Source organism: Cyprinus carpio, chromosome A4 (assembly GCF_018340385.1).
Source record: "Cyprinus carpio isolate SPL01 chromosome A4, ASM1834038v1, whole genome shotgun sequence".
NCBI lineage: Eukaryota > Metazoa > Chordata > Actinopteri > Cypriniformes > Cyprinidae > Cyprinus > Cyprinus carpio.
Genome location: NC_056575.1, coordinates 31,003,955 through 31,076,043, shown reverse-complemented (window position 1 = coordinate 31,076,043; position 72,089 = coordinate 31,003,955). Strand labels below are relative to the sequence as shown.

At 38.8% G+C, this 72,089-nt stretch overlaps 1 protein-coding gene across 1 annotated transcript; it reads right to left on the bottom strand.

Moving 5' to 3' along the window:
- Positions 1 to 19,883: 19,883 nt before the first annotated feature.
- Positions 19,884 to 48,948, bottom strand: LOC109055961 (NACHT, LRR and PYD domains-containing protein 3-like). Its single transcript, XM_042746792.1, has 6 exons — positions 48,690 to 48,948; positions 48,507 to 48,548; positions 45,834 to 47,637; positions 45,484 to 45,657; positions 20,416 to 20,589; positions 19,884 to 20,018 (listed from the first exon to the last, which is right to left on the bottom strand). Exons 1-6 carry the CDS (start codon positions 48,946 to 48,948, stop codon positions 19,922 to 19,924), a joined length of 2,550 nt encoding a protein of 849 aa, XP_042602726.1. The 3' UTR covers positions 19,884 to 19,921.
- Between the last annotated feature and the right edge of the window lie 23,141 nt (positions 48,949 to 72,089).

Here is a 72,089-nt window from a genome sequence, read left to right as displayed (position 1 = left end):
TTGTAAATCAAAGCTCATTCATATATACACCCTAATAAAAGAAGTTTAATCAAGTGCGTACTAGTATACTTTTAAAGCTAAAAATAGGAAAGTATGCTTTTTAGTTTACTTTTTTATGTACTTCTGAGAAATGGGTTTTATGTACTCCTCAGAAATATACATAAAATGACATTTAAATATACTCTGACTTATACTTACAAAAGTCTAAATATAATGGAACTATACTTAAAGGGGATAGTTCACCCAAAAATGAAAATACTATAGTCATTAATGACTCACCCTCAGTGCTCGCCTAAACCCTCGCGGAGACCTCCGCTCATCTTCGAACATTATAAGATATTTTAGATTTAGTCCGAGAGCTTTCAGTCCCTCCATTGAGAATATGCACGGTATACTGTCCACGCCCAGAAAGGTAATAAAAAAACATCTTCAAAGTAGTCCATGTGACATCAGAGGGTCCGTTAGAATTTTTTTGATTTTGGTAAATACTGGCTGGCAGTTTCCTTCTTTTGGCTCCATTACTGCAGAAGTTTTTTTTTTTTGGTCTTTCCATTGTCTCTGCATATGGAACATAAGAACAGGAATCCGTACATGTATAATACATTGCCCACCATCACAACATTGTACTTCTGTGCCAGAGTTTTGCTGCGATCTTGGAAACAACGGAAAGTGACCAATTGCTCAAAGTTCCTTTTTCACTATCTTCCCTTTGAATTAAATATAGTTTACTTACAACTCAATTTTGACAGAAATGTAAATACTCACTGTGTACTGGAATTTCCCAACTATTAGCTGCAGTTTATACATTTATTTTGCTAAATTTCTTCAGGGTTATACAACGATAGCGTTTAATATTGTATTAAGTTTTTTGTTTAACTTGCATACAACACATTATACACAGGAAATTAAGTTAATTTTCCTAAGGGGACCCAGTATTCCCAAGTCGTTGGATTTAGATCTAATCTGTGGTTCCCATCTATGTTGGGAAATGAAGGCAATGACCACTGTTGTTGTTTTCAATCTGTACCTGTGGTGGGAGCCCAGCTTGTTGAGGCCATGCACTGGGGAGGTCCCATCTTCTGAGGCTGTAGTAGATGTAAATCCCATTAACATGTTTTGATGATGGTCTTTTAGACATAATACAGATAGTAATCAATTTTTTAAAGCGGCAGTGCCAAGAAGCAGTAGCCTATAAAAGGAGAACAGATAACGCGAGTAAACCATACACCTCTTTTTCCGTACACTGTCCTCATCACGTATACTCCAAACTGTTGCCTTTACAAAACTTCATCCCCAGCTTTCTTCGTGGCTTTTTCATAGGAAGCTAAACATAGAAACAACAAACATCACTACAGCCTATTAATCTGAACCATTTTAAAAGAATTGTGCTTGGCCAATCAACTCACAAGGATGCATCTTTTAATTGTTTGAATAGTTTATTTTCTCTGATATTTCTCAATAATAATTAATATTAATCCTCTAAAGACTTACCATCCTCCATCCACCCATTCAGTTTATATTATTCGTTCCATTTCTTCATCAGGAAAAAATGTTTAATTTTTTTTCAACCACTTTTTCTTTTTCTACATTTAGTACTGTTTAGATGGGGTGCCAAAAGGAAATTTTTGTTGTCGATGCTCAGCCAGGGCTCACTTGGTATCACACCTCTGTCTCATTCTTTTTCAGTAAAAACAACTATAGAATACATCTATAAAAAACAAACAAAAAAAAAAAAAACAAACAATATATCTAGTGTTACAAACTCTATACATTTATTGAAGCTCTATTACCTTACCCAGTGGTGAAGCTATCTAAACCCACAAATATTTCCTAGTCTCATATGTGTTACTATTCTTTGATTGATTAGGTAGGTTCTCGTACATTTGTCAGATGCAGAAGGGGGGGGTTTGGGGAAATCAAGCAGTATAGCATTAAAGGTATGCCACAAGACCCATCCTTATACTGTAAAAGGAGAGACTTTTGAAACATCTTGGTGTAGGAACAATAGTCAATGACTGGGGCCCGTGTTGTTTTCACATAAGGATATATCAAGAATTGATGAATCAATTGGGATAGGTGTAAATGAAAGAACTGACTTGGTTTTGGAATTTACGGACAGACTAGAATGCGATGCTTCCTTGGCTTTGTAAAATGGTTTTTCACTATATCAATATCCTCCCTTGAAACAATATAAGTTGTCCTTCCCTCTGATAAACTAATAAAGTTCCACCATTTAACATATTTCTTTATACTGTGTAAACTGCTGAGATGTCACCCCTTGTTATGGAAAAGGCCCATTCTGATTGGTTCCTGGTACAAAACACATGCCTTGCAACAGCCCTTATTTAGTTCTGACACTTGCTTTTTCACTGGACAATCTCCTGATTATGCTGTTTTAAATGGGGCTGGTATGGGTCCTTAATCAATTTGTTTTAATGGTGTAGAGGAAGTTCTCACTATGTAAAGCTGCGAAATTAAGCAGCATCACCAAACTGCCGTTGCATCATTGGCAACGATGTAACAGCCCCGTGTTAATGTTATACACAAAACGTAATTATCCTATAACAACTGAAAATGCTCGACAAAGTTGATTCATGTAGACGTTTTCAGCAAAACCACAGTACTGGAGCAACAGTGAGGGGCAGCATAATATTCGTGATGGCTACATGCAGAAGCATAAAATTGTGGTATAGAACATTCGGCAGATAGTCTTTCTTCAGTGCTTACTGGACCAGTGTACAGGAAAAATTGCGGACCTCTGGTTGCGTTCCCACCTATCAGACCTCAACCAGGGATCTCCCTTTCCGTGCAAACTCATCTGGGGTAGTCTCATGGCCAAGGGAGCATAAAAGGCTGGTTACGTGGGGGGGGAAGGGGTCCAACTTTTGGCCTATCTGATGAGCACCTCAAACGATTTGAATAGGCCGCCTCCAATCCAAAACCCTATCAACGTTTCTCACAACCCCAGAGAAAAACCAGGTGCATAACATCGAATGAAATTGGGAAGACCAGACCAATTCCAACCCTTGTCAACACACTGGTTCCCTTTACTGGTGAAATCATCGTCTTCTTTATTAAGAAAAATCATATCTGTCCCGTAAAGGTGAACGAGGGTTCAGGAAAAAGTCATGGCGATTTTCTTTTCCGCCCAGGTTCGCCTCCTCCTCGAATGATCTGCGTTTTTATCTCCATCACAGGCCTGGTTAATGGCATTGGTGCGAGCTATTACAATGTTTTTTTTACGAAAGCCCTCTGCACTTGGCATCACAAACAAAATTTGAAATTTTAATGTCTACACATTTTGCCAATTTACATCCACACCCACACCTCTAATTTAAGCTTTCCCATATATTCATTCACAAATGAAGTCTAGGAAGCATATTTGACTTGCTCTGGTTTTGTTAGATCCAAGATATACACGATGACGAAAGGTATTGCTATTGCTTTTTGTCTTCCTCTAACCAATCCTAGATGGGCCATAACTGCATTATTTGCTGCTTTTGAACAAGTGTAGTTCCTAGTTCAATATTCACGTTGTAAATGAATGGGCCTTGTGAAGGAGTTCTTTCTGGTTACCACAATTCCTAATGCCTTTCTCTCCTCACTTAGCTCCAAACTAATGCAATGGTGCCAACCCCATCTGCTGTACCTCCATAATTAGTTGGAGCCTGCCTAAAAGAGGTGCGGCGCAGCCTTTGGGAAGATATGTATTGATATTTTCTCAGGATGCCCAACAGGCCCCAGTTCCAGATGGCATTGTGGTAGTTGGCTGTCTATTTGCCCAGTCTCTGAAGCTCCTCCACAAGACCTCTGCAGACGCACACATTCGTCATCACTTGTAGTCAGTTTTCTTTCCCAGGCATTTGCACCAATCCATCAATCACGTATTCGTCAAACATTAAACTCAGTCCTCTAATCGTCTCTGAATTCAGAGGACATAGGCCAATCAGATGCAAGCATCTGACCACACATCATCACCAGGGGCATTTTTTTCCAGGCATATGAGGTTACTTTCGGGCTGCGTCAGATTCAGGCATTGACTTAAAGCCTCAACTAAGAATATTGGTAAGGGCCCGTCGCGTTGCCTGACGTTTAGGTGTTCCTGTCTGAATAAAGATGTTTGTGTTCAGACATAAGTAATGCTGGCGAAACAAATAATTTTACGGTTAATTACCAGTTAATACAGCTGATTTTTCGCGTCTGTTTAATTTCTCTAGATTACGAACAAGCTACAATGTTCGAATCGAGCAGGCTGACGGCTGGCTAAATGATATATGTACATAGATTGCTAACGTGAAGCCAGATAACAATTAAATTAATTTAAATGAAATTAAATTTATGCCTTTAGCAGACAGCTTTTATCCAAAAGCGACTTACATGCATTCAGGCTATCAGATTTTTTACCTATCATCAGTGTTCCCCGGGGCATCGAAACCCCAACCTTGCGCTTCGTAAACGCAAATGCTCTGACCACCACATGAGCTAACTGTAGAACAAATATAAACATGCCTCACTAGATAATAGATGGATTAAATATTAAAAACAATATATTGAATCGAGGCATATTACCCTTGGACTGGCTGAGTTAACGGTTGAAAGTGAAGTCTAGAAGAAGGCAACGGTTAGAAGATAACTGAAAAAATACGGTAATGTGATCTCTAAATCACAGCTCCTCACTGTTTCTCATTGGAATAATGAGCTTCGCGCCTCAGCCGTTTTTAGGGAGTGCGCGCGCCGCTGGCCGGAGCGCTGCTTCTGCTGCGCTAGGTCAAGGCGCACCTATAGCGCAACAAAACAACAGTCCGTCTCACCGAGATGTAGAGGTTATCTCTTTTGGGACTGTGTTTTATTTGCGTTAGTAACCTTCCTCTTGTAATACGTAATGCCCTGTCATTTCTTTGTCGTCTTTTAATAAATACTTGTTCTGATTTCACATTGCACACATTTGATTCATTGTATTTGCTTGGAAACAACGTCATAACAATTAGCCAAACACTCCTTTCCCCCAGTTTACTGGGAAGAATGGTAACACCTAAAATGCTTTGCATAAGTTTGAGAGAAGTGGGGGCCCTTGTGGCAGCTGTGAACCATAATCACGTTTGGCCCAACTTTGTATTTCTTGTCTTGATAGGTTGGCCAACGGAACCAACCCATAATGGACGCTTTTCCCATACGTCTGTTTTGCCGACCTGGGGAGTCGTCTGGCGCTAATGATTTCAATGGGGGGGGGGGGGGGGGGGGGGGGGGGGTGTAAGTCAATGTAAAGACGCGTTACTGCGGGTAACGTTTCTGTAGTCTCCTGTGCGGCGCGAATGAGGCCGTTAGGCCCGCGGCGCGGTAGAACTCAAGTTCGCGGCGAATGATGCGTCTGCCGCCCGAGTTGAAAACTCCTTGAAACTTTGGGCGTCAATTCGCAGCCACCACGTTAACCAATCAGGAGCCCGCTTCTTTTGAGTCCACTCATTCAACATGGAGGAACGACTGATTTTGTCAGTGAGCAGTCAACCGGAGCTATATTACAAATTTTTATATTTTTCTATAGAGACGGAATAAAAAGGACGCTATAAGTAATAGATTAATTGAGTAAAGGCCAAAGATCAAATTTGCCCCAAAGTGTAATATATTTTTATCTTGCCACTGAATGAAAATCAGAGCCAGCGTCTCATTTCGAAGGTCTAGCCTCAACGAAAGGTGAGGCTGCTCTAGGCGATTACGTGCTCATGAGTTCCCCTGCCTGACTGCATGGAGCTCGTCTCCGAAATACGCTAAACACATTTTATAGATGCTGTCTTTATAAATAAACGCATATTTGAGTTTAACAACAACACTTCTCGCTGTTTGATTTTACCCTAAGTTTTGTTAGTTGGGGTTGTCTGAATCTTTCAAACTACATTTCTGAATACGATAAATAATATTTTGAAATTAAATCCGAATAAAAATGGTTGTTTGAAAGATGCTCGCGTCAACTCAGCGGGCTAGAAGCCGCCCAATTACGCGAATTCGCATCTTTTGTGAAGGGTAATTTCACGGTGTTCGAAATGATCTAAAATGTTCAAGGGCGGCAAACTAGACTCGTAGAACTCCGCGAATTTGACGCTCTAGTTGCTGTTGGGTTTGGTGTGAGACACAGCAACACTTTAAAAGCAAGTTAACTTTATGAATAAGTATAAATAAATAATAAGAGTGATACAAATAGTTAAATGACCTAATAAAAATGACACTTTAAATAAGGTCAGCTCCAGACACAGTCGGTCGGAGACTGTGTAAAATAAGGCAGCAGGAATACTCTGCATTTAAGGTCAAGTCTGTATTCCTCGTGGGTTGTGAGCGTGTGCCCAAATCAAGATTAATAGGGCACCTATTAGGAGTTTCTAATAAAATGCTGTGGGGTGTTCAGCTGACCCAGTGCTGTCGAAGAGGTTGGTTTCGAATCTTGGCCTGTGGTTTTATACCGATACCCATTAGGCAGTTTCCTGTGTGTTTTCTTGTATTGATACAAATGCCAGGCTGTTTTTGTGTATTCAGTTTATTGTGCTGCGGGCCATCGATTTTCCACCAGTCTAACTCCATGAGGTGTTTGCGCAAACTTGCTCCGCCGACAGGTCAGAAAACCCGTAATCTGAGCCATTGTATTGAGGTTTGGGGGGATTGGTTTCGGGCGTACAAACTTCTTTTCTGACTGACTGTAATCGGTGATAAACCGCACTATGGTAGCTGGCTTTCCGTGATGGCTTGTTTTCACAATCCGTTTGCTGGAGCCAAGCTCGATAGCGCGTTCAATTTCAGGTATGCTGACTAAAGTAGGTATAAAGCCTTGGGATTAAGAGTTCTCGTGTTGTAGTGGGGTAGAACCCTGCGCGGCTTTCGTCTTGGGAGAATTGACAATGTTAGTATTTTGTCCGGCGGCCACAGTTTCTTCGCTAGAATCATTCGACCTCTTTGCAGCTGTATCATATCCACTGGTCGTTTGCATAGCAGAACACGAACGTCCATGGTTGCTGTAACTTTCCTGGGTAGCGAAATCCGAGTTTCGGCCTCATCCTGTCCGTCTTTCTAAATCGTTCGCGACCTGTTATAGATAAGTTGAGAGAGAAAACTCAACCCGACCAACAGATTTTTTTTTATTCGCCCAAAGCACTGTCATCATAGCCCAGGCCGCTTTTACAGATTGTACCATGTTATTAGACGCGAAGCCACAGATTTGGATTTTCTGCCGAATCCTGCCAGGTTGGCCGTGCTATTTACTCAGAGGCGCAAATTTTAGATAGTGATTTTAATAATCATAAAACAAAATAAGTAAAAAATATATTAAATAAAAATATATTATTATAATTTTATTTATTTAAATTACAAAGTAAAAAATCCATTAAAAAATATTATTGCAATATTTATTCAATAACGTCATAATTATTAATATATTAACTAAAATATGGTGATTTAAATTTGATTATTGGTAGGAAAATAACATACTGTTTACAATTAAAATGACAGCCCTAGTGTAGAATTAAAATCACTGACTTTTTATTTTACAGGCACATTGTAGCCCATTTTTAGATGGCTTATTATCATTTAAGATAATAATACAACCAAGCTCATATTATTATTATTATTTAACTCAATATTGTTTTTTACTTTATATATATACACTTAAACATAAAAAACTCTTGCTATTGCAGTTATCATATTGCAGCTGTATAAATAAATGATCCCCTTATTTAAGTTATATTCTATTAATAATAATCTTATTATTTATTTACATTTAAATAACCAAAATAGTTAAGTTAACTTTTTATATTTAATTTAAATTATATAATATGTATATTAATTATTCATTATACCAAATGAGAAACGAAATTATGCTTCATGATGTGGCAATAATCCAATTTGTAGCTGTAAATAAAAAGGGAGTCTTATTAATAATACCAAAAAATCGTTGTAATTTGTAAAAAATTATAACAATTACATTATCAATAATATATAATATAAAGAATGCTTTGTTTTATTATTTAAATGTTAACAAATCCCTTACAAATGGTACATTTGTTAAAATAAGGGTTATGTAAGTATTTTAATTATATTAGTATTATTATAAATTAGTATGTATTATCGTCATATTAATTAACTAGTGAAGTTTTTTATTTTATATTGAGTTTTTATATTATTTTATACATCTTATAAAAACATAAAATTCATTTTTTATTATTATTATAAGTATGACTTTTCTATTTAATAAATATGCAGTAATATATTACACAATAATAAGTTTTTTATCGATTCATTTAATTGCTCTAATATAAATACCATTATAATATTTACATATTATTGATATTTTTGTTATTATGATTATTATCATAACATTTCTTTATTTCTTATCATATTTGTTATCATTTAAATTATAGTAATAGCCAAAATAATCATTTTATTTGATTATTAAATACTGACTTTTTATTTTTAATTGCAATGTAATTATTGCAATGAGATTTTTTTTTTTTTTTTTTACTGGTAAAAAATAAAAGAAATTACATTAACATTTATAGGATTTATAATTAATTAAATATTATGAATACTAATGACATCCTACCGACTTTTATTAAGCGTACCAAGAGTATTTTTATTTGTAGTCATATTTCTTTAGTTATAATAAAAATAATTAAAAACATTGTAGTTGCTATTATTACAAAGCAAGCATATTATAATATTTTAATCGACGTTTAACATATTTTAGTAAATAAAAAACAGTAAATAAAATCACTGCTTGAAAGGGATCCAATATACTTGTAATACAGCTTTTCTGTAGTTACGGATATTTTTATTAAATGCTATGATTAATTGTTTTATTTAGGCCAGAAACTCTCCTGAAGCTCGACAGTCTTGTGATAATCGATTATATGCATGATACAACATCACCATTCAGATCTGATCTCAAGTTCATTTCTCAAAATGTTTGATTATTTATGTACACTATCCAAACAATAGAGAATGATTGACACACTTCACAACAACATATTCACTAAGCCTTTTTCAATGAAATGAAATGTTGATAGTAAAATACATATTGATTGTGGGGGGGACCCCACCTACATAAAAACACAAATGATATAAACACACACACAACACAAACACAGTCTCTCTCTCTCTCTTCTCTCGCACTCAACACACACACACACACACACCACGCACACAACACACACACACACACATTTTTCTGACACATGTTTGAACTGTTTATTTCAGTGACAGAAGTTCAGCTGCAGTATTAATGTCTTGAATGAACTCGATAACATTATTCACTGTTTACTGATCATCATGCAGCTCAAAGCATTATGGGTATACTCTTCTCGTCCTCTTCGTCCTGATTCATCAACCACCTTTTCACTATTCCAGTAAAATAAAACCCAAACCCATTAAGAGCGTTGAGTGAAATGTGGTCTGGACTGTGTGGATGAGGCTGCATTGGGTGAGAGACGCTGTAGAAGGACAGAGTTCCTGCGCTGTGATCCACATCACTCCTATTCTACTGCTGATGGACTCACATTTGAACGAGTCTTTATCTTATTGTGTAAAATGAGTATCTGTCAGGTGAGGCCATTCCAAACACCAGGACTGATCCTTATTCCAAACACAACCACTCTCCCCCTCCCCCTTTCTGTTGATATTGCGCTTAATGAACTACTGTTAACAAATGTCCACTCCACTCAATTCCCAGTAACAGCGTCCCCCCCACACACACTCTCTCTACACAAACCTGACACACACATCAAATCTGTCCCTGGATGATCAGGATACGCTGTTTTCTCTTTCACATGTTCGCCTTTCTGTTCTCCTCATACAGCTGGATAGTGTGGTGCTGTGTTTGCATCCAGTGTGAGAAAACAGGCCTCTGAACACCAGAACAGATACATTAATAACACAACAATCCATACAGCTGTGTGTGTGTTGTGTGTGTGAGAGAGAGAGAGAGATAGAGAGAGAGAGAGTGATTGTGTTGTGTGTGATATTATTTATATATAAAGCATTATAGTGTGTGTGTAGTGGTGTGAGTGAGTGTTTTAGCATACATTTCTGTAGTCCTGCTGTAATCCTGGATTCTCCTCCATGATCCACACTATAAAACACACACGAGTCACATTTCCCAGTCAGTGAAACAAATTGCTGTTCTATGCAGTTTAACGATAAAGGTCTCAGTGTGGTTGCTAGGGAGTTGCTATGAGTTGTTTCTAATGTTACGGGATTTGGATTTCGGTTTGATAAACATGTTCAGGGTGGGTTGGCTAGGGTGTTGCTGTGCAGTTCTAGAGTACAGGGGGGGGTTGCTAGTAGGGCGTGTGTATCACCAGGAAAGTCACAACCACGATATGTATCACCGCAGCAGAATCAGTAAACAGCTGGTTTTTTGAAACATGGGGGGGACTGCATACTGTAGGACCATTGCTGACAGTAGGTGGAGCACACAGTTGATCTATGCATTAGGAAGGCCTCCCAGCAACTGTAGTAACAGTATCAGTACTGGTTGTAGGTTTCATGTTTCATGTGCACTCTTTACCAGGGTAACAATATTCTGATTGTTTGCAGTCGTGTTTTCAAGCCATAAATATATAGTACCCATTCTAATATATGTTATATTGTAAGTCCTCATTCTAATATATTAATAAAATCATCTTTTACATTGCTGGGTAGGTGCTCATTACACAGAATGCGCTGTCTTCACTGACGCTCATTGGCACACCACATTCAGTCACTCACACAGATCGAAAAAACCCAGAAACTTTGGAGCAGCTGATGCAGGTGTTTTGTAGTTGGATGTTAAAAGTGAATCAATCAAGAGTCTTAATTTTCTCCTGCCAATCAGATCCATTGAGGACGGCGGAAACACGCTCAGCTGCTCGCTGGAACCAGAGTATGTTTTTGACAAGGTAAACGGGGTGCTGTTTTAGCAAGACCATTGAGGGGAATTTTAACCAAAGGTATGATTTCATGTAGGTAGTATGTATGTCGTATGTAGTATTAGAGAATCAGCCAACTGGTGGAAATGGGCATCCGATGTCCCACGTTAAAGAGTTAGGTGCTTTTCTGTTCCTATCAGTTAAACGTTGTTAATGTTTGCAACACAAGTTATCATTTTGAATACGTTTGTTTCTACCTTTTATGGAAGCTGTAGGAAGGAGGCTGCTATTTTTATTGTGTTTTCACTGTTTACTCTGATTTTGTGGCCAGTTAGGGGGTGAGTTAAAGTACTGTGTGTTGTTGTTAATTTGTTTTTCGTCTGATGAGCAGCTTAGTTAAGACTTTTACTCCTTGCAGGCTAGTGCTGCTTTACATTCTTCTATTATGGTTTTGCACAACCCTCTAAAAATTTCTAGACTCATATAGATACCCAGAGACATTGAAAAGTTTAAAACAACTGAAAACCTAAACCTCTCTCCTTGCTCGGACATACTTTAATTATATCCAGTAAGCAGTTTTGGGATCCCTCCAGTTATCAGAGAGCAGCTGAACTCGCTGAATCTCCCGGGTTGATTATAGCTTAGGATCCAGCCTCTTCAGCATTGAGGAGTTTGAAGTCAGTGCTGAAGACACATAACAACAGACTTCATCTGTCCACCATACAGCCAGACAACCTAAAAAAAAACATACAGCAACAGTCCCCAATCACATTAGCCCTTGTTGTTCTGTATATCACATTATATACTGTATCCTTTTGTGTATTGAACTACGGCTGCAACAATAATCGATAAATCGATCTTAATATGGTAAATGAAAAGTCATCTACAATTCCTCATTACGATTTAGTCCCGGGTACTGCCCACAGTTGCATGGGTCCAATTTCAGCCATGTGCATCAAACTTACAGCACTGAATAATGCATTTTCATGGACAAAAATGCATCTAAAAATAGTGGAGGAAAACAGAATGAGCTCCTTGCAGGAAAAGTACATGATCCAGGCTGCCGCAAAACATGAGAATTCTTGATTTAACAAAAAAAAAAAAAATAAGCTTCAACTGATGCACATAAGCATAATGCTTGACCTGTTGTGTGGCATCCTCCAGTGCAAAAAACTTTTCAGTTAAACGGTCATATCATTATTCTGTACATATACAAGTCACGCGAGCCTTTCCATTTTGCATAAAGGCCCATCCTGCCAGTCTGTGTTAAGTTGACAAATCTTTACTGACTAGGAGCCGGCCCGGCAGGCACGTGATGAAATATCCTGTTGTTGAACATAGAAATTATGTTTAGTTAAAGTCACAAATGGCGGTGCAAGGAATGTTATTAGAGTACTAAAAAACTGACGAGAACAGCGAGCATGTAATTGTCTGGATATAAATGTCGACGCTTTTAAACGGCAGAAAGAAATGACAGTAAGAGGGACACTGAAGCCCCTTTCACCACTGAGATTTCCGGACCATACATGGGTAATGTGTCCCGGCCATATGTGTTCCGGATCGTTAGATTTTTGTGTTCATTTCACACTGATAGTGATTTCCCAGATCTGTGCATGCGGTTCACACACAACCGTAAAGGTCCCGTAATAACACGTGACATCAGGATGTAAAGTGTCAATTTTCGAGTGGAAAAACACTTAGGCACGTTACACTTATCACTTAAGCTGTTGAACGAATGCTCAGATTCAGCGCGGATCATAGTGAGGCGCTAACTGATCTCTGCTTCATTACAGTTTGTTACATATTTTTTTCATTGCGAACGTTGATCTGCCTTCAAAAAACAGCTGGTAAAGAGAGTCGCATGAATAGCGTGCGTCATCACTACGGACACACCCTTTACGGCATTGCTTCTGGCGTTTTGATCACGCAGAGCTAGTACGGGACTGAACCTGGCAATGGTGACTAGGTCCCCAAACCGGGGGGGGGATCGATCCCGGAACCAATCAGGGACGGTGTTTGCATTTACACAGAAACGCGATTCCCGGCAATTTTCTGGGACCAACCATGCAGTGAAAGGGGTCTTAGACTGTGAATCAAAGTGCAATGTGTAGCGTGTTCCTGGCATAACTCCACTGTGATGTTTATTCGTCCTTAATTATCTTTATTATTTTACATTTCTGATTCGAGAGATTTCCAACTATATTGCTTACAGTGATTAACAAATTTATTAGAAACAAATTTAATGCAAGGTTTTTTAACACAATTTTGTAAGGTTTGTGCCACTGCTGCTCTTAACCTAACAGTATTGGCATCCGCGAATAATCGGCAGCTGTGACCCGTCATCTGTTTTGAATATGATCATGTCATTAGGGATTATCCTAAATGACAAGCGTTACGATCACGTTTGTAAAAAATAGGACACCGGAACTCCGGTATGCGACAGCTCTGCTTTGTATATAATCATCTGCTTAGCTGTTTGTATGCGGATGTTTTATGACATCATTTGTGATCGATCATGGAAGGTTTTTAACGTCACCTGTTTGGAGTAATTCAGGATGCTTGACCTCCGGTATGCAACGCGACATCTGTTTAAATTATCGACTGAAGGGTTACACACGTGCGGCTTAAGCGGTTGTCCACGCGAGAGCAGAGGGTTTTGGTTCATCCCTACACGGCTGTGAGGAAGAGATATTGCGTTAAGGACAATTTTGAACAATAATGTAAAAGAATATCATTTTGTAGAGATGAAAATTCATGTTTAATTATATCTTATGGCATGACAGTGGGGTGTCAATGCATTTTTGATGATTAAAATAAAAATTACAAACACTAAGGAATCAATAAATGGAGTAATAGTAGAAAGAGAAAAAAAATATATGGCATAAAAATGACCCACACACACACACACATTCTAATTGTTGTTTTTCGTGATTTTCAGCAATAATACAAAAATAGGGTTAAAATAAACTTACCTAACGTTGTATACTGAATTGAAAATAAAGAAATAAAAAAGTTTAGCCTCGATGAATAAAAAATAAATAAATCAATAAAAATAAGAAACTATGAGTTTACTGAATACAATTTTTCAGGGGTTGGTATGGATATTAGGTCTACACAATGCCGGTTGATAGTTTAAGCTGAATTCCAAGCAGAACAAGCAGGACAGGCAGACTCGAGTTTTTAACGTTTACTTTCGAAAACTTCCTCTCTCTTCTCCCTCTCTCTCTCTCACACACACACACACCACAGATGTTTTGTATAAACTCATTATATGATGAAATGAAAATAAAGTATACAAATTTTAGATAATGAAAAAATTAGAGCTTAATAAAAAATTGTCTTATATTTTTTCAGAGAACCTCAAAAATGAGATTATAACAAATAGTTTTAGCTGAATTAGGAAAGCACAGAGATTCTCAAGGGGGGTGACACGAGTGTGAAAACGTACGCCGTGCTGTCACGACATTCGAAAATCAATCCCTGCTACATCCTGACATAGCACTATGGTTTCATGAGATGTCAGCGGCCCTCTTACACAATGCCGGTTGTTAATAATTAACCTGAATTCAGAGTGTGTAGAGAGCTTCTGCCTACTCGGTGAAAGAGCAGAACAGCAGACAGGCAGACTGAGAGAGGATCCCTGAGTTTTTACGTTTACTTTTGGAAAACTTCTCTCTCTCTCTCTCTCTCTCTCCCTCACACGCACACAGACACGCAGACAGACTATACCAGACTATAGGAACAAGGCGTTCTCTCCTCTCTCTCTCTCTCTCTCACTCACACGCACACGTGTACATTCCAATCGGCTCCCAAGTTCTTATTCTCTTCTTTTAAAGAATATGAAAAATAAATAAAATATAAAATTCTATATGAACAGCATGTTACTGAAGCAAAAACATACATCTTAAGTATTCACCATTTAAGTTTATCGAACTTATAAAACACATCGTAATAACAAAGATGTTACTAAAGCAAAGCGAATCATTTATCATACATTTTTAATCATGTATTCAACATTTACTTATGTTTATTGCAGACTTATAAACACATTTTAAAACACATTTTAAACAAAACTACTCATAACGCTGCTTTCCTCAAAATCACAGACATGTACATTCATGCCCCTAGCTCATCATATTTTTGTAGCCCTGCCGTTTGTGAGAATACAGTATATTCAGGACTTTAGCCATTAATACGTTTTAGCTATAGTGTGAAAAAAAACAAATGTCGGGACATGAGCAAAATATACTCCAGTCCTCCCCCCAAAACCCCACTCACACTCCAGGGCCCCAGTCTAAAGAATATGGAAATAAAATAATGTAATATGACATCATGCTACTAAATCAATTCATCATTTTAAAAAAAGTATTCAACCTTTAAGTTTATCAAACTTATAAAAGCACGCCCATTCTCTTGTTTTAAAAAGATGGCGGCAATACATAAAATGTGATGGTATATATTACATACTACATAAAAAATAAATCATTTCTGGACGATTAAATATATAAAAAAATGATGCCTTACATTTTCATCAGACTGCTAAGAGATAGACAGAGTTTCACGCGCTAAGTATGTCCAAACATGTATGAAATGTCCCCAAAATAAAATAATAATATTAAAAAAATAACTAAAAATGTTTTTAATGTTAAATCATAAAAACAAAATCTCACAGGTCTTCGTTGGGGTATTCTCCTTTAGCCTATGTGAAACTGAGGGGGGTGCTTCACAGACCCCTCTCGCAGGGAGGGGGTGTTGACAGACCGCATGATCCAAGTAAATGGGGCGTAGATTATTTCAAAGCATAAATTAACCTGTAAAGTTCTAAATAAACAGTACCCCTACTACATCTGATGTGCGGTGATTTCTTAAATTTCAAACAAAATTATAATTTATATTACATATATTTATATTTTATTTTAATAGTATATAATATATAATAATTTATTCGATAAATACATAATTCTTATATTATTATTTATATGATTATATTATATTAGATATAATATTACGCATTAAACACTTTAGATTCTTTAAAGTTCTTATTTTTAGCATAATCTTCAAAGTTTTAATACCATCTCTCTTCTCACACACACACACACACAACCACACACACACAAAATGAAACATGTTGCCAAAGTCTATCTGTATGTTTAAAAATAAAACTAAAAATATTTATTTTGCTTTAAACGTATGCGGAGGAGCTTGTTTGTTTGTCACAGCACAGACGCAGCTGTGAAGTTAGATGAAGTTAATGTATCTTTTAGAAAATATTTTCAGAGAAAGACCCTCAATTGTATTCAGTCATTGAAGAATGTTCAGGCACATCCCTCTCTGGGACCGTGCATCCTAGAGATGTAATTTGAGAACTGTACCCTTCACTGCATTAGGCACTTGTTATGCTTCATTTAAAAAACTGTGTGTAAACACAAATGGTGATTTCACATATGGACCAAATCTACCCATGAAATAGTAATTATTTGACTTTGCTATGGTCGTAAACCTTACACATACCTATGCTATTTTCAGACACAGAGCAGAAAAGACATTTTGCAGGGCCTCTGTTTAGCTGTTCCAAAATATCTCTATTTAAAAGCAAAAAAGATTAAAATGACCACCTGTACATCTAACGGCTGTAATTCTATTTTATATATTTTATGTTAAAAGTATCTTTACTATCCATATCATCTATCGTTTAAATATTTCAAAAACCATATTATATTCTTTATTTAAAACAATATATTTAACTGGCAGTATCCCCCAACGTGTGTTTACCATCAGTTGTTTGGTCTTTGGTCTATTCTCTTCTAGCGCTTTTTACGTAGTGCTTTTCATTTACTGTAAGATCGCTTTACACTGGTGTAATGAAAATAAACTTTTCTAAAAGTTTATCGTTGTATTTTACTGTATCGGCATCCCTCTATTTATGTCATATACTGTAAGAGTCATTGACTAGCAAAAGGATTCCTATTTCCCAAAAGGCGGTTTTCGTAACAGTGTTTTGAACTGATCTCACTAGTGTTCTCTAGGCAGTGAAGTATTTTGTGTATTTGTCAGGTTTGTGTATCATCTGCGGCCAAAGTTTGAGTTTGACAAAAGAGAACATGTTTTTGACTAAACTGTTTGATTTCGACCTGGAAGTTTGAAGTTTGCACAAGTTGGTGTGTAGTTTTGAGGCTATGTTTTATAAATGTGAGAAAACGGTGAATTGTTTCATGAATTGTGGGTTAGCAATTGATACAAACTGTAATGCATTTTTAATGCCACAGAACATTGTAAAACTCACACATGCAAGTCAAAAAACATACAACAGCACACATTACATACTCAGCACTTCACTGCACTCAAACACACACGCAAACAACACATCAAACACTGTGTAATATATACCACACACACATACACACACACACACAACACCACAAATATAAAAGCATGTTGATACTTACTGGTCAGTATTTTACTGTATCTGTATTGTCACTTTTAAAAACGTTTTACAAATGCTACTTAAAAGATTTTAAGTAGCATTTGTAAAAAATAAAGAAGTCATTTAATATTCACCACATGTCTTCCACTCATTGTAATATATATCTAATTTAAGTATTGAGCATTACCTAGGTATTTTAAAATACAAAAATTTAAATTATCAATCTAAATGAGTTTAAATTTTATAATGGGGTAAGCAAGACTTAATTTATTAGTATAATCTACTTAAAATATTGTGTTACACCAACTAATAAATTTGTTCATTGGGATATTCAAATATTTAAGTATTGTCAACTAAAGATTTTAAGGTAACACTGCTTAAAATTCCATGTTAAATTTACTTAAGAAAAGGGATGCAAAAATTTGGCGCTATATTTTTAAGCAAATAGCATATTATTTGTGTGTAACTGAATCATTAAGAAAATTAACATATGAATGTGGAAATTACCGATCGTGACCATTTGGGTATATTCTTATAAAATTTCTTCTGTGATAAAGTCAATCAGAGTTACAAGAAAGTATGTGAGGACAAAATAAATGTATATAATTTTATGTTTGTAGTTTATTTAGAATATATTTAATTATCCCACAACATAATTTAATATTCACTTGTGAGTGCAGTTAAACAGTTTATTAGAAACAATCAAAGCTGACTTTCAAACTGAATTTTTTGCATCATTACTCCAGTCACACAATCCTTCAGAAATCCTTTTAACAATCTTATTTTCTACAAAAAAAACAAAAATTTATTGTTATTATTATCATTATTATAATTACTATTATTATTAATGTTGAAAAGAGCTGAGAATATTTTTTTCAGGTTTTTTAGGGGGGATAAATTGAAAGAACAGCATTGTTTATTAAATTTGTTACAGTTACATTTATTTGTTACATTATATTATTTACATCAAGCTTTTGAATGGTATAAATATGTATATTGTTATTGAACCTTCATAATATTTCACTTGATTATACATTTAGTCAGGAATTATAGTTTGGAAACTAGTAAAATGTTTACACGTTATGTGAAAACTAGTACAAGTATAAAAATAAAAAAAGACTTACTCATGTTTATGAATCTCTGCTGAATAAAGTGCTTCATTCTTTTTTTCTGAGGAAATCCAAATCTCAAATCCTCAACCACATCACATCTTTTTGGGGTGAATTATGTCTTATTCCTCTCATCGTAAAATAACAAAAAATTGAAGAACAATCTCACTGCGTTGTCTTCTGTTGTGTGGGCGTATTCAAAAGCCGCGCGCTTCAGTGAAACATTTGAATCTCAAAAGCGCGCTCGGCGCGGGGGTGTGGTCGCATTAGAAGATAATGAAGGGAGACGTGAAAAACGGACATCGCGTTGTTTTTCATATGGATTACTTTATCACAGAATATTTGTTTTTCGGCAGCACTTGTTTAGTTTAAAAGTAGACATGTCAGGCTTTCTATAGATATATCTCTCATGTCTCTTCGTTGAGTATTCACGGAGTTACAGTTCATTTTAATGACGCGTTTGTAACTGAAGATCAGCGCAGACAAAGGCTGCAGACAGCACACCTTGTTTGTTATCTTTATTTTATAAGTGCACAAAGTTGTTGTTGTTATTATGTCTGTATACAAAAAAAAAATAGACCCCTTTACAGATTCGATTGATGTATTGCTCTTATCTGTACAATCAAAGGGTTAACCAAGCATCCAGATACCCTTCAAAGGAACCATGTTCGACGTACCTCGAGCAGAGTTCCTGTAGACAACATGACACAACGTCTGACATTGAATATGTAAAGCCCATCACTTTCTCATCATCTTATGGGCAATATTGAAGGGCTGTAATACGGTTTATAAGCAGGCCTTCATTTGTGGGTTTTGGGTGGGCTGTATTTTAAAACTAACCAATAAAATAAAAGCCAGTGCATGTGATGGTCCAACAGCAGTTAAGCTTTGGGGATGGGCTAAAATGAGTGGAGCCAGTCAAAAGCTTTATGTCACTGCCTGTTAGGTGTGAAAGATTCCCTTTGAGGGGATTGTCTTTCATGGCAACAAATGGCTGTGGCATGGAAGTTTACAGTGAGCCACATACATCCAAAATGGTACGTAATCGGATGTATCTGGACCTGTGCAATTTGACATTCCTGGCCAGTAAATTCCTAGATATGTCCAAAATTAAGCGGTGTAAACAGGAGTTTACTGATCCAGATACAGCTCTTTTCATGTAGTGTTTGCAATCTGATAATCACACTAAGCCATATGACATTCTTACAACCATTTATCGTTATTAATTTATAAATAATTTACCAGCCATCTGGCAAGTAACACCCTTTTCATATACTCACCAGAGCCGTGTTACCCCTTTAACACGTACGATCACACCAGTGTGATTAGAACTTTCAGTGTGTCACGTCATCAACTGCTGAATTTTAAATCTAAATGGTAGCATTTGTGGTAGCATTTTGTTAATTATTTTATGGTAAACCATTTACCTTAGTATCTCCAGCTGACAGTTTGGTCTCTTCAACCCATCAGAAAGCATCTTCACTCCTGAATCCTGCAGGTCATTGTTACTCAGGTCCAGCTCTCTGAGACAGGTGCTTGATGATTGTAAAAACTGATGACAAACTCCAACAAGACTGAGCAGTGAGGTTACAGATGGAAAATCTAAACAAGAAGAACACAGTAATTACAGATAAATATTAACAGTGTGTTTTTTTTGTAATTAATTATTTTGCATTGTTTTGCAAGTTAATCAAGTATTTCAAACTCAAACCTCAGTATCTCCAGCTTAGAATTTGGACTATTCAGTCCATCAGAAAGTAGCTTCACTCCTGAATCCTGCAGGTCATTGTTACTCACGTCCAGCTCTCTCAGACAGGTGCTTAATAATAAAAAAACTAACTACAAACACAAAAAATCTTAACAGTGTGTGTTTTTTAATAATTAATTAAACAAGAGGAACACAGTAATTACATACAGAATAAATATTAACAGTGTGTTTTTTTAGTAATTAATTATTTTGCATTGTTTTGCAAGTTAATCAAGTATTTCAAATTCAAACCTCAATATCTCCAGCTTAGAGTTTGGACTCTTCAGACCTTCAGAAAGCAGCTTCACTCCTGAATCCTGTAGGTAATTGCTACTCAGGTCCAGCACATTTAGATGGGAATTTGAGCATTGTAGAGCTGAAGAAAAACTCTCACAGGACTGAGCAGTGAGATTACATCCACATAACCTGTGTAAATAACAAAACAAACAGCGATATTAATGTGAATTTATGAGTTTATATAGTATAATCTGCAGTGCATATTTGTGCTAAATACAGTGTAATTAGACTTTATTGGTAACACTTTACAACAATTATACAATAACACAGCACTTATAAATCATTTTAAAACTATTGTAGTTCATTAGTAGTTTATAAACTGTAGTTAATACATGCTTAATGAGGTCATATGTAAATAATTTTTTTTTATTAAGATAATGCTTTATTAACAACTTAATGTTAAATTAGCTCGTATGTAAAGAATCAGATAATGCTTCTTAACAACTTACTGGCCATAAATAGTATTCACTTTAGACTAGGTCATGGACAATCTGAAAATATCAAGTGCTCTAAACCAACACTATACAAACATTAATTTAATCCATCTCCTAACTCTATACTATAAAAACAACATATATATTATAAAAATGTGAATCTGAACTGATGTATTTCAACAACGTGATCTAATGGATATTAGTATATATTTCATATTGTAAACTTTGTCATTACATTTTTTTATGTGGTTTAGGTTTGGGGATAGACTTTAGTTTCTATGTTGTTAAGACATTAAAGGTCACATATTGTACACCTTTAGAAATATACATATAAAAAATATAAATCCTCAACCCTTTAGGCACCAGGGTTTTTTGGAAATAATGCTGTATTTTGACATCATGGTCAATCACGCCTACTCGCATATGCCCTTTCGAAACAAAAAGTGTCTTAGAGAGAGTTTTCTGTGAGAGAGTAAACAAGATGATTTTCACATCATTTTGAAGCAAAAATTCTAGGCTACAAAGTCCACGTTTGACAGTCTTGTGAACAAATGTTCTGTATGTGTTTTATGACCTTATTTCTGTGACTTCAAAATTGTAGTTTTTCACTAACCACTGATAACCATTGTTTTCTCAGAAACACAATCATATACATACATGTTATTTACATATTATTGTAGCCCATTTTTTAATGAATATAGTGTTTTCAGACTTTAGCCATGTATATGTTTATAAGCAACTGAAAAAAAGCACAAAAGTCAGGGGATGTCAAAACTTCTCCACCCCCCCAAAACCCTTTAGACCCCAGAGGGTTAATAATTGCTATCAGGATGTGAAGAGACTTTCAACCAGCATTACAAAAAAATCTTTCTGAAGACAATCACCTATTGCACTTTTAATTAATGACAATTAAGAATTTTGAATGACTTCTAAAGTGAGAACCATTTAACCCTAATAAAACATTTATTAATGATCCATTACTTTAAAAGTTGGCCATCGCTTTACCTTCTTTTGTAAGGATCAAAACAGACACAAAACAGTTCATACCAAAATCATAACTAATTTATTTTTATTAACATGGCTTGACATGACAAAGAAAAGATGGCCTGACAGAAAGAAACATCACACAACCACTGGAATTTGTGTAAAATACAACACACACACACACACGTACAGTTTTGAAATGTCATGAATTATTCTACCAAAGGCCCCATCACGGTGTTTCCTAGCAAGCCATTCATGCCACTCAATTACAGGTGTTCAGATAGCAAACTTTCAGTCCGGTTCCTCCTAAGCCTCCAGATCGGCCCATTCAGTATGCTGGGTGTGTGCAACTGTATGGGGGTCTGCATACCACCTGCTGTGGTTAACAGTATGATGATCATACCCTAGAACCGACAGTATGCGGTAGGCACGGCACTCGTCACTGATGACAGAGGACCCAGGACTTACATGATGGGCGATCAAGGGAACAGAACGTCTTTGAGACCTTTTCTCCACAAGCTCTAGAATCAGCCTCCCACTTTCATATCCTTTATTTATGTAACTACAGCTAATTGCTGTACTAACATGGCTAAAACCTGACACACTGGATATGTTGGTAACACTTTACAATAAGATTCCATTAGTTAATGTTAGTTAATCTGTAACACTTTACAATAAGATTCCATTAGTTAATGTTAGTTAATCTATTAACTAACGTGAACAAACAATGAACAATACATTTATTACAGTATTTATTAATTTTTGTTAATATTAGTTAATGAACTAACAATGAACTACTGTATTTTTGTTAATTCACTGTGCATTAACTAATGTTAACAAGCACATCTTTTGATTTTAATAATGCATTAGTAAATGTTAAAAATAACATGAACTGAGATTAACTAAATTAGTTAACTAATGTTAACCAATGAACTTTATTGTAAAGTGTTACTGATGCATCTTTATTAATCCGTAATTATTATACAAATCAGATTAGATCATCTGTATAAAATAGAAATTATTTAAAGATACAAATTCACAGCACACCTTTCTTTTAAGTTGAAAGTGGCTCTCATCAATCACAACAAGCTCCTTTTTTCCACCAATCTACTGGCCTTCATATCTTCTCGTCCTCTCAGCAGCTATAACTCATGCCTCCTTTAGCTTTCTGGCCATTTTACTGCTTGCTGCAATGTTGTCATCAATCATGTCGACCTGGCGCAGTAGTAGGCCCTGAGAAAACCTTCAGAGATAGGAAAAAAAAAAAGTTTTATTCCTTTGTAATAGTCATTGTTGAACCACATCATATTTTTCAGTAGAAACTACTACAAACAAAACTTATGCTTGATACATGCATAGAGTATAATACAATAGTATTTTTTTTTAATTAAGACTTTGTGATCCACACCATGAGGCCACAGTAATATATATGGCCAACATATTTATATTTATTTACTGTATTTACAGTATTTGCCATTGATATGGACATAAAATTAAATAATGATTAAATTATTTGAAATAAAAAGCTTGTTGAATTGCACTAATTGAAAAAGGTTCATTAGTTAACGTTAGTAATATGGAAGTAAAATAATGACTAAAGTATTTGAAATAAAAAGCTTGTTGAATTGCACTAATTGAAAAAAATATACATTGCATTAACCCTGTTTGCATTTTAATGCATTGTATTTTTAGAGCTTGCATTTGTATGGGCTGAAATGCAACATAGTTGTATGTTTAAACTGTGAATATTTCAATTCAAAACATTTCACATACATTTTCATTATAAAAAAATTCAATAATCCAAATACACCTTTCAGATTTCAGATTTTTTATATAATGAAAATCTGGTAAACGAGACAAAAGCTGTGTTTATGTTTAATTCAATGTCTTCATGAGCTTTCTCTACCATGTACAAGATTATAACGTTATTCCCACCCGATGCTGATGCACAGATCAAATATTATGTCTGCGGAAGACATACAGTATTGCTTTTGTATCACAGCGCTGTGCTGTAGTACTGGGGTTTCCCTTATACATCACACCCCAGGATTCCCCCAACAACCAAAACACTGCTTAATGCATTAATACAGTGATAGATTGAAGTCTGTACACCATATTGATGTACAAAATATACATCATATCTTCTATAAATAACAGGCACATTAGCGCACTAAGTGGCCATAAATGGCTAAAAGACCATACTGCAATAGATGAAACCAGTGAAATGCAAAACGAGCTAGAGCTACTGCACGATGAGTGTTTTCTTTATAATGGTTTTCTTTGGCAGAAAAACACTTAATGTGAAACTTTGCGTGTAGCGTTAATCTCTGGGCTACATCCATAACTATACATAATACCAAAATTTGGTGTTTTATTATCACGCCATAGGTGTAATTTGCGGGTGGGATGAAGGGATGTACTTAATAAATCTATGGCAAACATTCATACCATTTGATTGTTAAATAAGAGGCGATCTGGCACTGGATTGTGTTGTTTCTGAAATCATACTGAATGCTCGTTGACTGTTACCAGTGTTCACACAGACGAGCCTTCAATCCATCTGTGAACACCGCTGCATAAATGAAACGCACACAAATGTTTGCTTCTCTTGATATACAATCACTGATTAATATCTTCAGTTTTAAGAAAAAATACTTTAGGAGGGAGGATTCGAAACCAGAACCTCTGGCACACTTAACAAAAGTTCCAGCCCCAACTCATTATCACACACAAATATAAATAGCGGATCTATGTATTTATTCACTTTAATGTAAAATCATGATAATACTGTAGTGTAATGGATGTCAGGATGATAAGCACTGAACTTGATTTCCCAGTGTTCATGTAGGTGTCAGGAATGACATTTAAAATTTTAGATATTTATTAAATAAATATGATCCCATACAGTAGTATAAAAAAATAAATATTTACATGATTTTACTTGTTTTATTAAAATAGAACAAATCTTAAAGATGTGCGTCATACCTTAAACCGACATGAACACTTTACCGCTGATACTTTAAGTCACTCTGTTCAAATGCTATTGACATTAGAAATGTGATTACCAAGGTCGTATTTAACTTTAGAGACGATGCCTAAATTTGTGATTATTGAACGTCCAGTCAGGTTAACTTTATGCCAGTATTTCACTTGGAAACAGAGTGCATGCATCATCTGCTTGCCTGTAGTCTATAGTATAGTCTACATCATCAATAATGTATGAATTTGATCTTTTATATCACTGTATTAGTGCATTAAGCAGTGTTTTGGTTGTTGGGGGAATCCTGGGGTGTGATGTATGAGGGAAACCCCAGTACTGCAGCACAGCGATGCGATATAAAAGCAATACTGTATGTCTTCCGCAGACATAATATTTGATCTGTGCATCAGCATCGGGTGGGAATACGTTACAATCTTGTTCACGGTAGAGAAAGCTACAATATTTAGGCTATGCACAGGGAAAGCAATCATGAAGACAGTGAATTAAACATGAACACAGCTTTTGTCTTGTTTACCAGATGCTTGCTATTTTCTGCCTTCTGTTCTATGCTGTTTTCCCTGATATCATATACTTCCTCATTCCAGTAAGATGTGACAGCATAACCTAAACTCTCTATTAAAATCAGCAAAGCCGATTGGAGAGTATGCCAGAGTTTAAGATTTTTAATTTCACATGGTTATGAATTGAAAATATATATGCTAGTTCAACAGCACGTAACTTTATACCGTCCGGCCGTTGTCCGAGTGGGATTATTACCTGTAAATGAATCACATCCAATCACACAGTGATACTTTTGAATGGCTATTTTTGCACTGTATTTCTTCCATGTCCACAAACCCTAAGCACAAAAAAAAATAAATGAATTAATTAATGTCAATATATTTAAAATTATGTTAACACCTTATAAATGCATTTGAGAATTTTCTTACCAAACATACTGATCCATTCCATTTGTCTGCTTCTTTAGATACATCGCTTGATAGGAGTGGATAGAGCTAAAAAAGGGATGGCGTTTTATAGAAATCGAGGAGCTCACACATTTGCTCTGAATGTGCTGGCGATACAGAGGAAACAAATAGAAGAAATGCCAGTCGCTGATACATGCAAAAAAAAAAAAAAACAATCGAGTCTTGTGGTTGTAGTCATGTAATTTATGGGTAATTTAGTATAGCAAACATCGTAATCTTATATTTTTCTGTCTGAAACTTTTCAAGAAAGTTTATGAATGTTGTATTAAGCTTGGCAAAAATTATCATTCGAGGTGTTTAATATAATTTAGTTAGATTTTCTGAATATTCAGTATAGTGGACTGATCCTTTACAACCATTTCTTAGCAATTCAGGCCAGGGTGAGATGTTACATTAGCTACAGTTGTGATTACTTTTGATTGGTACCTAAAACTTTAGATGAGCTTTTATTAATTACAACATAATATGGCTGATGAAAGTGTAATGATAAATCTACAGCTTAATCTGGAATACCCACTAGGGATGGGAAGATTCACCGATTCGCTCGGTGCATCGGCATAAAAGGTTAACGATGCGATGCATCAGTTTAAAAGTGTGCATTAGATACAAGTTGTCATTTATATCGCAGTGCATCGTTTCTAACATATTTGCATTAGTAAAAACCGATTTATATATAATTACTAGTGGATGCACTATATTTTATTATTTAGAAAGTGATCAATAATCTGTATCCAATATTTTATATGTAGATTTATTTCTCCTCTCTAAACTGTTTCTCAAGTGCCTCTCATCACCACTGCTGCTGTGTGAATATGACACATCACAACACCACGGAGACCTGAGGAAAAACTGGGATTAAAGTCCAAAACCTGACTTGAAATAACCTAACAAATCAATCAGGGCTAAAGCAGTTCCATTAACGACAAATTAAATTCACACAGTCTCACTAATTTGTGCACACTTATTCTTAAGCAGCCCTTAATGTTGATCATGGATCAAATAGATCCACCATGACAAACAGTGAATATACTGTATCTGTGCTGTTTAATGCATTTGAGATGTTGTGTTTTCCTCAGTGCATAACTGACATGTCACAGGTATATTTTTCATCTGTACATGTTATAAAGTCATGCAAACATGTCAATTTTGCTGTCAGGAGTGGGCGAGGCTGACACAAGTGAACGAGCGGTGCTGTGCTCATGCACGCTAAACAGACAGAGTGCAATCGAATAGTTGGCAATAATTCTGAGTAAAATATATGTTTTGCTACAAAAATTTTTTTGGACATTAAATGTGTCTTTTGTAGAAAGGCTTATAAGCTCAAATTAGTTAATTTTTATTACTACAGCAGCTAAAATTTAACAATTTTAATAAATAAATCAATTTTAACTTTGTAGGCTACAGCAGTGGTTTTCAACTCCAGTCCTCGCGCCCCCCTGCTCTGCATATTTTATATCAGAGCTTCCCAAACTTCAGAGGGGTAAGACCCCCCAAAAACATAGCAAAAGCTCCACGACCCCCCCCCCCCACCCCAATTCCTCAAACTGAATTATCATGAAATATCTTAATTCTCACCTTTATAGATTATGATCTATAGTGGGCGATGGTCAAAGTAACCTAACAATGTAATATTCATAAAAAACCTGTTTGTTTACTTAATTAACAGATATGGGTGTCATGCCATAACATATTTTTAATACGACTGAGTTTATATTTAATGTGAATTAAACATTGCAAGTTAATGCGAATAAAAACATTGCAAGTTACATTATCAAAGAACATTTTCACTGACAGTCTAGTTCGAGCACTCTCAAAAACTCCCATTAAAATCACTGAAGCCTTTTTTTTCTGTTGTTGTTGTTCTTGCGTTTTATTCTGAATGGATATATTTCCATTAGGTTATTTGTTATATGTTAAAAATAATAAAAAGTTTAAAAAAAATCTAAAGGCTGTTTACACTATGAAATTAATATCTTACAGATTCGTACACATATTTGCACTTTGTTGTTTTCTGATGAGAGAATTTGCCAGAAAGAGTTATTCAGTCAGCGAGCGAGTGAAGAAAAAAACAGACATTTTAGCGATTACTCATCTGAACACCTCTGATTGGTCATTGCATTCATAAGCTCAACAGCATCGTGTGTGATTGGTTATAATGCAGAGCTTTACAAACACTTCTGTCTCTGGCTCAGCGCCAGCCAGCGAACGCATATTTGTATTTAGCAGCTGATGATATGATGCACTGAACGAACTAATCAAACTGGTGTGATTGTTTTCAAACTGTATTTAATATAGAAAATATTAATCAGCAATTTTTTTGTCTTTTGGAAGCTGCATTCAAAATCCACTTGGCTCAAAAATCTGAGGGGGACACGTGCCCCTCACTTTGAATGGGCATGACGCCTCTGCCTAGCCCAGTCAGGTGTGCCGTGAAAAATTATCCAAACTTCTTATCTTGATTATAATTCATTATTATTATTTTAAAACAGATGGTTTTTACAAATATTTAACCAATAATAAGTATTACAAAGAGCTTGTCAGTAAAACTTCGTAACGCCATTGGATCCTCAAGCTCTCAGTGAAACCTTGTCACTTCACCCCATCCACATTCATACTCATCAACGCCAAACAAACAACAGAAGGAGACAGATCTCCACTTATTTGCAATGCAAGGGTAAATAAATAACTGATGTTTTCAACGCTAACCACTGCTCCACTGAAGCATGTCAAGTTATGATCCAGATGGGGATCGAACTTACGTCTGTGGCGTGTATATTCTTGACGCTAACCACTGCTCCACTGAAGCATGTCAAACCCAAATGCAGAGGAAATAACCAAGAGGCTCAGAAAATAAAACAAAATAAAACAAAAAAAAAAACTAAAAAAATGACAAAAAAATGACACAATGTAGTCTTAGAGGCATTTAACCGGAACTTGCCACAGGGGAACTCAAAAAGGCAATCCTTGGTAGGAAATCCAAAAAGGGTCCAAACAGAAAACCTGTCCTTAAATGTCAGGCAAGAGAGAAATCCAAAAAAAACCTCAATAGAAAACAGCAAAATCTCTAACCAAAAATCCTTGGCAGCATCATTCTCAAGCAGACATCAGGACTGAACAAGAACAATAGAGACAGTGAGCCATTTAAATAAGGTTGGGAATTAGGAGAGATTCAATACAGGTGTGCTACAAGTCTCTAATAAAAAGGTGATCTGGGGTTGAAAGTACACCATCCAGTGGTGAACCCAGGGAATCTCAGGCAGAACATTACAGAACCCCCTTTTTTAGGGATGGCTCCTGACGTTCCCACAAGCTTGGGTCGAGTGGAGCCGAATGAAGTCCTTAATAAGATTTTGTCCAGTATGTGGCGAGCAGGGACCAAGTCCGCTTCTCCAGCCCAAATCCCTCCCCGTCCGGAATTGACATTTTCCACGAACCGGCCGAGTGTCCAGTAGCCGCCGGAATGTGTATGATGATGCGTGGTGCTGGGGGTGGCCTGGTGGCAGGAGACAGAGGGCTGTATTTAACAGGCTTTAAACGTGAGACATGAAAGGTGGGATGAATGCGCAAAGACTTGGGTAGGAGGAGACGGTAGGAAACAGGATTTACTTTCCTTATAACCTTGAATGGCCCTATGAACCTGGGAGCCAATTTGTGTGACTCAACTTTGAGGGGAAGGTCCTTGCTTGAAAGCCAGACTTTCTGCCCTGGACTCAGAGTGGGCCCGTTGCTGTTGTAGCTGTGAAGTCTTAAGAAGTGCATCCCGGGCCTTCCTCCATACCCTGCGGCACCGTTGAACCAGATGTTGGGCAGCTGGGACTCCCACCTTGGACTCCTGCTCAAAAAAAAAAGGAGGTTGAAACCCATATTGACCCTCAAAAGGTGACATACCCATTGAGGAATGGCGAAGAGTATTGTGCACAAATTCTGCCCAAATTAGGTGTTTACTCCAGGATGTTGGGTTGGATGAGACCAGGCATCTCAAGGTTGTCTCAATCTCTTGGTTAGTTCGTTCTGTCTGTCCATTAGACTGGGGATGAAACCCCGATGATAGACTGGCATTAGCTCCAATCAGCTGGCAGAAGGCCTTCCAGAACCTGGATGCAAACTGGGGACCACAGTCTGACACAACATCTTGGGGAAAACCATGCAACCTAAAAACATGCTGCAAAACAATCTCAGCAGTTTGTGGAGCTGAAGGAAGTTTTGGCAGTGGTACAAGGTGGCAAGCCTTTGAAAATCTTTCCACCACTACCAAGATCACTTTGTTACCTTGTGAAGGTGGTCGACCCGTTACAAAGTCCATAGAAATATGTGACCATGGCCGAGCAGGAACAGGGAGGGGTAGCAGGAGACCTTGTGGGCATGACCTGGAATCCTTATGCTGAGCACAAATGGAGCATGCAGCAACATAGGCTCTGATGTCCTCCGTCATCTTAGGCCACCAGAAACGTCTGCCAATGAATTCTAGGGTCCTACTAGCTCCTGGGTGGCATGCGATTGATGAGGAATGTCCCCACTGCTAAACATCAGAGCGCACTGCTTTAGGTACAAAGAGATGGCCAGGAGGCCCATTACCTAGGTCAGCCTCCTGCTGCTGTGCCTTTCTGACAATGGACTCTATTCCCCATCTGACTGGTGCCACAATCTTGGAGGGGGGAATGATCCTCACTGGGCTTAAAATCATGTTGGGTGGGTCAAACTGTCTGGAGAGAGCATCAGGCTTTTGATTCTTTGAACCTGGTCGATAAGAGAGAAAAAAATCAAAGCGGTTAAAGAATAAAGCCCATAGGGCCTGGCGAGAGTTAAATCTCTTGGCTTCTTGGATATAGGCTAGATTCTTGTGATCTGTCCATACAACAAAGGAGTGTTTGGCTCTCTCCAACCAGTGCCTCCATTCCTCCAATGCTAGTTTGACAGCTAATAACTCCCTGTTACCAATGTCATAATTACTTTCCGCAGACAAGAGCTTATGTGAAAAGAAAGCACATGGATGCAACCTGTTGTCTCTTATGGCACGCTGGGAAAGTTCCCACTCCTACCTCAGAAGCATCCACCTTGTAAGGAAATATTAGCTCATTTATTTTGAGAAGAATTGAATCTAAAGATTCGAATTGCTATAATTGAACTGATTGCAAATTTAATTAGTTTATACTTAATCGACGGTTCGTCCAGCGAACGTAAAATTCAGTATATCCTTACAATTCTGTTTATATTACTTCATGGCTTAATGAAAATACAAACTGAATGATAATTTATAAACTGCGAGCTAGGTAGCGTAGGATCTGGGCAAAGTTTAATCTTAAAATACACCACACAAGACAATACTTCTTTATAAATGAAACAAGAATTTATTGAGCTACTCTATTACATGGATCTAAAACCTAATGGACATACACACACATACACACACACACACGCAGTTACTGAAGAGGATGATAACGGAATATGAATGAAGTTCCAGGAGTAAGTTATTCTTTGGATTGCACCAAGAAAATCACAAAAGCAGAGATGTGTCTTATCTTTACTGCTTAAGATCAATCTGCACTTATTTCAGCAAGAAATGAAGTTTGTATGTTTTACTTGCATTTGCGCTGAAAAGAAGAGTTGGAGTTGCCTTGTCTCAGGGAATCCCTGTGCCTCGGATTGGTTGCAGATCTGTCGTTTGGATGACGTCTTTTGGGAAAACCCTCCTGGTGATTGGTTGGTTGCCTGGTTACGTAGAAGCTTCGATTTCTTCTAAGAGTTTTCGTTGTTTGCAGAACTTCGAAGATTCTCGGCAGTCACAAAGTTTCAACAGAGTGGTTTTGAGGTCTGGATGACAAGAACGCTAGCAGCGTGTTAGAGTAGGTAGTTCAAGCCATGGCAAAGAAGGAAGTGTGCGCTGAATTAGTTCAGGCATTGGGGTTTTATCCAAGCGGATTTGGTCCATTCCACGACGCGATCTTCCAATGGGATGCTGTTGCAGAGCTTAGACACGCCCCGTACTGTTTCTCTTTGTGCATTGATTAAGCATCCTGTGACATCGTCATGTGAGATTAACTCCATTGTGGAACTTTGGTTAATACCTTATAAAGTGTCATAATATGCACACAATACAGAATTTGGACATTTCATTAGCTCCAAGTCTAAGCAAATAACGTGAGCTTTCGTTCAACACTAAACTTTCCATATCTTACATTTAATAGCACTGTCTGCTAAAACCAATAAAACATTGGTTAAAGTTGCACTGATTACATTTGAACACATCAAACATATATAAGGCATAAAACATATTATTTGTTAATATAGTTAAACCTTCAGATTTCTCAATGGTTGTCCTTTTGAGATTATTTCTTGAAAAGTTCAGTTTGTAGAAAAACTCACAAGCAAGCAGGAAACAGAGTCATGGGACCCTGTATAGATTCTTTGTGTCGAGGTCCATTAATTATTAATGATTCCTGTGGCGTTTCCATACATTGTGATCATGAGATGCTTCTGGATACACAGCAGGGGTGCAAACACATGTATGGTAAAAAAAGAGAGAGGTAATCGAAGCCCCCGCCCAGCGGCAAATATCCAGATACTTACATTGCCACCAATATTATTATATTAATATATTGCTATATAACACTAAATAAGATATGTATTAATATAAGGGCTGGGAATCGATTAAAAAAAATTAACTAATTAATTGCACAATTTGCTGTAATTAATTGCATTTCCTCCAAGCTTTGTAATCATCAATAATTAAACTTAGAATCACCCGGAAAAAAAAAGGAACAGAAAATAGCCCTATATTAAAATAATATTTTGACATCAATATATCAATGTATTATTCTTTTTCAATAATCAATCAACATAATCAATTTAAAAAATTTTTTTTTTACTAATTATAAAAATAAACTATAGTCCTAAAAAAAGCTATTATTTCCAGAGCATGTGAGATTTGGTCATTTCCTCAGGAAAAAGAATGACCCAAAAATAAAAATTCTGCCATCATTTACTCTAAGGTCTCAAGTTGTTTCCAAACCTTTATGACTTTCTTCTGCTGAACACAAAAGAAGATATTTTACTAGAAAGTCGGTAACCAAACGACTGATGGACCCCATTATTGACTTACATAGTATGAAAAAAAAAAATACTATGGAAGTCAATGGGGACCATCAACTGTTTATTTACCAACCTTCTATGATGCGTATGAATCATGTCCAAACTAACTAATGTTTGGAAAACACATGGAACAGAGAATGAATGTAGTATGAATAGGCTATATAAGGTTGGCCTAAATAATGGTTTTGATTAAATGATGACCAGCATGACTATACCAGCTCAAAAACCTAAGTCTACAGAGAAAGGTCACCTTATTTGAGCAGACATTTGCTTTTTCCAGTGCTTGATCGATACATGATTGGAGCGTTTGGGCCGTGAACGACAGTGCAGAACGCGCAGCGCAAACACGGAGTCGGACATTGAGCAGAGAGCGCAGCGCGCCGACACCTATGGCCGACACAACACACACACACATTTCGGAACAGAGATTGCGGCGGTGGCACACGGAGCGGAAAAACCCGCTCATGAAAGCTGCGCGAGAATGAAACCCGATCCACATATTTTCGGCTTTTCTCACAAGCAGCCACAACAGGAAATCATTAAAATATTCTAAAAAAAAGTGCTGCGTTAAATGCGTTTTTTTTTAACGCGTTAAACATTTCAAATTAATCGCAAAGATTAACGCGTTAATTCCCCCAGCCCTAATTAATATTAATAATGCACATCCTAACTATCAGCATTGCCGTGTTCTACCTCTTTTACTGACGGCTTACAAAATGAAACAGCCTAGCACCATATGACCATTATTTGCACTCGCACAAATTAGCAGTAACTTACTCCTGAATATATTTTTTTTCTTACCGTGAGTATATCGACGGATTACATTTTCACGAGCACATGCGAACAAAATGGTTGTAATTTCGAGCCTAACAACTTTTTCTATGTAGCTACAGTCATCCATAATTTGATCTGCTATGCTAGCACTAACGTTAGGTCTTTACATGTGAACTTGATGTAGCTAAATCGTACTGATAGCAGGTTACACACAGACATACAACATATTACCTCGGCCTAGTTAAAATGTTTAATAAATACATGACTAGTAGATTACATAACATTATAAACCAAAAATATCCTTACCTCCAGTCATTGATGATCTCACCAGTTTATTTATAGTAAAACGGGAAAAAAGGCGCCGAACTCGGGTCTCAGGGAGAAATAATGCTGCAGTGGCAGATATACCGGCAGCGAGAAGAAACATAGTGGTTCAACTCCAGCGCGCACACCAGTGCTGTTTTGGCGCGCAGTGTTCTGATTTGCTCATTTACTTTTTTGGTGGAGGCAATCCTGTTTGTAGATGGTGAAATTATAATCCGACACTCTCAGACTCCCAGACACCCCCCCCCCCGGAAAAAAAAAACTCTTCGGATCTGCACGATTCACACAAGTCACCCAGACGGCCGTGAAAAAAGCGAGAGCCGCCGAAAAGCGCGCTGTTTGCACCCCTGACACAGGGTCCTTGTATCTTGTGAAAAGAGTTAATGTCGTCAACTCTTTTAATTGGAAAACAACATGGCTGACAGGAAACCAACTCAGTTTATCGACGTCACATGATTATCTCATGATTATTTTTCTGATGAGCGGGACAGACATCCTCTGTTGTAGAATCACGCTATTACTTTGTTTAAATGCTGACATACAACTGAGCATTGTTCCTCTTTAGTTAATCGTTAATGGTGTTCAGACTGTGCGATTTATTTGTGTGCGTTGTTCACTGAGGTCCTACAACCTCCACTATGAAGGGTAACTCAGGGTCTGGGATGGTAAGTATGGGTGCTGAGGTGAATCTGTCTTTCCGTTTGCAGAAAGCCTTTTCAGCCTCTTCTGTCCACTGGAAACCCTTAACATTCTTCCTAGTAAGAGCCATAAGTGGAGCAGCAATTGCACTGAAATTTCGAATGAACTTTGGAAAAGCCAAGAAAACTTTGTACCTGCTTGGCGGAGGTGGGCTGAGGGCAATCTCTAACTGCTTGGGTCTTTGCAGGGTCCATCTGGATATGACCTTTAGACACAATGAAACCCAAAAAGGAAACCTCTTGAACATGAAACTCATTCTTCTCCAGTTTGACAAAGAGATGGTTTCTCAGGAGCTGCTGGAGGACCAGGCAAACATGCTGCATGTGTTCCTGGAGGTTCTTGGAAAAGATAAGAATATCATCCAAGTATACAAATACAAATCTGTTTAGCATGTCTCTTAGCACATCATTAATCAAAGTCTGAAATACTGCAGGAGCATTTACCAAACCAAAAGGCATAACTTGATACTCATAATGGCCAGTTGGTGTATTAACAGCGGTCTTCCATTCATCACCAGTACGGATGCGGACCAGATGATATGCGTTGCGAAAGTCAACTCAAAGGCAATAGACATCAATGGAAGAGGATAACGGTTCTTTATGGTAATCTTATTGAGACCCCTGTAATCTATACAAGGTTGGAGCCCACCGTCTTTCTTAGCAACAAAAAAGAATCCAGCTCCAGCTGGTGATGTTGAGGAGCAAATAAAGCCAGATGCCAGAGACTCCTGTATGTAATCCTCCATGGCCTTCCTCTCTGGTGCTGAAAGGGAAAACAATCTCCCTCTTGGGGGGCACGTTCCAGGCAACAAGTCAATGGCACAATCGTAAGGTCTGCGCAGTGGCAAGGACAAGGCTTTCTCTTTACTGAATACCTCTAACAGGTCCGCATAGTCTAGGGGAACACGACAAAACCACAGAAAACAGATGATTCTTCTGCACACAGTCATTAACAGCCCCGGGGTAGCCTGAAGTTTCTCGGGAAAAACAGAAATTCCAAGAGATGAAGCAGAGAGACACTTATCACAGTCGGGTGACTTGATTACATAAAATTGTATAGTTTCTAGGTGACCCCCAATCCGAAGATATAAAGGAATAAGAGCGCAGACTCACCTGTCCAGACCCAGTGAACAGTGTTCACTATTTTTGACTATCTGTACGGCACAAACCAAACTTCAAACAGAAAAATGCACTGTTAAAGTAAAAAGTAAAGTACTGCAAAAATGCAGTTAAAATCATGTGAAATATAGGTTTTGTTAATGAGGAACAAATTCTTGAGAAAATTACATAAAAATTATATTTTTTTGCTCGGTTGTTTGTTTGTAGACACATAGGCCTACTTCTTTGTAATAGTTGAATTACAGATTATAGACTATTCTCACTTTGAAATTGTGATGAATCTGCATGTAACAAACCCAATGACAAAATGATCCCCCTAAGTGAAATCTCTAGTGGTTAACTAACAATTATCAGTGGCCCACTTAGAAAACATTTTACCATAATTTACAGCCATTGTTAAATAAAATACTAAATATGATCACCCAGAAGTTGTATTTCTTTTTGTACTGTGCCACATACATAATACTGTGTGTGCAAACCATCAGGGTCGTAGTGTCCCCTGCAATATGGCATTCTGATTTCATGCTTTACAAAAGGAGAAGAAATGAGAGCTTATATGCTTATATATCATATGTGCGTGTACTGTGTTGTACAGCATTCTCATTGTGTACAATACAATACTTTTTCACCCTCATTTTGCAACTCATACAGAAGAACAAGTGCTGGCATGATACAAACAGGATCTTAAGCAGTTTAAAAAAAGGATGGACAATGTCTGCTGCTTTTAAACGTGGGTGTGGATCGCAACACTGTTAATCTCAATGCTCAAATGGCAGAGTTATTTTGTTCTTAAAATGTTTACAAAGACACTAAGTATTAAATGTGCATCAATTCACTTTATACATAAGCATTTATTTGCTGTTAATTAATAACTTCTTAATGTTTTCATGAACCATTAACAACTCATATGCAATGCATTTTACGGCAGTATTAAATCATTTGTTAACTTGGTATTCACTAGCAAGGACCACGCCACAAACAAGCTATGAATCTGTTAGTTGAACAGAGTGTTGGGGAAGAGTAGAAAGAGGACGAAGGAGTCGAGGGAATGGGATGATGGTCAGGTTGATCAGGGCATCTAGAATTGATGGCTCAGAGAGACTCCGGGTGGGGGTACCATCTCTATCATATATTTAGGCCAGATAATTAGGACCCCCCGATACAACCTGAAAGAAAGAGAATGTGGGATAAGGTTGGCTGAATGGATGAGAAAGGGAGGGAAGAGTGATTTCGAGAGAAAGAAACAAACAGTACGGTATGAGGTGGCCCGATATATGGAGGCTTCGGGAAGTCAGGTGATCGTTTGGGGTGTGGCCCTGCTCCTGAACATCTGTTAACCAATTAACTCCATTTCACTAGCTAGGACCACACCACAAACAAGCTATGAAACTGTTAGTTGAACAGAGTGTTGGGGAAGAGTAGAAAGAGGACGAAGGGGTCGAGGGAATGGGATGATGATCAGGTTGATCAGGGCATCTGGAATTGATGGCTCAGAGAGACTCAGGGTGGGGGTACCATCTCTATCATATAGATAGAGGCCAGACAATTAGGACCCCCAAAGTTGGGAAGAGCTGAGTTAAGCGTGAGCTTGGAATGTAGATGGCCTGATCATACAGAGAGGATGCAGAGACTAAATAGTTCAGGCATTCAACGGTTAACGCAGATTCTTGTTTTCGTAAGCCTTTATTAGTACAAATGTGTGAGAATGAGAGAAAGCTGGGCAATCATAGCCAGTGGTTGTTCATAGGAGTAGTTGATCCCTGACAAGTAGGTTTAGAAATGCACATGTGGATCTTAGGAAGGAATGAGCATAAGATATTAAGTTGTGAATGGACGGTGGGTCGGTTGATGGGAAAGGAAGCTTTGAGACAGTTCCAGCCTGAAAGGTATTCTGGAAATCATGCTTGGAGCAAGGCAATTAAGAATGGCTTCTTGAGAAGCATGTTTGGTGTCTGATCTATGGTTTGACCGGAGTGGGATGAATGTTTATTCTGGAGCCAAGTCTAAATTTCTGGAAATGGGAAATGAGACTAACAGTCGGCTACGAGATTGAGGAGTCCTGGTATATGAGTTGCTCAGAGAAGGAATTGTTGTTGAGCAGAGATTAAGTGAGCCTATGCACAAATTGCATAACTGCCAAACATGATCATCCTTGTTTATAGTTTCGACTTCTGCTGCATAGTCTGAGCGGATGAGTAAATTTGGACCATTCAACCCCCAAAGGATGGCTGCTATGACTATGCGATATATTTCATAATGCTGTGGAGACTGCTCTTGACTGTGGGAACTGAACACTGGAGGCTGTTCTGAATCAACCCAGCAGCCACCATATTAACTGCTGAAGTCTATTTAGGGAGTTGCATCAGTGTATAGTTGGATGCAGCCGGGATGAGAGATATAGACATTATGAAAAATAAATGTTGTTCCATGATAAGAGGTGTTGTTGCCGGAGGCACATTTCCATTGCATGCTTATCTAATGTGACTCTGTTGTAGACAAAGGGATGGTTGCTGCTTTTGACAGAATGTCTGACGCGAAGGATTTCCCTTGAGGAATTATCTGGATGGCATTGTTAAGGTGGCCTAGAAGTCCTTGTAGCTAACGCTTAATACATCTGTCTAGCTCAGATGAAATGTGAGGCTCTGAGGTTTCTACTCTGATAATGAAAGGCAGAGTTCAGTGAAAACGTAGATTAGTGTGAAAATCCTAATTATGGTGGTGCAGATGAAGGTGCAACGATTTGAAGTCTTCGAGGAAGTGAAGGACATAAAGGAGTCTGTGGTTGTTAGCGAGAATCCATCGTAGCTTCGGAAAGGGAGTCTAAAATCCTAGGGCTGCTTCTCTAATCGAATGTGGCTTACGGTGAAGTAATGGCACCTTCCCAAAAGCCTCACCGGATTCTTGATGGATAGGCGAGACTTGGCATTAGTGTTATTGGCTTTGGCGAGCCAAGCTCCGTGGCCTGCTTAATGAATGAGTATTCTAGGGTTGTGATGATACAGTTAATGGTTGGAATGTGAGCATCGTGGGGAGAAGATAAGTTGATTTTTTAATTAAACCTCTTCTGCTAGTAGCCTGTCAACTATATCAGGTTCATGATAGGAGTGCGGAGGTGCTTTGCAAGTCAGTCTGCTGGTGTCATAGGGTTATGAGGGCAGGAGTTTCTTGCATGGCTCGGTGACAGAATGCGCAGGTGTGAAGGAGCCTGCAGTTAGATAAGGGGCAGCCCAGATGATTGAGGTTGTTGCGTGCCATCCTGCCTCTGATGCAGGATTGGGGGCCTCTATATCAATGATTTAAGGAAAGGTTAATGTTTGCTGAGGGGCATTGGAATTCCTGGAGGGGATGGGGCTGCAGAAGATAGCTGTAGCTTGCATGGAGAAGTGTTGAGGTTTAAGGGGGCGCTGTAATTGAGCATGCTGAAGCTGGATGTGAGGTGGCTCCATGAGTTCACATAAAGTGATGTTTGAAATTCAAATATCCAGCAGTAGAGTCCAGGGTTGAGAGGGCTCCTGAATGGCCCTTGGTTGGACTGCTGTAGGTGACCTGCTGCTGAATTATTTTTGAGCGTAGAGCTACTGAGACAGAAGGTGATGGACTGCTGAAGCTGGCCGAGTAGGTGGTGTCGCATGTAATGTACCTGTGGCAGGATGTGAAGGTATTGATGGAGGGAGTAAAGGGGAATGTTAGACCAGACGAATGGAATTGGAGGTTGGAGGAGTCCTGGCTGGCCCACGTGAGGTAGGGTCCCTTGGGGCACTGAATGAGGCACCTGGACTGCCGAAGTAGCTGTTTGAATCATTAGAAAGCTGGGAGCTGTATGCTGTAAACGGCTGAAGGAACGGGGGAAGAATGAATGTTGGGATGAAAGGATGTTTGTGAGTAGGTTTTTTAGCCAACTTGTTGCTAGATGGCAGGATGAGAGGGTACTGATGAGGGAGAAATGGATAGACCATTTGGAATAGAATTAGAGGTTGAAGAAGTCCAGACTGCATCGCGTGAGGTAGTGGCGCTGGACGAGGCTTCTGGACTGTAAGGGTAGCTATTGGGAATTATAAGGATGCATGAGAGCCATATTGATGAAAAATGGCTGAAGGAAGGGTGGAAGAATGGATGCTAGGATGAAAGGATGTCTTTGAGGGCAGGGGTATTGAGAATGAGAGGATATTGGTGGGGGTAGAGTGAGGGAGGGAAGGAGGGAGGGAGGTAGGGAGAGAGTGAGATTGGGAGGTATAAACGGGAAAGAATAGAGAGCCGTATTGCTGTAAACAGCTGAAGGAAGGGTGGAAGAATGGCTGTTGGGATGAAAGGATGTTTGTGAGTGGGGTGTGTTGCAAGATGCAGGGAGGGAGGGAGGGAGGGAGGGGGAGAATGGATAGAAGATTTGGAAATAGAATTGGAGGTTGAAGGAGACCAGCTGGTCTGCGTGAGCAAAGACTGTAGAATACCCCAAACATGTCACTCCTTTAGTTTTGAATGGGAAAAAAATGCAGCGCTCAATATGGCCACTCAATCGCACGAAGCCCCGCCTTCTGAATGAAAGAGCCAATCGCTAATCGGAAAAGTCAGCGCGTCACTGCAGTTGCTGTTAGAAGCATCCCGGTTGCTATAGAAACAGTCAGCGGTCTGAGATGTGTGCTTAGGACTGCGCATGCACACTGACTGATCTAGCCTGAATAATTATGCTTCTAATAACGCTATTTGAGCAAAAGTAACGACATTTATGACACAGTTGTTGTCAGATTTCTTTGGTGTTTTCAAATACGAAATTAAATCATAAGCTTAGTGAACAGTTTTGGAGAATTTGAGGTTTCCCCATACAAAGAGATAGGAGTTGCTCTTGCATGACAGGGGCATTTCAAAGATGGCCGCCGAGTGACATGACTTGTCTTAAAAGGACTTTGCTGTGAGGTAAAGTCTCAAGGGACAGTGAATGGGCATCTGGAATTTAGAAGTAGCTATAGATAATTATTAGAAAACATGGAGCCGTATTGCCGATTGTTTGTTTATTACTTATTAAGCCATACCAGCATATGTGGCTATATTTCATAGCGAAAACCAGTTAATACATAAATCAATCCGTACACAAGTCTGTAATACATACGAGTCCAGGGAAAACAATTTAGAATGTTCGATTTAACCAGCCTGCGTGTCTTTGGGCTGTGAGCCGTATTGCTGTAATCAGCTGAAGGGAAGGGTATAGGAATGGATGCTGGGATGAAAGGATGTTTGTGAGCTGAGTTTTATGAGCAAACTGTGAGCATAGAGAAGAGAAGAATTTTGGGAGAGATCAGATTGAGCGAGTGCAGGTGGAATTACGTCTTGCCTGCCGCTAGGGGGAGCTGCTGTCTGATGCTGTGGAGGAGAATTCTCGTGACATCACGTGTGATGGAGAGTGAATCCCTAGGAGTTGCCGGAAGTGCTGAAGGCTCAAAGTTTGTCATGACAGAAGCTTTATTGATACTGAATACAGTTGTTTGTTATCTGCACGATTGAATTGGATACCTTGGATTTAAGTGCGTGTTGAAGGCGATCCTTGGTTTGGTTGTCCTCAGCTCTGGATTCTGAAAGACGTGCAATGGGAGCGCTGAGGAAGCACAGGAGAAGCGCCTCGAGAGGAGAGAGAGAATTCCATTTCTGCGTCCACCACGCAAACGATGATGGCGATCTCGGCCCGAGAGGCGGAGCCCGGGAACAGCTCAAACCCCTCCACAACTAACATTCCACCCGATATCACACAGCCAGTGAACGCTCGTGGCCCAGAATGTGCGCAACCGAACGCGAGCGCTCGGGAAAACGACTGCGATCGGGATGATGAGAGGTGATCCTCAAGTGACGCCAATGACACTGAATCGAACAAAACGCCGTCCAGACCAGGCGAGTCCATCTGTCCTTCGAGAGAAAGAAACAAACAGTACAGTATGAGGTGGCCCGATATATGGAGGTTTCGGGAAATCAGGTGATCGTTTGGGGCGTGGCCCTGCTCCTGAACATCTGTTAACCAATTAACTCCATTAGTTAACAAGTTGTTAATAAAGGATGAAGAAACATGCAAGTCTTTACTAACAAGCTATTTAAACAACAATAAATTGTTACAGTAATAATAAATTAGAAACTCACTATTTGTTGACCACTTAATGTAATCAACTTAGAAACTACAATTAATAAACTATTAATTAACTGTACATTAACAGTTTACAGCTAATTAAACAATATAAATGTCATAATTACAGTTACAATTAAGAACTCACAGTTTGTATATAGTATATTGTAGTGAATCAGCTCAAGGGGGAAATATGAATAATCAATCATAACTAGTTATGATTCATAATAAATATTTAGATCCGCTTTAAGTATTTATAAGACCTCTCAGTGTCAACTGTCTGTCAACTTTCCTGTTTAAGGAAAATAACTTTCTTACTGTACAATACTATTCAGAGCATGTAGCTAAAATCTGCATGATTAGGGACTTCAGTTATGAGCAGACAATGGACAACCTCAAGTGTGATACAAATAAGACTTTATTAACTACATAAACACTTAAACTAGTCTAACATACACACACACATGCATACAGTTGGCGTAGGAGGAGGGGTTAAAGCTTAAGCAGTAAAGAGAAGAGAAATAAAGACATGAAGCTATCATACAATTTTATATTTAGCAGATCTACAGCCTGAAGGAAACATCAGTTTCTTAGTTCAAACACACCTTTGTAAAAGGTGCATATGATACTTAATGTACCAATTAATAAGACTAAGTTTGATACTTGCACGTCTCGCCTGTTTGAAAAAGAGTCCTGATGCACTTTGGGGCTCCAGTTGGTCTCTGCTGAAGTGAGTTTATGAGAAAGACCAGTCTGAATCAGAAGATCTTGACGAATGAATAGTCAAGGCGGATTTGAGTGACAAGCTTAGCGTGGTTTTTAATGCTCTTAGCTCAGCATCTTCTCCTGGAATTCCTGAATCTAAAAGAACTGCCCTGATCTGGTGATCAGTGATCTATATAGTGTGATGATGTCACACCCTCAGGATTTGAGTGAGCCAGTGAGGAATGGTACCTTTTGGAGGGAAGTTTTACAACTCTTTGTTTCTAGTATGGTGTCTTGCATATGAAATTAGATTGGGGGGTTCAAGAGAAGAATCTTTAAGATTCTTATAAAACTAATATGTTGCATAGGCATCAACATATAATATACACTCTTATTTAGATCATGAAAATACAAACTCATAGATACCAAACATCATATAGATGAGGTTATATTAACTAGTGATCCACCATAAGCATGTATAAAACATGATACAAGACAAAAATACAATATACAAGAACATTAACAACATACACAATGACCTGAAGTACAAACCTGATTCCAGAAAAGTTGGGACACTGTACAAATTGTGAATAAAAACAGAATGCAATGATGTGGAATTTCAAATTTGAACATTTTATTCAGAATACAACATAGATGACATATCAAATGTTTAAACCGAGAAAATGTATCATTTTAAGGTAAAATTTGGGACAAGGCCATGTTTACCACTGTGTGGCATCCCCTCTTCTTTATATAACAGTCTGCAAACGTCTGGGGACTGAGGAGACAAGTTACTCAAGTTTATGAATAGGAATGTTGTCCTATTCTTGTCTAATACAGGCTTCTAGTTGCTCAACTGTCTTAAGTCTTCTTTGTCGCATCTTCCTCTTTATGATGCGCCAAATGTTTTCTATGGGTGAAAGATCTGGACTGCAGGCTGGCCATTTCAGTACCCGGATCCTTCTTCTACGCAGCCATGATGTTGTAATTGATGCAGTATGCGGTCTGGCATTGTCATGTTGGAAAATGCAAGGTCTTCCCTGAAAGAGACGACATCTGGATGGGAGCATATGTTGTTCTAGAACTTGGATATACCTTTCAGCATTGATGGTGCCTTTCCAGAAGTGTAAGCTGCCCATGCCACACGCACTCATGCAACCCCATACCATCAGAGATGCAGGCTTCTGAACTGAGCGCTGATAACAACTTGGGTTGTCCTTGTCCTCTTTAGTCCGGAAGACATGGCGTCCCAGTTTTCCAAAAATAACTTCAAATTTTGATTCGTCTGACCACAGAACAGTTTTCCACTTTGCCAAAGTCCATTTTAAATGAGCCTTGGCCCAGAGAAAACGCCTGCGCTTCTGGATCATAGTTATGGCTTCTTTTTTGACCTATAGAGTTTTAGCCGGCAACGGCGAATGGCACGGTGGATTGTGTTCACCGACAATGTGATTTCTGGAAGTATTCCTGAGCCCATGTTGTGATATCCATTACAGTAGCATTCCTGTATGTGATGCAGTGCCGTCTAAGGGCCCGAAGATCACGGGCATCCAGTATGGTTTTCCGACCTTGACCCTTACGCACAGAGATTGTTCCAGATTCTCTGAATCTTTAGATGATATTATTCACTGTAGATGATGATAACTTCAAACTCTTTGCAATATTTCTCTGAGAAACTCCTTTCTGATATTGCTCCACTATTTTTCGCCGCAGCATTGGGGGAATTGGTTATCCTCTGCCCATCTTGACTTCTGAGAGACACTGCCACTCTGAGAGGCTCTTTTTATACCCAACCATGTTGCCAATTGACCTAATAAGTTGCAAATTGGTCCTCCAGCTATTCCTTATATATACATTTATCTTTTAAGGCCTCTTATTGCTACCTGTCCCAACTATTTTGGAATGTGTAGCTCTCATGAAATCCAAAATGAGCCAATATTTGGCATGACATTTCAAAATGTCTCACTTTCAACATTTGATATGTTATCTATATTCTATTGTGAATAAAATATATAAGTTTATGAGATTTGTAAATTATTCCATTCCTTTTTTACTCACAATTTGTACAGTGTCCCAACTTTTTTGGAATCGGGTTTGTATATGTGTGTTCATTCAAAGAAAGGTTTTTATATGAATTAATTAGAGAAGAGTCCATTTTTATAGCAGTATGTTTCAGAGAGAACTCAGCAGGAGGAAGGTCCTCTCCACATACTTTCAGGTCGCAAAAGTCTTGCTGAGGTGTCGTGGTTGCCATGGTAACCAGGGGTCTGTAGTCATTCACAGACATCCTGGCACCTAGTATGTTTATTGGCTGAGGGGTCTGTGATTTTTTGTTGATCTAATGAATAATTGATTTGTTAAATCAAATTTAAAATGGTTTGTCTGATTGGTCCAGACACTACACTATTAATGTATTAACATACTTATTATAAATTGTTAAAGAGTTATAAATAACAAACACAAACATCAGGGCCTGTAACAACATCTCCAAGGCATGCAAAATGCCTCAGCATGAACTCATGAGGGTTAAGTTAATAACTCATCTGAGCATTTCTGCTGAACACTGCAGCAAATCGTTCATGAATCAAACTGATCCAGTTCAACTCTCTTTTGAGTCAGTCACAGCAGTTGTCAAGTTATCAACACACTGAATCTGTCCTACTGAAATGAGGCAGGAACCAAGAGTGATATGATCTGCTGAGCTGAGGATTTCACTGATGAAGTAAAAATAAAGCTATTGTAATAATCAAAGTTACAAACATAAATAATAACATCTAACAATCCAAACACTTCAACACATAATAAATAAATGTGAATGTCAAACCTCAGTATGTTCAGTTGACAGTGTGAACTCTTCAGTCCATCAGAAAGCAGCTTCACTCCTGAATCCTGCAGGTGATTGCTACTCATGTCCAGCTCTGTCAGATGAGAGTTTGACGATTGTAGAGCAGAAGACACAGATTCACAGCATATTTCATCAAGACCACAGCCGTCAAAACTGCCAAAACAGAATGTTTAGCCAGATTATTTTCTGATGTTCAGTGTTTCTGTAATAATTTATTATACCCTTCATAATCCAGACAGGAACATATTTCACATATTATCTTGACATTTAATTGTTTAGTGATATAGAACAAAATATTTAATTAAACAGCAGTTGGTAAAAGTTCTCACAGGGCTTTTCTGCAGCATCTCACAGCTGGAACGAGTCTTGTGTAGTTTGAAGATGACGTGAACCTCTTTGGTTTGAACTCATCCAGCACCTTCTCTGACATCAGCAGTATGTAGGTCAGTACTGTGCACATTGAAGATGAGAGGTCTCTTCCTGGATGTTCATCTGAACTGAGGTAACTCTGGATTTCCTCATATAATGAATTATCTTTCAGCTCAAGTAAGCAGTAGAATAGGTTGACTGAAGCTTCATCTGTGATATTCTTGTTTTGTACTTGTTTGATGTATTCAGTTGTTTGTCTGATGCTCACACTGGTGTCTTTAGTGTGTGTGATCAGGCCTTTGAGCAGGTTCTGACTGGATACCAGTGAAATGCCCAACAGAAACCGCAGGAACAGGTCCAGATGTCCTCTCTTACTTTGCATGGCTTTATCAGTGGTCCTCTTTGTTAAGTCATGGAATTTGACATTTCTTAAGAAGAACTGAAGTTTTTGTCTGGCTGTAGTTTGTGAATCTTCAAAGAAAAACCGAAGCTCTCGCCTGTTCTTCTTCAGGTAACAGATGAACACATGCACTGCAGCGAGGAACTCTTGAACACTCAGATGCACAAAGCAGAAGACCTTTGTCTTATAAAGTCCATCTTCCATCCTAAAGATCTCAGCGATCATTCCTGTGAACTCAGTGTCTTTACTTACATAAATACCACATGCTTTCAGATCTTTCTCATAGAACACAATGTTTTCCTTCTTCAGCTGTTCAAATGCTAGCTTAGCTAACTTCAAAATCATCTTTCTATTTAATTTTAAGTGCTCTGTACATTCACTTTCTTCTTTTTCATCATACTTCTGATTCTTCATGTCCATCTGTATCCGCAGGAAGTGAATGTACATTTCAGTGAGTGTTGTGCTGATGTTCTCTGTATTGTTCTTGATAAGAATATCCTGAAGTACTGTGGCTGTGATCCAGCAGAACACAGGAATGTGGCACATGATGTAGAGACTACGAGACGTCTTAATATGCGAGATGATTCTGGAGGCCTGAGTCTCATCTGTGATTCTCTTTCTGAAGTAATCCTCCTTCTGTTCATCAGTGAATCCTCGCACTTCTGTGAACAAACCCACAAACCGAGGAGGGATCTGATTGGCTGCTGCTGGTCGTGATGTCACCCACACAAGAGCTGATTGAAGGGGCTTACCTTTGACCAGACTTGTAAACAGCACATCTACAGATGCTCTTTCCTCAACAGTTTCCAATGTGTCACTTTTAAAGTTCAATGGCAGGCGACTCTCATCAAGTCCATCAAATATAAACGCTAGCTTACATTTCTTATATAACTTTGATTTCTCCAGGTCCTTCAGTTCAGGATAAAATTTCAGCAGAAACTCATGGAGATTGACCTCTCTGTCTTTAATTACATTGATCTCTCTGAATGGAAGCAGGAACACACAGTCTATATCCTGATTGGTGTTTCCTTCTGCCCAGTCCAGGATGAACTTATGCACAGAGACAGTTTTTCCAATGCCAGCGACTCCCTTGGTCAGCACAATCTTCTCCTCATTGTTTTTTCTCAGTTCAGTAAATATATCATTGCATTTGATTGGTTTGTCCTGTGTTTTTTTGTTCCTGAAAGTATTATCAATCTTCAGAATCTCATGTTCATGATTTACATCTTTCATATCTCCCTCTGTGATGAACAGCTCTGTGTAAACAGTCTTGAAATCTGTGTCATTGTCTTTGTTGCCCTCAAAAATAAATTTAGCTTTCTTTGTCATGTTGTTTTTGTGAGTTTTCAAGAAGTTTTGCAGTTCTATAATGAAAAACAAATCAATCAGATTGATAAAGCATTAAACAAATTGGAGAAATATTTTTCATATCAGCATGATCATTATTATTAATAATTGATGCAGACAGATTAAATTCATACTGCTAAAAACAGCACAGACCATCTCTAACAGCTTGGTTTCAATTTTAGAATTTCTGAAAGTTTTTTTTTATTGTATTGATTGATATCATCTTTAGGCAATGCTGACCAATGTTACTAAAAGCTGATAAATGATTTCCACATCATCTAGCACATCAAACAGGATGTGAGGCTGTGTTTACAAATAAACCTTTTCATGTGTGATTGTGATCATGGATTGATGACATTGAATCAATTTGGTGACAGTGCCACTTAATGATTAACTTTAATAAACAATAACAACACAATAAAAAACATTCAAATAACTATCATACCTTTATGAACTGGGTATCACTGGGGAAAGGCAGTAACACTTTATTTTAAGGACCAGTTCTCACTATTACCTAGTTGCTTATTAGCATGCATATTACTAGCATATTGGCTGTTTATAAGTTCTTATAAAGCACATGTTAATACCTTATTCTGCAAGACCATATTTTAGATCCCTTAATCCTACACCTTACCTAAACTTAACAACTACCTTACTAACTATTAATAAGCAGCAAATTAGGAGTTTGTTCAGGGAAAACTTTTAGTTAAAAATAAATATGTGTTCCCTATACAAAAGTGTTACTGGACACGCTGTTTTATTTAATATATATTTGTACAAGATCTGCCGCTGGTGTGACTGGCCCTGTAATGCTTGCAGTTATATTTTCTCTGGTTTTTATTTACAGAAAGTGATTGATATTTACTCCAGAAATGTTGAGAATTACCTCCAACAGGGACAGATGTCTTCATACCCCCATCATCATCAGCTATAAAAAAAAAAAGAGAATTAATCAACATTTATCACACATTAATCACATCAGCAAAGCAATGAGGAAAAGAGGTTTAAGTCAAACCATCACACTTGTAAATATTTACTCACATTACAGTCACGGTGAATGAAATGTTACCTTGCTTGTGTTCATTCTCCAGCTGATCAGCCAGATCATTCTGCTTCATCTTTCTCAGGATGTCCACCATGATCTTCACAGCTCCTTCTGGTCCAAAACATGCCACCATCTTTTCCACTGTGTCGAATATATCTGCCTTTTCCATTTCAGACTTTGATATACACTTATATGCATTCATTAAGCGCCAATGAAACTCCTTCAGTTCAGCTTCTACCAGCTCCTTCAGTGAATCCACAAGAAGCTCTTTAACAGACGCCATCATCCTTCACCAACTCACAGCTGCAGGACAAGAAGAAAAAGCTCAAATGCTCAAATGTTATTTGGATTATGAAGCTGTGAATGGAAATTCTGATATGAATCATCAGAAAGTTGTTTAAACAAATCTCCAATAATTGCTTTGAGTTTTGTTAGCAAAAAAAAAAAAAAAAAAAAAACCCTGCTGTACACAATGTCTCAATGCTGTCTAATACACAGTAAGTGTAGAATCAATACACTTTAAAATCCATGTATCTCCATACCACATTAAGTAGTACAGTATTATTTACTAAACATGAAATGAATAATGATGTAGATGTTTCTTGTTTCTCCACTGAACTGGAGAAAAAAAAAAAACAAAACAAACACAAAAAATACACAAACAACACTTAAAAACATAGATAGACATAGATAAACAGAGTAGCGATTCCAATACATTATTACAATACCAATTAATGATTTTAAATTTTTCATGACTTTTTCCGCTATTTCAAAAACATATGGGTCGATTCCAATACCCGTGAAACACATATGATAACATGAAAAGTGGTTTTGGAACATTTTCATGGTGTAAATGTGTGAAACCCATGTGATCTGATGACGTTTCCCACATTTTTCACATGTGATTTACACCATGAAAATGTTCCAAAACCACATTTTATGTGAATTATGTATGTATGTATTTTTGTACTTATTTTTCTGTTATATTAGATATACAAGTATACATCGATAAAAATGTACCACAACAACTCCAATAAAAGAACATAACTTGAAACAACAAAACAACATAACAAAAAAAACAACAAGCCACTGACTTCAAAAAAAGCCCTGTTCAATAATTAAATAGATTAAATAGATTGACAAGCTTTTTGGCTAACACATATGGCCTAACTGAGTTAAATGCAGATGAAAAGTCAATAAAAGCCAGCCATGCCCTTGTGGTGGGGCCTCCAAATGTTGAGCTACTAATATCACAAAAATTCTTAAATAACCCCCAACAAAACACCTAGCCACATTGGGAACATCAATTGGATCTTATCTTAACTGAAACTTATCTATATTTGTGACAAGTAGTGAGGGCTACTCTACATTACTTTTCTAGATTGCTCTACTGCTCAAAAATCATTTAAAATCATTTAACCTTTGGATTCTTACATTTGCTGCAGAAACCACTATAGAAAGTAACAAATATAGCATCTTTCCAGATTTGTGGGACAATTTGCATTATTAGAGACATGTTAAAAGATCTGTGTAAATCTGGTCCAGGACTTTTGTTTATCTTTATTCTTTCAAAACACCTAGCCACTGCAGGAACATCAATATTAAACACTCTGTTGCTTTGCCAAAACATTATCATCGTTCACAATAAATCTTTTTTTTTTTTTTTTTCACGTTTTATTATTACACAGTCAGATATAAAACACAGAACAATACAGTTGTAATGGAGCCAACGAGACGTGAGGTGAGCGGATCCAAGTGCAAGCTTTTATTTATAAGCATGGTCAAAACGAAGGCAGGGTCAAACAATGGCAAACAGGCATGGTATGGCCAAGACACAAGAATAATCCAAGGGCAGACAAGGGTCTCCGATCAGCAAACAACGTCCAGAGGACTAGACAGAGAGAGATAATCCAGGCACACGATAATAGTCCACGCAGGGGCAAACAGAGTCCAAACGGCAAGACGACAGGGCAATCCAAAAAGAAAGGAAGAGATCGATACACGGGAAAACAGGCAAGCAAATACTAGACTAAACTAGGAACTATGAATAAGACAAAACTAGGACAACAGACTGACTCCGTATCGCAGCTAACACTGGAAGAGTGAAAAACACAGAACAATACACAGCGATCAGAGCAGGAACTGAACAGGTGTTATATAGGGAGTTTGATTGATTGCAACTGTGTGTCATTAGTGCAATGGATCGTGGGATATGTAGTCCGGGGTATAGTGTGTAGTGTGAGAGTCTGTGTGGTGGATAATGACCTCTGGTGGTGAACAAACAGAAGTTCATAGACCGGATTCATGACAGCAGTAAAGAGAACAATGTCTGCATTTTTTTTCCTTATACCCACGTTTAACCCCACTGAATTAAGTGCATCTAGACCAAAAGTAAAACATTACATACCCTCCCCCCAACCCATAAACCTGTCAGGAGGATTAACAAGAAACTGCATTATCAATAATGATACTATATGGAATAAATAAAGATAATAAAGTATATATTCAAATGAGAGAAAAGAGAAAGGAAAAAAACAAACATAGAATTTAACAGTTGAGCCTTGAATAGTGTAGTAAACATTTACACACTGAACAAACACAGTCAGAATCTAGTGAGTTCAAAGAATCAAAGAAATTTAGAATGGGGTTCCAAATTTTGTAGAATTTAACAGTTGAGCCCTGAATAGTGTACTTATTTTTTTTTTTAAAGGAAACACATAAGAACTTTAAACCAACAATGTAGCAAAATACATGGATTCTAACAACCACAGAGGATATAAAACAACAAAAAAACAAAAAAAAAAAAAAGATAGGAATCATAGGACATGGAGGGAGAGAAATAGGTAAAGCCCTTGAACAGGGTGTCCACGGGGTCTTAAAAAGTATTAAAAGTTGATAAATCAATTTAGAGAAAATTAAGGGTAAAGCCCTTAAAAAGTGAACAGTTGATGTCCATTTAGGAAAATTAAGGCACTTAAAAAAGTATTAAAAAGTCTTAAATGCCATTTTTCAAGGTATTAAATTTTGTACCATCTTTTCATTTTGTATATTTGTCCTAATAGTGGGGTTCTGTGTGGTTTTTTGTGGAATCCCGCAAGATTTGACGTCATCTGTTACGGCGCTCACTCACTGACTGCGCTGCTGCGTGATAGCGCAGGGCTTGTTGATCGCGCTCTCGCTGAATTTCTGACCATTACCGCATGCTGCCATCCACTCCCGCAAACATTCTAATATTATTTATAATTTCAGCGCAATAGGGCACCGCTATCAGTATGTGGGGTATTTAAATCCCTTTGAATGATCGCTCGCAGTTGCAGTTCACTTTCACTTTCGATTTCGCGATCGATCGCGCGCGCACTGTGTAAAGTGAGCACATCTTATGATAAAATATATTTTTCAATGAGCTTGGGATCTGTTGAAAAGCAAATCTTCCAATATCTTGTCAGTCATCTCTCCTTTCTTTTGACCCGTGATCAGACAAATCTGACTTCTGCAGCTTGTTTTGGATGCAGGGTTGTTGTTTTTTTCCATGAAATTTGTCTGCTTTTAAACTGTTTCCATGGGTTAATTTTCCCCAGTTGGTTAAAAGTTATCATGTTTGAAATATTGCATGAATTACATTTGGTTGAAAAGCTTGCACTGAAACTTTTTGCATTCTACCTGTAATAAAACTGTGCTAAATGTTTTGGGCCACACTAGTAGGAAGCATTTAAGCTGTGTTTATGATAACTGTGCATAACAGTGACTGTAAAATATGTATTTTTGGGATGGTAATGACATTTTTATATTTGGGACATGGTAATTGTGCTACTTTGGGCTGTTTTTAACTGGCATAGGCTTGGGATGCACAATTAAAATGATGTAATAGTTGTGATCATTATTTTACCTTCCATGATCATTCAGACTTAGATACTGACACTCTGTCAATTCTGCATCAAATCAAGCACTCTGTAATGACAGGTAAACTGTTTGATCAGTCAAGATATTTGTCATGAGAAGTGTTCCACAAACATGCTATGGTTTGCAGACAGAGGTGGGTAGAGTACCCAAAAACTGTACTCAAGTAAAAGTAAAAGTACTTATAGAAATATTTACTCAAGTAAAAATAATAGTCTGAATAGTTACTTGAGTAAGAGTAAAAAAAGTATCGGATAAAAAAATTACTCAAGTAGTTAGTTACTATGCAGCATATACTGTATATCTATAGTCTATTTTTGATACAATTTATGTAATGTATGTGTATGTGTGTATATATAGTGTGTGTGTGTGTGTATGTATATATATATATATATATATATATTATTTTTTCATCAGCCTTTACGCCAGTCTTCAGTGTCACATAATCCTTCAGAAATCATTCCAATATGTTGATTTAACATAACGAACCAAATGCACATTGACGGATCTTCTTCCGTCTGTTCTGCAAAATGTAAGGCAAGGCAAGGCAAGTTTATTTATATAGCACATTTCGTACACAATGGTAATTCAAAGTGCTTTACATAAAAGAAAGTAAAATAATCATGAAAAACACAAAATAAATATAAAACAAGCAATTTTAAAACTTTGGAAATTATTTAAAAAATTACATTTAAAATGAATTTAAAACCGTTAAAATAGAAAATGATTTTACATAAAATACAGTGAATACGTAAAATACAGTCAGTTCGGACATCGCACAGTGCTCATTCAATAAATGCACAGCTAAACAGATGAGTTTTGAGTCTAGATTTAAATGTGACTAATGTTTTAGCACATCTGATCTCTTCTGGAAGCTGATTCAAACTGCGGCCGGCATAATAACTAAAGTCGGACTCCCCTTGTTTTGTGTGAACCCTTGGTATTTCTAACTGACTCGATCCTAATGAATCTGAGTGCTCTGTTAGGTTTATATTCAGTTAACATATCTGCAATATATTTTGGTCCTAGGTCATTGAGTGATTTATAAACGAGTAAAAGTACTTTAAAATCAATCCTAAATGTAACTGGAAGCCAGTGTAAGGACCTGAGGACTGGTGTGATATGCTCAGATTTTCTGGTTCTAGTCAGAATCCTGGCAGCAGCGTTCTGGATGAGCTCCAGCTGTCTAATGGTCTTTTTGGGAAGGCCGGTGAGGAGACCATTACAATAGTCCACCCTGCTGGTGATAAAGGCATGAACAAGTTTCTCCAAGTCTTGACTGGAAACCAAAACATCTAATTCTTGCAATGTTTTTTAGATGATAGTATGCTGATTTAATTACTGCTTTGACATGACTACTGAAACTAAGGTCTGTCTCCAGAATCACACAAAGATTCCTGACTTGATTTTTAGTTGTTTGACCCCTAGAGTCAAGGTATGCATTCACCTTGAAAACTTCATCTTTGTTTCCAAATGCAATAACTTCATTAAAGTTCTGGCACATCCAATTATTAATCATCAATACATTGGCAGAGGGAGTCAATGGGGCTGTAGTCATTTGGCGATAAGGCTAGGTAAATCTGTATATCATCAGCATAGCTGTGACAGGCAATTGGGGTCTTTCTCAGACTGGGAGCATATACAGGCTAAACAAGAGCGGTGCAAGAATTGAGCCTTGTGGGACTCCGCATGTCATGGACGTCCACTTAGACTTATGCTCTCCTAGACTCACATAATAGTGTCTTCCTTCTAAGTATGACCTGAACCATTTGAGTACCATCCCAGAAAGCCTGACCCAGTTTTCCAGTCTCTCTAGAAGTATGTTACAATCAACAGTGTCAAACGCAGCACTGAGATCTAGATGAACCAGCACTGATATTTTGCCAGAATCAGAATTTAAGCAAATATCATTTATTATCTTAAGGAGTGGCTGTCTCTTTGCTGTGATGCGGTCGGAAACCAGATTGACAATTGTCCAGGTATCCATTTGAGTTTAAGTATGTTCAGCTGATTAAAAACCTACCTTTTCTATAATTTTGCCTATAAAAGGAAGATTAGATATTGGTCTATAATTGCTCAAAATGGTGTTATCAAGATTGCTCTTTTTCAGGAGGGGCTTAACAACTGCAGTTTTCAGGGAGTTTGGAAAAGTCCCAGAAAGAAGTGAGGCATTGACCACTTCTAAGAGATCTGCTTCTAAACAGTTTAGCACACTTTTGAAAAAAGATGTGGGAAGTGTCAAGATAGCAGGTTGACGATTTTAGGTGCTGCACCATTTCTTCCAAAATTTTGCTATCAATTGCTTCAAAAATAGACATAGTATCTTTTTGATATTGTGGCCAAATCTGTCTGACCTCTGCATTGCTTGAGGATGTGCTTATTTGGATATAAGGTGAAATTAGCAAAAACATTATCAATGAAAAGATCTGAGAAATGAACGATGCCTTTATCACTCCATCTTTTAAAAGTGTGATCAATCATAGATGGCAAAATCAAGTGATTGTTGCAAATAGGGCTGAAAACAGAAAGTGATTAATGGGATTTCTTGTATACAAATTGTTTCCAAATGTTTAGAGTTGACAGCACAATGGGATTTCTTGTATAGCTAGAAATTTGGAGAGACAAAGGAGCAAAGACTAATGCTGGAAGGGAAGAAGAGGTACAAGTAGCATCTTCTAGTGTACGTACACCAGTTAGACTCTGGAGCATTACATCATAATGAAATTTAGAAATATTAGCGGACCAGTAATAAAATAAGAAAATTTGTCAGGGCTAAGCCACCATCCCATTTACGGCTCTGAAGAATAACTTTGCTTACTTTGGGAATCTTACCTGCCCAAATAAAATAGGAAATTGTTTTATCAAGACAGTTAAAAAAAAAGATTAAGGTAGACAAATAGGGAGAGATTGATAGAGGAATAAAATACATGGAAGAACATAAATTTTAATAGGCCCCACTCTCCCTACCAGAGAGGGAGAGGGAGAGAGGGGGGGGAAGAGAGAGAGAGAGACCCAACGTTTTAAATCAAGTTAAATTTGTTCAACCAAATTGGTGAAATTATTCTTTAAATGATGTTTTATTAACAAGGTTTGGGAGGAGCGCGTCAGATAATTAGCCTAATCAACACCGGTGGACCACAATCAAGTAATCAATACCACAGTATAAATACCGCTGACTTACCTCTACCCATTGACGGGTTATCAGCACTCGGCTCGCACCTTTTGCCATCATATGGTAGACTCAGTCTCTCCCATTTAGAAGTGGAGGTCTATAAGGGGGATTTTTCAGTTCGCTGGCCAATCTACCGGGCCCAGGATCGCTCCTTCTCCGCCAGACACTGCCGCCGAGCTCCGTGCTTCATTGCGGCTGCTGCTCTGCTCAACCAGCCACACGCTCCCCACGACACCGAGGCTTAACCTTGCCTCTACCGGCGTCACTTCCAATTTTCCCCGGCATCCTTTCATCTTTCACCTGTGCTTACAGTTCCTCCAACAGGAAGTTGACCGCATCTAATCCTGAGGCAAACGGCGATTAATTCCCACGCTCCGTCCTCGCGAAGGTAAACAAAGCGGATCCGTACGATATAAGTTATTAGTCTCCCAGTAATCCGCCAAACCTCCACAAATCCACAACAACAGGGCGGCCAATATATCGAGCAAAACTCGCAAGGCCCTGAACTCACCTCGCTTGACACCTCCATTGCCCCGCGGCGCACAAAACCCGGCCCTCCTTAAGCGCTGGCTCGCAGCAGCAGGTTTCCAACGAGCCTGGGCCGCGCCGCCGATCTCACCGCAGCAAAGCCTCACTGGCTTCCCGCTTCGATTCAACCTTTTCCCGTGGCTCATCCAGCCGCAGCGTCATCATGCAGCCGGGCCTCAAGCTCTCGCGCTAGCGGCACAGGCCGTGAGGCAAAACAGTTTTAGTCACTAATAGGTGTCGTCGGTTGCTGGAAGTTGTTAAAAGACGTCGGGACACAAGGATCTTTATTTGTTTTCATTTATTTATTTTAGCCACGTCGCAAATGGCGTAGAATACAAATAAACTCCTAAGATTTTCTTAATTTGTGAGTATTTTTCTCCTGAATTTTAAATTACACTTCACTCAGATAAACGGATGGGAAAGATTGATTTGCGAGAAAATGATTCAACTATGTACCTAAATGACTATCGATTACAGGAACATAAGGTTTACCACAAAGAAACAATCAACAAGTGCAAACTGATTTACATGTGACGTGAGTATTACTAGGCACCTCTCTCCAAGGCTAGCCAACGTGCGCATCGGCTAGTTTTTCAATACTACTTCTTCGCGTGATTAAGAGGAAATGCACGTCTTCTTAAACCTAATAACCTTAAAGTTGCCACAAAAAAAAAAAAAAAAAAGCTGCAGTTCCTTCAGGAGCTTTTCCCCACTGCCGCTGCAGTGTCTGCTCCCACAGGAGCTTCTTGGTATTTCTCTACTACCGCAGCAGTAGCCGCTCCCGCAGGAGCCTTTTCTGCCTTTCCCACTGCCGCAGCAGTGTCAGGAGCTTTTTCTGTCTCTCCCCCCCACTGCCGCTGCAGTATCTCCTCCCGCAGGAGCTTTTTCTGTCTTTCTCTACTGCCGCTGCAGTGTCTGCTCCCGCAGGAGCTTCTTGGTATTTCTCTACTACCGCAGCAGTAGCCGCTCCCACAGGAGCCTTTTCTGCCTTTCCCACTGCCGCAGCAGTGTCTGCTCCCGCAGGAGCTTTTTCTGTCTCTCCCCACTGCCGCTGCAGTGTCTGCTCCCGCAGGAGCTTCTTGGTATTTCTCTACTACCACAGCAGTAGCCGCTCCCGCAGGAGCCTTTTCTGCCTTTCCCCACTGCCGCAGCAGTGTCTGCTCCCGCAGGAGCCTCTTGGTATTTCTCTACTACCGCAGCAGTGTCAGCTCTCGCAGGAGCCTCTATCTATATTTCATAGAAGCCAAGAAAGAGGAAAGAAAGAAGGGAGAGAAAAGAGAGGAAGAAAGAAAGAAAAAAAAACCCCTTTTGCTTAGGAAACCAGGTTGATAGGTTAGTTTAAGAAATTGCTAAATCTAAACAACAAATGGCTAAAGTGGGAACACTGCAGGCTACCCGGGCATTTCAGCATTTCCCGTTAAAACGTCACAAACCACCCTTACCCGTGGCCTGCAGCTGAAGCAAGCGTGGCCCCCGCTCCTCTCCCTCTCAGCTCTCTACTTTATTTAAAATCACAGTATTCTCTTTTTATATCAACATCACTGCCCGTTCCACCAAATGCTGTTGCCTCGGAGCCACCTCCAATGGTTCACAACATCCAGGCCCAAATACTGGCAAGTGCGGAATTAGATCCTTCATCTAAGGTCATCACTAACAATTAATTGGGTAACAGTTTTCCGTGGATTATTCTGTCGATTAATAAAAAAATAAAAAAATAAATAAAATAAAAAAAAAAAAAAAAAAAAAAAAAACTAAACAATAGCCTTTTAAACTACATAAAATACATATATAATAGTAATGAGGCCGTGGTGACTGGATTAAATGAAGTGCGAAAAGCAATTACTGATACGGTCCTATTGAACAAACTTATAATATTATAAACAATATAATGTACATGCACATTATATCAAAAGCCTTCAAAGGGCACCAACGTCCCAACAATGGTTGCTACATGTCACCGTGCAGTCTAATCCTCGTTTGGCTAAACATTTTATTCAAATGTACACAATCTTTAATATTGGACAATTCTTTATGACAGAAAGGCTACAGCATAAATCCTCGAACGTGGACATCAAAATGTTGCCATTTTCCATTACGTTCAGCCATTCCAATGAAATAATCTGTTCAGCTTCCCCCATAGGCGGCACGAATTAAAGAAGGGTTCATGATTGGCCCTTTCGAAGCCCCGCCTTCTCAGTTTTGCGTTAGCCCATTGAAGTGGCTACTCTGAAAATTCTGGGACAAGAAACTCCCAATCGATCCGCCAGCTCCATATAATTTGGCACTTCCAAGCATTATCACCTAGATTGCTCATAATGAATTCCCTCTCTCAACCGTAGAAAAATGATCTCGCAACCAATAATAATAAAAATAATAATAATAATAATAATAATAATAATAAATAAATAAATAAATAAATAATAATAATGGGTCTTAGCACTTGGCTGGCAAAAGTCGACATCACCTCAGCTTTCAAAGCTATGCCCATGCATGCAGATTCACAGCACTTATTTGGGGTACACTGACACAGGAAATTCTATTTTTCCATACGCTTATCGGAAGCATCTTTTCAGATTCGCTTAACAATTACAAGTAATCCTCATAGCATCCACCCTGTTAGACAACTCAAATTGCTCTGAGTACGGAACTCCTGGTCAGGTGCCCAAGAGTGTTTCCCCGCGGAACAAATGTTTCTCTTCTAAATACTGGCAAGGCTCACCCATCCGATGCAATGAGTATTAGATGCCGCAGAATCCCGTCAGATGCCGCAAGAGCCTCCTGTTGAGCAAACCTTGCCTTTTCCGTCCAACTATCAGCGAGGTTTACCCGTCTGATGCCGCAAGTATTAAACTCCCGTCAGATGCTGCAATAGCTTTCCAGGTCGAGTGAATGTTTTTTTTCAAGTAACAGCGTTGCTTACCCATCCGTGCACTGAGCATTGAGCTCCTGTCGGATGCCGGCGAGAGCCTCCCGGCCACACAACTTTACCTTTTCTATTTTACGGCCAGCGAGGCTTACCCGTTTGATGCAGCGTGCTCTCATCGAACGTCGGCGAGAGCTTCCTAGTTAAACAACCTTAACTTTCCCCTTTTACGGTCGGCGAGATTTACCAATCCGACGCCGTGAGTATTGAGCTCCAACCGGATGCCGGCGAGAGCCTCCCAGCCACACAACTTTGCCTTTTCCATTTTACGCCCAGCGAGGCTTACCCGTTCGATGCAGTGTGCTCCCATCGGACATCGGCGAGAGCCTCCAGGCTAGACAACCTTACTTTTTCCGTATTACGGTCGCCAAGCTGACCTATCCAATATTAGAGTCCCCCCATGGGAGGCCAGCGAGAGCCTCCGTTTACATTCTACGATCGGCGAGACATACCCATCCAATGCCGCAAGCATTGAGCTCCAGCCGAACACCGGCAAGAGCGTTGCAACTAAACAACCTTAACTTTCCCCTCTCATGGTCGGAGAGACTTACCCATCTGGTGTCGCAAGTATTAAACTTCCACCGGATGCCGGCAAGAGCCTCCCGGCTAGACAACCTTACCTTTTCTATTCTGCGGCCAGCAAGGCTTACCCGTTCGATGCATGGAGTTGGACCTCCCATCGGATGTAGGTGAGAGCCGCCCGGCTACTCTACATTGCTGTTCTGTCTTACACCCGAAGAGGTTTACCCATTCAATGCCTGGAGCGGAGCTCCCATCGGATGATGGTGAGAGCCTCCCGGTTAGACAACCTTACCTTTTCCGTCTTTTGGCCAGCGAGGCTTACCCGTTTGATGCCGAGCGAGGCAGCTCCTATCGGACGTCGGTCCGAGCCTCCCGGCTAGACAACCTGACCTTTTCCACCCTCGCAAAGCGAGGCTTACCCGTTCGATGCGCGTGCTCCCATCAGATGCCGGAGAGAGCCTCCTGGCCAGACAACCGTTACCTTGCCATGTTTTCGGTCACCAAACCGATCTACCCAATATTCAAGCCATCCGATGCCGCGAGTATCAAGCCCCACATCGGACATCGGCAAGAGCCCCACGGACACACAATCCCACCTTTTCCATCCTACGGTCGTCGAGGCTTACCCGTCCTATGCCGTGAGTAGCGAACTCCCATAAGACGTCGACAAGAGTCTCACGGCCACACAAACTTACCTTTTCCATTCTATGGCCTGCGAGGCTTACCCAGCCGATACAGTGAGCAGGAAGTCCCTGTTGGATGCTGGCGAGAGCCTTCTGGCCACTTAATTTTACCTCTTCCGTCTTACATCCAGAGAGGCTTACCCGTTTGATGCGTGTGTTCCCTTTGGACGTCGGTGAGAGCCTCCCGGCTAGACAACCTTACCTTTTCCATTTCTATGGTCAGCGAGGCTTACCCGTTCGATGCGTGTGCCCCCTTCAGATGCTGGCAAGAGCCTCCTGGCCAGACAACTTTTACCTTTTCATTAAACATCCGACGATACTTACCCGTTCGATGCGTGTGCTCCCTTCGGACGTCGGTAAGAGTCTCCCGGCCACGCAACCTACCTTTCCATTTGACTGTAGGTGAGGCTTAACCATCCGATGCTATGAGTCTTGACGTCCCGTCAAACCCTGCCTAATACCCTCTCTACTATCCTCACATCTTTTAACCCCGCCTGGCGAGGCTTACCCGTTCGATGTTCTGAGTATGATACCCCATCGGATGCCGCGAGAGCCCTCCCAGTCGGGTTTTCCTTTTCACTCTCCCCGTCCAGCGAGGCTTACCCGTCTGATGCGTGCGCTCCCTTCAGACGTCTTGCGAGAGTTCTCCTGGTCGGGTTTCTATACTTGCCGCCCGCAAGCAAGTCTCATCCATCCGATGCCGTGAGTCTTGATCTCCCGTCGGATGTCGCAAGAGTCTTCCTTCTCGGTCAGCCCAAAGCTTTTTATCTGCCTAACTGAGAGGACCCAGACGTTCGTCATCCTGAGTCTTAAACTCCAGTCGGAGGCTTCATGGGCTCTCTCGGTCAGCTATTTGCCCTTCGCCCACTGAATAGCAGGGGCTAGTCAGCCTGTAGGCCCCGTACGCAGACACCGTGACCTATTCCAGTTGAGGCAACTCGGGTCCTCCCGGTCGGGCTACACAACCACGCTGCTCCTCCTCATCGGCCGGTAGGGCTCACCCGTTCCAACGTGGTGAGCGCCCGTTGAACATTGGCTCGAGCCCTATCGACCGGGCGTCCCAAACCTCGCAGTCTGGTACCAGCAGCCGGTAGGGCCTACCCTTCCAATGCTTAAGTCGCTGCCACCGGAATATGTAGGCCCTTCCGGCCTGCCAACCAGCTGACTTCTCAGGAAAATAAAAACTAGCCCCCGCCAGTACTTACAATGCTTTTTTGGGGGGTACTCTAGGTTCGGGCCATTCCCGAGCTCGGAGCCCTTCCCCGGACAGCACGCCAAATACGCATTTCATACCTCAGCTAATAATATGTAAGCGTGAACTAGTGAATATAGAATAAAAGAATGAGAAATATTTACCCCTAAATAACGGAACTCAGTAGAAGACATCAGGTGCATAACCTCATTAGCACAGCCTACAGGATCCTGGAGATATAGCAACAAAAATTCACTTTTTGTAAAATTCAATTTGTAACCAGAAAAAGAGCCAAAGGTCTCAAGCAGGTGCATAACCTCCTCTGCACAGCCTACAGGATCCTGGAGATACAGCAACAAATCGTCTGCATATAAAGAGACTCGATGTTCAGCACCTCCCCTGTGGATGCCGTATATTAATGAGGAAGATTCTAAAGCAATAGAAAGCTTCTCAATTGCCAAAGCAAAAAGAAGAGGGGACAGAGGGCATCCCTACCTTGTCCCCCAAGAAAGAGGAAAGAAAGAATAACTGTGCCAACTCTGCAAGTGTTAAACTAATTTTCAGAGTATAAAAGATGAATCCATGAAATCAAATTGTGCCTGAAGCCAAATTTTCCTAAAACATAAAAGAAATAATTCCATTATACGCGGTCAAATGCTTTTTCAGCGTCGAGGGATATAATAATTTCAGGAGCTACCGAGGGAAATGGGTCAAAAATGATATTTAGCAAACGTTGAATATTAGATGACATCTGATGTACCCTAATATCAGATACCTTGTTACACCGCATGAGGCCAATACAGGTGTGGCCGCACAATCAATCACCTTCACGTGATACACTGCAATCGGCACACTTCTGTGATAGACATTAAAGGGAATTACTGCACATTACCCCATACCATTGATCATAAAGATTGTACATTATACCATTGTCAATAACCAAATAAACAAACTAAGAAATACAATACGATATCCACAAAACAAAATACAAAGGACACAACAAGAAAACGAGTCTCTCCCCCTTAGCGCTTCTCAACACGCTCACAGAGCGCTGCGTCTGGTTAACACGCGACAAACACTAAATCATTAACATAATCTGGAAGCAAGGAAAACAGTGACTGACAAACTCTCCTAAAAAATACAAACACACCATAAGGTCGAGCAAATCATTAATGCACAATTAATATTATTTAATATGTTCATACCTGAAACAATTCTCATTGAATCGTACCGCAATAGCTGGTTATCAGACTTGCATACCGGTCACATCAAACGGCTTGTAAAAACCTATTAAAACTTTCTTTAACTGCAGGGGGCTTCACACACTGGTGCTTCTGTGAATGATTACATCACATATAGTGCACTTAAAACACTATGCCATTTCTTATTTAAGAAATATCTTTAAGAATATCACATTCAAAACCTACCACAGTTTCATTCCCCTGCACTATACTGAAACACTGTGCTAGTGGCACTCCATTACCTTCTTCTAATTTTTAAATGGCAGTTGACAACTATTTGTTGCATTACAGTCACCGCTGGACTGGAGTGTAGAACAATGGTTACATTTTCTCTATAAAATTAAATTCTTTCTTTATGTCAACATCAATGTTGTCTTTACCTGCTGCTTTCTTGGCATATATATCAGCCAGCTCATTCCCCTCCACCCCTATGTGGGCTGGAACCCATAAGAATGCGAATTTTAATCCCGCCCTTTGCAATCCATTTGCTAAATGTAAAACATCAAGAAGAATGTCCTTCCTGGACCCTGAGTGGGAATTCTGGATACTTATGAGAGCAGAACTAGAATCAGATGCCATGACTGTTTGTCTATTACTCCCATTGCTTTCTACCCATAACAGGGCAAACCATATAGCTACAAGCTCTGCCGTATATACAGCCAAATCATCATTTAACCTCTTAACTACAGCCAGCCCCAACTCAGTCACCACATGCGCCACTCCCACCCTTTCATCAGTTCTTTTAGAAGCATCTGTAAATATGTTCATGTCTTGTCTGTAATGTTCTGATATATATTCACTAACTCTCCCTTTGTCCACTTCACTTTTCTGCTTTTCTTCAAGCAGACCTAGATCCACTTTTAATTCCTCAAACGTCCAAGGGGGAACTGTAGAGTATGGTACTGGTGTGCAGATATTAAGATAACTTAACCCCATACTCTCAACTTTTTGTTTGATAATCCACCCAAAGCTTTTTACTCCCTCATTCAATCGCTCTTGACAATTTCTTAGGACTTGCTGTGTTATGTGATCATCATTGTGACCCATAAGATTAGCCCAATACACTAGGGCAAGCTGATCTCTTCTCAAATACAAGGGCATCTCCCCCACCCCCACTTGGATGGCTGCCACTGGAGAGGTTTTAACAGCTCCACTACAAATTCTCAGCGCTTGGTTTTGCATTACATCAAGTTTATATAATAATGATTTGGAGGCTGATCCATATGCTACACACCCATAATTGAACATTGATCTCATTAGACCAGTGTAAATTGTTCTCAATGCTGACCCAGACGCACTCCACTCAACCCCACACAAGCACCTCATCACATTTAGAATTTTCTTACACTTATCCACCATCTTCTGGATATGGAAGGCCCATGTAAACTTCTTGTCAAACCATATATCCAAGTACTTAAAAACCTCTACTCTTTCCAGCTCTATACCTGACAGATGAATTTTAAATTCAGGTTTTATGGCCCCCCTAGAAAAGAACATAACTTTTGTTTTCTCTCCTGAAATCCTAAATCCCCACTGTACTGCCCATTTCTGGACTTCATTTACTGCATTCTGGATTTCCTTTACTATGAATTCCACATTCGTCCCTTTCTTCCACATGGCACCATCATCAGCGAACAAAGCTACTCCATCAGGCCCCTTCACATTTTTGAATATCTGATCTATTATTATATCAAACAATATTGGGCTAACAATGCTCCCCTGAGGAGTACCATTCTCAGCTATATATTCGGCACTTAAAGGGATAGTTCACCCAAAAATGAAAATTATGTCATTAATGACTCACCCTCATGTCGTTCCAAACCAGCAAGACCTCCGTTCATCTTCGGAACACAGTATAAGATATTTTAGATTTAGCCCGAGAGCTTTCTGTCCCTCCATTGAGAATGTATGTACGGTATACTGTCCACGTCCAGAAAGGTAATAAAAACATCTTCAAAGTAGTCCATGTGACATCAGAGGGTCTGTTAGAATTTTTTGAAGCATCGAAAATACATTTTGGTCCAAAAATATCAAAAACTAAGACTGCAGTTTAGTGATATCCAGTTCGCGAACGAATCACTCAATGTAACTGGATCTTCTTGAACCAGTTCACCAAATCGAACTGAATCGTTTGAAATGGTTCGCGTCAACAATAAGCATTAATCTACAAATGACTTAAGCCGTTAGCTTTTTTAACATGGCTGACACTCCCTCTGAGTTCAAATAAACCAATATCCCGGAGTAATCCATTTACTCAAACAGTACACTGACTGAACTGCTGTGAAGAGAGAACTGAAGATGAACACCGAGCCGAGCCAGATAACGAACGAAACATTGACTCGTTCTCGAGTCAAGAACCGTTTCTGTCGGACGCGTCCGGTTCGAGAACCGAGGAGCTGATGATACTGCGCATGCGTGATTCAGCCTGAAGCAGACTGACACACAGCGCGTCTGAACCGAGCTGTTTTTTTTGGTGATTGATTCTGAACTGATTCTGTGCTAATGTTATGAGCGTGGGTAAACCGAAGGCTTGAATCAAGGGCAATCATCGCCAATGAAGTCATTACGTCAAGCGCAAAAGAACTGGTGAACCGTTTTCGGCAACCGGTTTATTGAATCAAACTGTCCGAAAGAACCGGTTCGCGGAAAAGAACAGAACTTCGCATCACTACCAGTGATCCGAAAACCGATGCAACCGGTTCTTGACTCGAGAACGAGTCAGTGTTATCTGGCTCGGCTCGGTGTTCATCTTCACTTCTCTCTTCACAGCAGTTCAGTCAGTGTACTGTTTGAGTAAATGAATTACTCCGGGATATTGGTTTATTTTGACTCAGAGGGAGTTTCAGCCATGTTAAAAAAGTTAACAGCTTAAGTCATTTGTGGATTAATGCTTATTGTTGACGCGAACCGTTTCAAACGATTCAGTTCGATTTGGTGAACTGGTTCAAGAAGATCCAGTTACATCGAGTGATTCGTTCGCGAAACGGATATCACTAAATGTATTTGCTGTGAACTCGCTCACAACAGACCCGGGAGAGAAGTCAATGCTGAATAAAGTCGTAGTTTTTGATATTTTTTGACCAAAATGTATTTTCGATGCTTCAAAAAATTCTAACGGACCCTCTGATGTCACATGGACTACTTTGAAGATGTTTTTATTACCTTTCTGGACGTTGACAGTATACCGTACATACATTCTCAGTGGAGGGACAGAAAGCTCTCGGACTAAATCTAAAATATCTTATACTGTGTTCCGAAGATGAACGGAGGTCTCATGGGTTTGGAACGACATGAGTGTGAGTCATTAATGACATAATTTTCATTTTTGGGTGAACTATCCCTTTAATTCCCCATTTATTTTAACCCTTAGACTTCTTTCAGACAAAAAAGCTTTCATCCACTGCAACATTCTGCCCCCAATCCCCATTTGCTTAAATCTGATTAACAGGCCATTCGTCCACATCATGTCGTACGCTTTTTCAATATCAAAGAATACTGCCACCACTGATTCTCTATTTACTTGAGCTCTCCTTATAACATTTTCCAAGCATAATACAGGGTCCATTGTACCTCTACCTCTTCTAAAACCACTCTGGTAGCTATGCAGTAGCCCCATAGATTCCACCCAGTAATTCAACCTATCATTTACCATTTTCTCCATAGTCTTTCCCACCTGAGAAGTTCTTGGATTGTGAGGATCTTTACCAGGTTTCCTAATTGGTACAATTATGGACTCTTTCCATTCCTTAGGAATCATTCCCTCTATCCATATCTTGTTAAATAGCAGCAATAGCTTATCTTTCCCTATATCACTCAAATTATCCAACATATCATAACAGATTGAGTCTGTAGCGTGAACCCAGACAAATTAAAGATTCGATCGGGAGCCTGGTTGAAACATGAGCCGAATTCCACAGAAAGGCAGGATGTTGTAAAATCAACTCCCAGCACCACAGTCTGATAACCGACTCTTTCACAGAACAGCTTTCAACATTAACACCATTAGAACAATTATTGACAATTTCAATTCGAAGAAGAGATTGTCTAATTTGGGGGCAAGTAATCGAAGAGATGGACAGTCTGAGCCTCACATGTAAAGGCCATGAGAGTAAACAAGATCGTTGGATTGACTTCCCCCCACCTAGCAGAACCAGACTGAAATTCCTAAGGAGACCTGTTAACCCCTCTGGTCTTCACAGGACGTATCCTTACTCCCCCAGAATGGCACAGAGAATGCCTTCCAATGCATATATGCACCAAAATGAACTCCAAAAAGACTTCTAAATGGATATCAGTCCATTGCTTAACTCCATTGTATACCTGTAACCCACACATTTGACTTTAATGTTTCTAATCACTTATTGTGTATGTCTTTTTAAATAACTCTTAAATAGCTTAAGGGATCATATTCATGTTTAGTATGTGTGTGTTCGAATATTCTTGCTTGAAACGTTTCTGACCATCAGTTATTTGTCAAATGTATCATATTCTTGTTATAGGGAATCATGTCCAAATTATACCCTGCAAGAGCGGGAAAATTCGGACCACTAGCTTGATAAAGATAACATATGATTTATGAATGGGTGGGACAAACATCGGAACACCCTGAGAAAAGACAATATCTAATTGGTCAAGACAACATTTGAGGTGTGGCCAAAATGCCAGTTTAAATACTCAGGACACCATCAAATTTTGCTTTTAGCTTTGCTTGTAGTTTTAAGCTTTTAGTCATGCTTTTAGCGTTTAGCTTGCGTTTAGCTTTCGCTATCAGTCACGCCGGCTTTTAGCCTGCTCCTAGCTTTAGCTTTTAGTTTTAGCTTTTAGTCATGCTTTGTCATCACTTTTAGCGTTTTTTCGAGCGCCGTTCCAGCGTGCTTCGGCCTGCACCGCCTGCTGCTACTTAGCCACGATGAGAAGAAACACCACCTAGTCTCGTCAAACTTTACTTCTTTTCTTTTCCGTTTGAGAGTTTCATGTTCTGAGTTAAGTTTTGTAATGCCTTCACGACTACTGAACTTCCACCCAACCATCCAAAACTACAAAAACCCCACAACTCTGCATCTTCATCCAACACCCAACCACGGGCTTCCCAAGACGTCACTTCACGACTACTGAACTTCCAGCCAATCAGCAACATCGGGAAAACCCCCCTTTTCAGCGACAACAAAGGGAACCCCGTTAAACCCTCTGGAGTCGATTAAACGCGTATACGCGTTTTGGGGTATTTTCTCCTGATAACCCCGAAAAGAACTTAAATTACACTTTCAGTTTTGATCGTACAGATAAGTGCAATACATCAATCGAATCTGTAAAGGGTCTACTTTTTTTGTATACAGACATAATAACAACAAAACTTTGTGCACTTATAAAATAAAGATAACAAACAAGGAGTGCTGTCTGCAGCCTTTGTCTGCGCTGATCTTCAGATACAAATGCGTCATTAAAATGAACTGTAACTCAGTGAATACTCAACGAAGAGACATGAGAGAGATATCTGTAGAAAGCCTGACATGTCTACTTTTAAACTAAACACAGTGCTGCCGGCCAAAACAAATATTCTGTGATAAAGTAATCCATATGAAACACAACGCGATGTCCGTTTTTTCACGTCTCCCTTCATTATCTTATAATGCGACCACGCCCCCGCGCCGAGCGCGCTTTTTGAGATTCAAATGTTTCACTGAAGCGCGCGGCTTTTTGAATACGCCCACACAACAGAAGACAACGCAGCGAGACTGTTTCTTCAAGTTTTTATTATTTTACTGTTTGCTTCGCGGTGAGAGGAATAAGACATAATTCACCCCAAAAAAGATGTGATGTGGTTGAGGATTTGAGATTTGGATTTCCTCAGAAAAAAGAATGAAGCACTTTATTCAGCAGAGTTCATAAACATGAGTAAGTCTCTTTTTATTTATTTATATACTTGTACTAGTTTTCACATAACGTGTAAACATTTTACTAGTTAGACTTTTTCCAAAGACTTTTCCCAAACTATAATGCCTGACTAAATGTATAATCAAGTGAAATATTATGAAGTTTCAATAACAATATACACTACTATACATTCAAAAGCTTGATGTAAATAATATAAATGTAACTGTAACAAATGTAACAACAATTTTAATAAATTAAATGCAAAACAATAAAAATAAAATTTAGTACAGTTTAATAATAATAATAATATAATAATAATAATAATAATAAAGTTTCACATTTTTCACATTTAATAATGATGATAATAATAACAATAAATGTTTTTTTTTTTGTAGAAAAATAAGATTGTTAAAAGGATTTCTGAAGGATTGTGTGTGGACTGGAGTAATGATGCAAAAAAATTCAGTTTGAAAGTCATCTTTGATTTTTCCTAATAAACTGTTTAACTGCACTCACAAGTGAATATTAAATTATGTTGTGGGATAATTAAATATATTCTAAATAAACTACAAACATAAAAAATTATATACATTTATTTTGTCCTCACATTCTTTCTTGTAACTCATCCCTCTCAGTGACACAGCTGACTGAATGGCTCATTATGCAGCTCATTATGCAGGTCTTTGTCTTCTCAGGTGTGAATTCATGATAGTTGACGACCTACTCGCATATGACTTTTACCAACAAAAAGTGTGTCTCAGAAAATTTAAATTAATATATTGTTTTTCTGTAAGTGAGTAAACAAGATGATTTTCACATCATTTAGAAAAAAAAAATTCTAGGCTACAAGCTCCAGTTCTCAAAATTCCTGGGAACCAATTTTCTGTATGTGTTTTATTGCCTTTTTCAAGTGATTTAACATTTTTAGTTTTTCACTAACCACGCATAAACATTTTTTTTCTCAAAAACACAATCATGTACATACATGCTGCTCACATATTATTATAGCCTAGTTTGTGCTGATTACAGTGAGATTAGACTTTAGCCATTTAGATATTTATAAGAAACTGAAAAAAGCACAAATGTCAGGGCATGACAAAACTTCTCCAGGCCCCAAAAATACCCTTAGACACCAGAGGGTTAAAACATGCAACGCAAGTAAACCTCCAGACTCACATCTGTACTGGTGTTATCTAATATAATTTTAACCTCATTGAGGAACTCAGTGCGAGGGTTAATTAAGTGATTAAATGGTTGTTCATGTCTATGCCAATTTCACGTATTGCTGTAAACTTGGGATTTCACATTTTCATTCTCTTAAACTCACTCTCTCCTAACGTTCTATCCTCCCTGCAACTTGTGTGAATGTGTGAGTGTGGTGTGCTTATGTGTTAGATTACTTTATATGTCTTAGATTTATCTAATACAGCCGTTATTTATATTGAAAAGAGAAGTATCTTGTGTTTTTTGTGCTCACAAGTTAATGTCTTAAAACTGCCGATCTTGTTACTGTGCTAATTAATAGTGTTTTCACTATACTTTGGATATTAATATCCAGCGCAGATTTGATGTTAAACGGCTCGTTCAGTGAATCGCTGGCCGTTTCAGTGATCAGCCGTGAAACAGTGATTTCTGTTCAAAATTCCCTTTAAAATCTTAAATGATTCCCTTTGAGCTAAATTTGACCTGTTTTCCCTTACAAGTCCCTCCCTGGCGCAGATTTTCTTAACTTTCTCAGGGCGATATTTAGTTCTACTCTAGTGAAAAATGCATTAATTCTGCCTCCTTCTTCATTCACACGCTCATCTACATTAGAATATCTTAAAATTGTCTCTTCCCTTCCTTTCTTTCCCTCCAAACTTAGGTTATCAGAACTATGCACTCTAGCTAATGTTTTAGCAATCACTTCTGCTTTATCTTTACTCGTAACCACAATATCCTCTCCATCTAGGAGCATGGGATAACCATAGTTTCTGTCCATTACTTTCATCTTCTTGATCATACCCCAAATCCTCTCTATAGGGGTATTATGACCCACAGAGTCACAAAATCTCCTCCAGTATTCCTTTTTTGCCTTCCTAACAGCTCTTCTCACCAGAGCTTGAGTACTCTTATACTCAATCAAGCACTGAAAATTATGGGACTTCTTCAATTTCCTAAACGTTCTATTCCTTTCTTTAACTGCCTCCTGACACTCTTTTGACCACCAAGATACTATCCTATTTAAAGGCCTGGGTTCTGACTTTGGAATAGCTGCCCCTGCTGCATCCACTATACTTGAACTAATTACCATTCATAGCTCTTTAGCACTCATACTTCCTTCAACAATTGACAACCACTCATCACTAAATTCTCTAAACTTCTCCCAATCAGCTTTTTCTAATATCCATCTCCCTCCTCTCATTTCACTGTCTTTTAGCACTTCCACCCCTACCTGAACTCTAATGGGGTAGTGGTCACTCCCAATTGTAGTATCCTTAAGAACTTCCCACCCACACTTATCAGCTACATTCCTGGAAACTATTGTCAAATCTATTGCTGATTCTGTTCCTCTAGAAACGTGTACCCTAGTGGCAGATCCATCTTTAAGACAAACTAATCCCTCTTCCTCAAACTCTTCTAAGACAATCCCATTACCATCATCCCTATCACCCCACAGTGTGCTATGCGCATTAAAATCCACACACCATATTATTTTCCCAGACAGATCCTTCCAAATTCCTTCAAGTTGTCTCTTTTCCAACTGTCTACATGGATTATACAAATTAATAATCAAGATTTTACCAGTATTCGACCAGACTTCAACAATAAAATAATCCAAATCATCTCCTTTCGTTACTTCTCTGAAATAGAGACCCCTCTGAATGAATGTAACTACCCCTCCACCATTACCAGAGTCCCTGTCTCTTCTTACTGACATATACCCCTTTATACCAAAGTCTAGCCTTGGGATCAGCCAAGATTCTTGTATACATATAACATTTGGTTTCACCTCAAGATCTTCAACAAACTTCTTAAATTCTAGCCCATTAAAAATCAAACTCCTTGCATTCCACTGGATAATATTCAATACCATTAAAATTATCCTTAACATGACTGATCTTGAGATGACTCCTCAACAGTATTAGCTTCTGATTCATTAACCCTCTGGAGTCGATTAACACGTATACACGTTTTGGGTTATTTCTCCTGATAACCCCGAAAAGAACTTAAATTACACTTTCAGTTTTGATCGTACAGAATAAGAGCAATAAATCAATCGAATCTGTAAATGGTCTACTTTTTTTGTATATACAGACATAAACAAACAAAAATTTTGTGCACTTATAAAATAAAGATAACAAACCAGTATTGCTGTCTGCAGCCTTTGTCTGCGCTGATCTTCAGTTTAC

What these genes read in the sequence shown, in the direction of transcription:
- LOC109055961 (XM_042746792.1), bottom strand. Translation starts at nt 48,948, where the DNA reads ATGGCGTCTGTTAAAGAGCTTCTTGTGGATTCACTGAAGGAGCTGGTA. An exon ending in AGATGCTGCAGAAAAGCCCT is followed by an intron (nt 45,658 to 45,833) that starts GTGAGAACTTTT and finishes CTGTTTTGGCAG; the next exon opens with TTTTGACGGCTGTGGTCTTG. An exon ending in TGTCAACTGAACATACTGAG is followed by an intron (nt 20,590 to 45,483) that starts GTTTGACATTCA and finishes TTATTTACACAG; the next exon opens with GTTATGTGGATGTAATCTCA.